Source organism: Cupressus sempervirens, chromosome 9 (genome assembly GCF_028749045.1).
Source record: "Cupressus sempervirens isolate cs-2001-9-10 chromosome 9, ASM2874904v1, whole genome shotgun sequence".
Classification (NCBI taxonomy): Eukaryota; Viridiplantae; Streptophyta; class Pinopsida; order Cupressales; family Cupressaceae; genus Cupressus; species Cupressus sempervirens.
The window spans coordinates 257,614,789-257,678,670 of NC_143126.1; the positions used below are offsets into that span (position 1 = coordinate 257,614,789).

Here is a 63,882-nt window from a genome sequence, read left to right on the forward strand (position 1 = left end):
TTTCGAAGAATATATGTTTTAGGACCCGATGATAATAGTTGTCATTGAAGATTAAAGCTCATATTGTTCAATGATGAGATAATATTGTTGAACGATTATTTTTTTCTAGCTGGAGACTATAGTGAAGTGATAAACGTTTATGAAAATATATCCCAAGAATACATATTGATTGGAGCCTTTTCCAGTTCCATATGAAGATGTATTAAATGTTGTGGTGGGGAGATTATTATCTGTGACGTCTAGGCTGATATTTTTGTGCTACCAAAAAACCTAGCATGAAGTTAACAAACAAGACACTTGGATTGCTAATGATGAATGGCTCAACAGTATAGTAAAGGGAGAGAGTGGACAAACAAGATTCAAGGAGGACAGTGGGAGTATATACACCAGCATAGGAAATCTCATGAAGTATTCATTATTCAACCTATGTGGAGGCGGCGTTACCCGAATATGATGAAGTTCTAGTTTTATCAGGACAAGTGAACAAGGAGGGTGTGTGACCAGTACACTAATGTTCATGCAGTAGGCAATTTGTGTACATTCAGCACAGAAAGGCTATCAAGTTTAATCTTTACGAAGGCTATCAGGCACCAAAATTGGGACTAGGGGTTGTTTTTTACTTTTGAGATGACAAGACCTTGGATTACAAAGATCATGTTCTACACAAAGATTGTGTTTTGTGTACAGATTATGTTTTACGATGGATCTTGTAGGGATCACTCTGAAATACCAATTTCTATAGATGGATACAAAGATCTTACAAAATGATGGACACAAATTTTTGTTGTTAAGTTACATTCATTTCAAAATATCAAATAGAATTGGGAGGTACAAATCAACGTCTACTAGGAAGGTCATATAAAGGCATTGAACATAGTTAGATGGTATAAGAATGAGAATTTCACACTACGAGGGGAAATAGTAAACAATGTTTATTCACATTTGGACCACCTTAAAAATATGTTCCATTCTCAAATAAAATGAAAAGACATTTTGTGATTCAATGTCTATAGACCTTCATGTGCAGATAAGTATTTCTCATCTTTCAATATTACACTTATCTACTCAGTAGTCTCTCTCTTATTTGTACTTCTATATGTGTTATAAGGAGTCATTTGCCTTAATTTTTTCCCTATGTCTGTGAGGATGTCCTTGCAGGAAAGAAGATTGGAACATTAGGCATGCTACCAATATTGTACAAACTCAATCTTATGATAGTAGCTCCAAAGAAGTTGTGATTCATTAATCATCTGATGATCATGTTGAATAATGTGAGGCTCTTGAAAAAAATAACCTTGATGATAGTGATTATGAGAGGGAGTCTGACACTTTGTCTAAGGCAAGAAGCTCTGAAGATTGATGTTCAAAGGGAGCTTGACATTTCATTAGAGGCAACCTTGGAGAAAGAGAGGGAGCAAAAAATAAAAATGCTTCAATCAAACTTTTGATGATCTTGGTTCAGAAGGAGTAGACCTTGTTGATGGATTCTCCACTAGTTAGAAACTATAACAGCTAAAGGACTATGATTCATGGGATAAAGTCTCATGTATGTAGGCTGGAAGACCTTATGCTATCAGGATACCTATTGAAGTAGGGAAGCATTACATGACTTGCTACCAAGAGGTTAGAAGGATGATAACAAATTCAGAGGAAGTCTGACACTTCATCAGAGAGAACCTTTTGCTAAGAGGTCATAAAAGTTGATATCAAACTAAGAGGGAGAAACCTTATTCTCTGACATGTTTTATGGTGAATGTTGTGACAACACCACATGACAGTATTCATGGAGACTTCATGGGAATTTTTGATGTCATACATGTATGAGTCTGTCCCCTGTGTACATCATGAAGAAGTGACGACTTCTAAATGATTATCACTTGTATTAAGAGAAGTTGTTGTAAAGTGACGTCCTTACAATAACTTGTAGCATGATTCATTTTGCGAAATTGTTTCATGTAAAGGCTTTATCTTATAAATCAACAACTAAGCAGTTGATATCATTAATTTGATTATCTACAAGTTGTTTGTATAGATATATTTTAGGTACTTGGTGAATATCTTGCCTTGATATTCTGATAGGCCATTACCACATTGAGTACTTGGTGGATATCATTTAATTGATGTTCTAATAGGCCATTACTCGGAGTATTTGGTGAATATCATTTGATTGATATTCTGATAGGCCAATGCTCATGTTACCAAATATGATATCAAATAGTAATTGGTGAATATCATATGTTGATATTCTGATAGGCCAATACTTGCATGATATCATATTTTAGAAATCTTCTGATCAAAGATTTCCTAAATGCATTATTTTTGAAATATTACCTATGGTGTAATATCTATGTGTTTTATCCTTCTTCATTAAGAGTGAGTTTTAATGTTATAATTCTGTCAAATAAATTATATTATATATATGAGATATATAATATATGACAAATATTATATATGGAATAATTATATATATATATCTTATTATAGATATCATTATAATATATTGAGGGTATATTAATTGTGTTATAACGATAACTAATGTAAGTTAATATATTAAAGAGACATGTCTCCTCAAGAGGCATGCCTCTTTATATCACATATATATTCATTCGTATAGTAACTTGGAAAACACATAAAATATTCAGAAGTGTTATTATAAGTTACAAAAGCAAATTGAATATACATCTTTGAGATCTTTAACAGTATTAAAATGGTTGAGTTTCACTTATCTATTGATTAACCAACAAGTTACTCTTATACAGATTACAAACAAACATAGGGGAGTTGGTTCACATAGCTACCTAAAACAAACCAGTTTATACAGATGTCATATATAACCCATTATTATCCTATCAACCTAATTAGCATTCTAATATAAACTACAGTGAAGGTGACGTAAAACATATTTAAGTGGTATGCTCTTTAGTATGATCTATTAGCTAGTCCTCACTATGATGTAATATTTCCAAGTCATCTTAAGGATTCACAGACCGTTGCTGCAAAACAACACAAACTACAGTATGCTTTCGAGTATCCTTACCATATTGGATACCCATATTTGACTGCTGACATATTGTTAGGTTGCATAAATTGCTGAAATGAGTATACCAATCAACGCCTGATAGTTAACTTCGGGTGTGGAAGCATGGTAAACTGTGATACTTATACAAACACATAGTTGAAAACTGTGCCTGTCTAGAGATGTATGGAGATGATACCACCAGATCTAGCACCAGGATCGAAAAAACAAAAACAACCATAGTGGAAACAGATATGACCAGTTATAGAAGCAGAATTGAAGGTAGCTTGTCTCTTTTTTTTGGTCATATATAAGTGCCTGAATTTGCTGTATGACAGGATTTACCACAATTGGTTCCTGTTACACTAAATTGATTGTAAAAGAGATGAAACGGCATGTTCCCTTATGCCATGGTTACTGTTCTCTCTTTACAAGCTTAAAAGTATTGCTGTGCCTTGTTAATTTTTAATTTTGAGAATGCAGTCCGGATGCTAACTTCTCCAGCCGAAAATGCTAATCCTCTTTCCACTTCTTATGCGTATATTTTGGACTCTATTTCAGTTTCTTCAATCCCTTCATGAACTTCACTTTTACTATTTGAACTAGAACTCTCCTTTTTATACTCATCCTCTGATCTAAAATCAACGCCTCCTGTTCCAGCTCCAACTTCAGCAAATATATCTTCAGGTTTTAGAACCTCTTTCAACTCATCCAATATGTATGGCTCCATCAACTTCCAAAGACACATTGCATCCTTGCCTTGACATCTTATTTGAAAGAGCATTCTTTGCCTCTTTATGACACAATTTATTGATTTTGCTTTTAAGGCCTTCACAATAATTTCACACTCTTCAAACCTGTAGCTCATTCCATAAAAGACAATATCTCCAGATGTACTCTTCCGTCCTCCATACATGTACCAGTACGCTAAAGTACGAGGAGATAACCAACAGTGTATAAGCCGTGGAACTGCCATCTTTCCCCCTGGTCTGAAATGGTCAGCAAAAAATCGAAAGCTATGATGATTGACAGTAGAAAAATGCCATGACATCTTCTCTACTGGAACATACAATTGATCCTGTGGTTTTAACCATTCAAAAAATATGTCATATAAATTTGTTTTCAAAACATTACAGAACTCGAGATTTTTACTACACTCAAAATGAAGTTCAAAGGTTTTGTTTTTATCATGTGATTCTAACCTAGCACCAGACAACAATATGGCAGTTACAATTTCCCGTTGATCTGCGGTAAGTTTCAAGCTGAGGCACTTATAAATGTGTTTGTTTACTGGACTAATAAAATGTTTGATTCTTTCCATCAATGAGGGATCAATATTATATTTTTTATGGCACATCTGATCATACAGGTTTCGTATCTTTGCTACTTGTCCAGCATTAACATAGCCTTCTAGCATAATGTTGCATGTTTTTCCTTTGACATTCATTGCACTATTCTTTTGCAAACCTGTAAAAACTTCCTCAGCCTTCTCCAGCTCACCACATTTGATCAGAGATTGAAGATATAAATCATGTGCTATCCATTTGGGTCGGCACTTTGTTATACATCGAGAATACGTGGATTCCACTTTATTGTACATCTGCAAGGACATATACATTTGCATCAAGTCAACATAGGATGATTGCAATGGCTTCAGACCACTGTCCTCAAAATCCTTCATATAATATTCAGCATACTCTTTTTCTTGAACCTTCGATAATAGCTGAATAATTTTCTCATATACAATCACACTCATAGGGACCCCTTTCTCCTGCATCTCTTTGAAAATCTCTATAGACTTCATGGCTTGTCCAGCCTTAGCATAAACTTCCATGCGATATACAAAAGGATGAGAAGTTAATTTACATTTAGTGTCAAGGAGCTTTGCCCAAGTCCTTTCTGCCTCTTCTACATCTGTACATTTAAAGCAAACCCTGAGAATTGAGACCAAAATATCTCCACTTTCCTGGATTCCTGACTGTTTCATATTATTCCTTAAGAATTGAATTCTTTCACGATCTATGCAGTCTTGATAACTGTGTAGCCATATTAAGCCTTCGTACATTTCTTTCTTTATCTTATACCCTGCTGCTTTCATATTTTGAAATATCAATTCTGCCTGCTTTAAATAATGTTTGGCAGCTCCTCCAGTTCCATGTAAGAGGGCCTTAAAAAGAGATTTATGTAAACTGGGACTGGGCTGATAGCCTCCAAGTCGAATCATTTGATTGTATATATTAATGGCTTCATCAACAGATCCTTTATCTGTTCCTTCAATGTAAGCCATTGTGAGAATTGTAAACGTAGATTCACAAGGAATGTGATCCCGATTAATTATACCATCAAATACATCACGGCATCTTTTAACTTTCATATCTTTCCCCAGGAAGTCTGCCAATTTAGTTGCAATGCCAAGGTCAAATTCATACCAGTCTTGCTTGATCATCCATTCATACACCTAAGAATCACAAGGATGGAAACACAAAGAGGCAGGTACAAGTCCCAATCAATATTTGAAATAGTAACAATATTATCTCATTTAAGAAAATGTATGATAAACCAAAGAAACAGTACGTAAAACAGAATAATCCACAAGTGTACTCACATTGAGGTATTTTAAAAGATAAAAACATTAATACCCAAATAATTAATAGTAAAGGCTACCACAGACTTAATTAACAGGCTATTCCATCAACATGGTTCTAGTACCACAAAACTCGAATATCCCATACAGCATATTAGGAAAAACAATTACAAACAGCCAAATGAACATGCGATATACACCCTTTATTTTTGTTGTTGAAGTTATCTGTTTTGATGCATCGATGCTTGCAAGTAAATGAAACACAAAATAGGAAATACAGAGGTAGTATTTGCAGCAAGGAGAAAACAGAATTATATCCAATATGCTCAAAAATGACATTAACCCGCAGCTTGACATTACTTTCAAATTTATTACAAACTATGAGCAGCAAAATATGTTGAATATTATGAATACCCAGATGGCCAAATGGCTTCAATATGAACATTACAAATACAACCAATTAATCTGGAGCATGCAAGTCTGACTTTTGTACTTAAAACAGAAAAATGGAAACACCAAGCTTAGACGTCACTCTCTATTTCTAAAATGTACTCCACAGGCCATGAACTGAACATATCATGGATGTTATGCCCTAGATGCCTCCTAGTAGAACAAACAAGCACCAAACCCTAGGGTTTCACCTTAGGGAAGCCACAGCAAGCTGGCAATAGTATGGCAAACTATAGGAAGGTGGCAGCCAGCAAAATGAAGATTTTCATTTAGTCTACAATTTAAACCCTCCAAACTCCTCCTCTGACTCAAATTAGTATTTGATATTCTGAACTCAAAACTGAAGATTAATCAAACAATGAAGCTTGGATGTAGTCTTGTTGAAACCACCAACTAATCTCCCCACTTAGATCTTTCACCAACAAAGAAGATGTCCTCTGCAAGGGTTTTTCTCCTCACAAAGCCATAGGATGAACAAGTTAAATCCAACAAGATTTTGTTTTCAATACCAAATCATACTAACAACTGAGCTCAAGAAATGCCAAAATATTCTCCTCCAAATCCTACTTCTAGGTAGGGCTATTAAATGTTTTATAATTATTAAACAAAAAAGAAACTCCTTATGACTCCCATGTTGGTGTCCACTCCCTAGAAAATCACTTTGTTAATAGTTTAAAATAACACCTTATAACTCCAATTGGTACAAACATGAAGTCGCCTTACGTAATAATGTAGAATTAAATAGTTCATTTAACTTTAATACTGTTGAAGTTATTTTAAACATTACCTTTGAACCACATCAACAACCAAATAAGGTCATCATATGCATTTGCCAGCTTACCTAAAATATCAACATTGCAAACTGCCCAATTTGGTGTCAAGAGTCTGACTTGCTAAAATAAGCAAAAATAGACAGTTGTCTAAAAACCCCTCCAGAAGGAGATATTAAGCTAATCCTTAACTGAGTTCAATGCAACACCTATCATCACCAGATTATCCAGACTAAATAGTAGCCAAAGCCCTAGTGTGTTCCCTAACCATAAGTCTACAAGAACCCTCTGAATAAGCAGAGTCAACATGTTGGCAGTGCTTAGGAAGTGGACATTACAGAATGAAGTCAAAAACACAATATACAAATTTTAAGTTTGGTTTTGACAATGCAAAGTTTCAATAACCTAATACTTGAAGTGGATAGGGAGCTATGAGCTACAACAAACCTAAATTTTCCACCATTTTTTTTCAATTTTGTGCCTTGTGATCTATAAGTGGAAACCACAGATCTAAGTTACCATCATCGCATTCTTAATCAAATTTTGAGTATTGAGATTGGTCAAATAAAAATGTTGACACTAGAACTCAGTAAGATCTATAATTTGTAAAATTGAAAAAGAAAATTTCAATAGATAATCGATAAGGACTCTTAAACCCCTTCGCCCTTTTTAATGTGGTTGGGATTTCTTTGTTTTTCTTTTCAATATACTTTTATCATTGGACAAGGGACCAAACTAACAAACTGCATTCCCCAAGCTCCAATAATGCCCCTAAACCAGACACAATATTAAGTTATGACCTAATTAATAATACAATTAGACCAATGAACCAGTAGATGACATAAAATTGAAGTCATTAATATTCAGATTTTCGTATAGCTAGCAAGCACAGGAGATACCACAACAGATGGCAATAACATAAAGGTCAATGGGAAACCAGAGCCAAATAGGATTCAGCCTTCTATCCATGCATAGAGTTTTGTTTTTTATTCCACCCACGTTTTCCTCTACTCATGATAAATTTGGTTTCTTGCTGCCATTCTCTTTTCCTTTGTGCTTTCTATTACTACATGCACTCCATTATGATTAAATAGACTGTTAAAATAAATTAAGTCCAAATAACACAAAGGAAAAGAATGAAACAGAATGACCATCATAACAGAGGTAAGCATAGAAAACAGAGACAGCCAAACATGAAGCATAAAAAGAAAACAGAAACTGAGGTCGGAATATATATCATATATAGATGAAGTGGAAAGTTAAGATACAATTCACCTCATCATAAGGGCAAAACATTGGAGTATAATGTTTAATATATATGAGATGAATGGAGAAAACCACCCCATTGTGTGCTTCAGTTATGGGGTTCAATTTACCTTTATGTCACCATTTTTATTATTTTGTGTTTTTGTGAAGAAATTACTAGACAAATGTTATTTAATAAAATCGATTGTACACACGACTCTAATAGATGTTGCACTAATCCTCCAAGCTCATTAGTTCTATGGAAAAGCAATATTAAATGTACACTTTTCCTTTATTAAAGTCTACCAAATGGAATAATGTACAAATAACGTACCAATGCATCTCATTATCTTTCCATTTTTCGAATGGTTTACATGCTGCACATTTTCTCTGAAATCACTACAGCTAAGAAACTTTAATTAGATCTAAAGTGACTCAAGAGGGTTAAGTTATGGAATGAATAACAGTTTCAGCATATTCATCATGGGGTAACTGATTGCTTTTGTTCGCTCAGATTAGGACACTCCAGGTGACCATTCCATTGATAGACCAATTTTTTTGTTGATAAAAAATGAGTATATGCATTATGAAGAGTTGGAAAGAATAGACTTAGCATCCAAGTACTTTGTACAAGGAACAATTTTCTTTTGGTGAGAAGTCCATGTAGCATGGAGAGAAAGATATACCAATTACATCTTAAGACTTGAGCAAGAAAACTACAAAAGTAATGCCCAATTCTTTGTTTGTTTTTGGCGAAATATTATATTTATATTAATAATAATTGGTTCAAAAACAGCTCCTGAAGGAAAGAACCAGAAAAGAAAAACTCTTCTGATCATTGCCTGATACAAACGAATGCAGAAGAAGAAAGACTGCATCAAGAGAGAGTAACACAAATGAACCTTGTCCTTGTGATTACAAAGAGCCCAAAACTCACATGAATACAATTCATTGTTTGGTGTTGAAGACAAAACCAAGAGCCAAGCCAAAAACTATCATAAAAGTTTCCATCATTGATCTTCATCGAAAACTCCAATTGAGACTGTGATATTAGAAAGCCATCTGAAGCAAGTGCAATCCAAGACCTTGAATTGCATACAATATCTCAAAAGAACAAGTGAGATCCATAAGTGTAAAAACATGTGAAATCATAGAGAAGCGGTGATTTACTATCAAATAATATATGAGAAGGGTTCAACATTATTCTAAACATATTCTTTTGTCATAATATTAACCAAGTTGGGGAAATCAAGGAGGTTAAGTGGGGAAAGTAAAGAGTTAATATATGTTGAAGATGGTAGCTACGATAGAGATCTTTATCTTTGGAAATATGAACGTTATTACCGTTATTGTTGCGTTCAGCTGAAAAAGACACTTAAGTTTTAATTTGTAATATTAAATGTAAATGACATGTATCATTCTCATGCATTGAGGCATGAATATTTGAAGTCATAATTAATTATAGGAGTTATAGGAATCTCAAGAGACCTTTCGGTTATCATGTGAAGAGTTTCCTATTGTTATATATTTGCATCATGCAAAGGATATTGAACACTCGAATTTCATTACCAATAAAGATATGTTTTGTTGTGTGGTTGAGTTTTTTCCTTCATTCTAGAAGGGTTTTCCCAGGATATTTCTGGTGTTGCTTGTTTCAGTTTTATCTTCTGCTTATTGCTGGTTATCTTCATGTATTTCTGGGCTATAGATTCAACATGGTATCAGAGCCATGATATCATCAATATAGGAGTGTTAAATTTATATAGATTGTCTATTTGTGATGATTCTGATTTTGTCTGCATATATATATATATATATATATATATATATATATATATATATATTTTATGAATGAAGCTTATGATATTATTGATCGGATGTTTTGGAACAGCCTATTTAGAAGAGCAGCTGTGGTTTTTATTCTGTGTGCATGTTGAGATTAAAAACATCAAAGATTTAAGGATTTAGGTTTATATTTGTTGAATATCGATTGTTTTATTTTATTTTTTAATTGTTATTAGATGCTAATTTCAATGGATTTATGTTCATCGCTTTAGAAGGTTGCATTTTTGTGTGATAGAACTCGAGTGTAGTTGGTTTTTCATCCTTTGTCTCGAGTGTTTTGTATTGCTCTTATTTTTAATTTATTTTGTATTTTTTGTTATTGTACCGCTTCACCTTCACTTCACTTCTTTATTATTGGGTTTATGTGGTTGGCTACGTGGCATTCTGCTCAAGTTTTCTTACCTTTGATCTCTTATCGGATTCAATTTGTCTTTCACAATGATCTTTTAAGGCCTCCGTTTCATATTCGACCTGTCAAAAGAAAGAGATCGTGTTAAGTATGTCTTGTATTCGTGCAAGATAATCACTTTACTCATTTTCACAATTCGATTGTGCTGAAGAAATTAAGGAAAAGTTTCTTTTAATTCCCGTGTTTAATTTGTATATGCCTTTTATGCATCTTCGTACTCTTCCTGTGTTTAAATCTTTCAACGGTCTGGCTGTATATCTTTGTTTTTCATCGGGTGCATGTCTTCATTGCTATGCATGCAAAGTTTCAAGCGATTGATAGAATCAGTGGTTTTGTGGAGAAATGTCCCTCTTTGTGTGCTTCATCCATTTTTCACACCTCAAGGTTTTTGAGTGCAAACAAGGGGGCACTACCTGCTGTTACTTCTATTGTCTGTATGCCTTTTTTCCAACTCTATGGTTGCTAGTGGATATGTTGATGGCAGTACAAGAATATGGGATACAGTTAAAGGTACATGTGAAACTACTTTAAATAGGCATAAAGGAGCCACTACTGTGCTATGCTATAGCAAAACAGGTCGCTTGCATCTAGAAGCAAAGACACGGACTTTTCCGTCTTCGCGGTCATTGAGATCAGGTGATGGATCTTGTTTTTTCTTGAAGGTGACAAAAGGCTTGTAAGTTCTTCCAAGGATAATTTAATGTAGGTTTGGGATCTTGATGCTCAATACTGCATGAAAATTATTTCTGGTCATCACAGTGAAATCTAGTCTATTTGTATGGACCCTGAGGAGCACTTCCTTGTTACTGGCTCAGTTGATCACGAAATGCGCGTTTATAATATCCATCAAGAAATGCTTAGAGAAGAGAGTGTTGCCAATGGAACTAAGGACGCTAATCTAGAATGATTATTCTTCAAGATCAAGATGATTATTGTTCAAATACATAAGTATTCTGACTTTTATATTTGGGAAGTATGTTTAAATTTTTGATTGCAAGGTGCATCAAGATATGAATTAGAGCTCATGGGGAGATGTTGAGCTTGAGAAGGAGATTTAAGCATTCAGAGGGAAGTTTCCTGCATATTCTTTTGTGATATTTGCTTACAATCATCAGATTTTAAAATGATCAAATATTGAGGAGTAGTTTATGAGTATTTTTGTGTAGAACTCGGAGTTTTGTGAACTCTGATTTTGAATTTTTAAGGATGGATACTTGAGGAAACCATTTTTTGCAATGAGAGGGCTGTCCTAGCTGAAAGAAGAATCACTCAGATTATTCTTTTAGGATTATAATGGAATTTGCTAAAGAAATTTATCTCTTGATGACATGCATGGTGTTTTTCTTGCAACTAAATTTTGAGTTGTCATTTTACTAGGAATAGTGAATATTCTAATATTGATTTCTATTGTCATTAATATCTACTTTCGTTGCAGGAGAAAAGCAATGATTAAGAGGGAGATGTTTTAGCTTCAGAAGGAGGCTACATAATTAAGAGGGAGTGCTTATGGAATCCCCACCTCTCACACATGCTTGTGATGCTTATAGGATTTGTAAAATTTGACTTAAATGGAACTAAGTCTTATTTTGTTATGTATATTCTTGTATGAATAAATGAGATTGTAAGATCAGCTATGATAACTCTTTCACTATGCGATAGTGAACATCATGTTGAGAGAGTCCATGATGTCATCACGTTGAGAGATTCTGTGATGGGAGTTGGATGTCATGTTGAGAGATTCCATGATAGTTCACGTTGAGAGAGTCTGTGATAAAAGGCTTAGCCGAGTCTTACAAATCTTTTCATGTTGAGAGATTCTGTGAATGTGATTAATTGTTACAGGTTTTCATGTTGAGAGATTCCATGAATGTGATTAATTGTTACAAGGTTTCATGTTGAGTGATTCCATGAATATGATTGATTGTTATAGTTTTTTATGAATCTAATAGGATATATGGGATAAAATTTCATCATTAACATTTTGGTTGCAGTCTTGTGTGATTGTTCAGCTAAAGATCTCTCTCTGGCTAAGAGAGAGTGTTGAAGATGGTACCTACGATAGAGATCTTTATCTCTGAAAATATGAACGTTATTACCGTTATTGTTACATTCAACTGAAAAAGACACTTAAGTTTTAATTTGAAATATTAAATGTAAATGACTTATGTCATTCTCATGCATTGAGGCATGAACATTTGAAGAGTCATAATTAATTATAGGAGTTATAGGAATCTCAAGAGACCTTTCGGTTATCATGTGAAGAGTCTCCTATTGTTATGTATTTGCATCATGCAAAGGATATTGAACACTCGAATTTCATTATCAATAAAGATATGTTTTGTTGTGTGGCTGGGTTCTTCCCTTCATTCTAGAAGGGTTTTCCTAGGATATTTCTGGTGTTCCTTGTTTCAATTTTGTCTTCTGCTTATTGCTAGTTATCTTCATGTATTTCTGGGCTATAGATTCAACAATATAAACCCCATAAGTACCCAAATTAGCCAAACAATCAGCTAAAGATTGCCTTCTCTATAAGTATGCATGATGTAACATTCAGAGATTGAATCAAGAAGAGACTGTACTTGATGCAATATATACTGTATGGACCAATTATATACATGAAGTTTAATACACTCATTAATAATAATGGTTGAATCCCCTTCAACATGTAACATAGATATAAATAGAGATTTTGCAAGTTCCAAACCAAAAAGCAAGGCCAAGGCCTGAGCTTTGTTATTAGTATGTGGAGGGAGAGGAGATGATTTTGCTGCAATCACATGACCTTTAAAGTCTCTAATGACTATGCCATAGCCAGAGTTGCTTGGATTTCCTCTAGAGGCCCCATCAAAATTGAGTTTAAAATAACCCTCACTTGGAGGAATCCACTTGGTTTGTGCTCGGATAAGAGGAATCTTGGATGGACACAATGGAGCAGGAAGATAAGGAAAAAGTAAACCCTTCCACCGATGAATAACATAGCCATCCCAAGGAGAAAAAACATGTTTACCCTTATATTTACTAACTAAAGCATTAACAAGCTCAACAATTGATCTTTCTAATCCTTCTAGAAACTGAGGGATTGGAGATAATGTCTGTCTAAAACTTCTCTTGTTTCTTTCCCACCAAATTGCCCATACTACAAATGTAGGGATACACTTCCAAAGACATTGATTCAGAATATAAGATTGATTGTGCTTGGAATAAATCCCACAGAAAATTAGGTAATCGAATATGCAAATTAAGCTTATTAAGAACAAAATGCCAACAATCTTGGGTAAAAGTGTAGTTTAGGAGGAGGTGATCTGTTTTTTCTATAACTTGCAAACAGAGCACAAAGTTAAAAGGATCATAAATGTTCAATCTATGAAGCCGATCACTAGTTAAAATGTATGTTGTCCTCAATTTTGACATCACAAAATTGTGGCAATCCTATGCAATGTTTGCATGGATTTGTAGGTGTATCCTCTATTTTCTCAAATTTTGGCAACCAAGAAATCAACATCAACATTAATAAAACTTCATCATAAGGACAGAATTTAATTTTGGAAACTCCATACCCCATAGTATCAATTTTAAATCAATAGCAAGATGTCATTCCTACTATACCCTTTTGGTCGGAGACCCATAGTCAAATCTCAAACAAGGAACAATCAAGAGACGTCAACTGGTTCCCTCAATATAAAGAAGAACAAGAACCTGACTACTATGATGACATACACCACTCTTTCTATTCAGAAATTTTCCCTGAGTTGGCATGCGAACAATTGCAAACTAATATCTTTATACAACAAATGCAAGACATGCAAAATAGGTTAGATGATCTTCATAGTCAGAGACAAACAAAGTATTACACCATAGACGAATTATATTCCTACCCTGCTGATCAATCAATCTATATACCTCTGGTCAAATCACATCTCAGTTAAGATCCTATTATTCTCTCAAATCCATCACCAAGGATTTCTCAAACAAACACAATTGCAAATATGTCATTGTTTAGACATCATTCAAGCATGATCAATAAGAAACCTATGGTACCACATGTTCAGTCAACCAGTAACTTACAAAATGAAAACAATAATGTAGAAACACCAACAAGATCACCCAAGCAGCAAAAATTCCAATCTAAACCTTTCCATTGTTTTCTTCAAATGATGGGTCAGAGACATCATTCCATTTTTCAACAAAAACAAAATCATCTACCCATGTCTAGCAATGGGGCATTCCAAAACAATCACACCAATGACACATTTGCCTCCCATGAAGAAGCTGTCCCTCAAGAAGCCTCCATATTTCCCATTAGTGTTTCATCCCCTAAAGCATCACAAGAGCAATCATTTCCATTTCCATCAAATGATATATCCAATAATGAGGTCTCCCAAGGCTATCAAAAATAGATTTCCAAGGTAATCCCTTTCATGATACGATTTCCTTCTACAACTCACCTTTCCTAGATTTAATGCCACCATATGCTCCATTCCCAAGAAAGCCCATCTTAGAGAATCCCATTCAAAGTCCTCCCTCATGCCAAAACATTGACCCCTTTCAAGAATTCACCATACATATTCCAATTAATACCCCAAGTGAAGAGGGTGATGCAAAGTATGAAGAAATGAGTCATGAAGAAAATCAAGATCAAGATCCCAAGAATAACCAATCTCATACAATTGTTGACCAAGATCTTATCTTCCTAGAATTTAATGATGATCCTATCATCCATATTCATCCTATCAATGAGGATTACCACCTATCCCAAGAACAAAGTCTCATCCCAAGTCTTATGGACCTTCCACATCCTATTCCTAAGCAATATGATGACATCTTGTCCATTTTTCCAAATGATTGTATTCATAGTCAAGAGAAAACCACCCTTATGATGGAGTCTAATGATCCCCTTCCATGTCAAGATCCAAGTATCTCTTCACCTTCATGTCCATCACAAGATCCCACCATTCCTCCAGATCCTCCTCATGAGCCTACCATAAATTCATCTCCAAGTACTAATCCTTCATGTCCTCTACAAGATCTTATCCTACCAAATGATCTTGTCACTACTCCTATTTCATCACAAGACTTCACTATTCCTCCTGAATGCCCTTATGATTCCAACACATTTGCACAAGTCGTTCTCAAATCCCATACATGTCAAACAAGTTCCTCCACTTCCACCCAGTTTAGTCCACTTCATAATCCTATTGTTTCTTCCATATCCTATCCACTTCAAAATGGACTCACGTCTTGTAGCAAGTATCTCATAGACCAAAGAAAGCATTATCAAGTCAAAGGTTTGAACCTCTATGGAAAAAGTATATTGGAACCCTTTAAAATCAAAGAAAATTCAAATGATCAAGGCCTTTGTTCCATACCTCAACACGTTGGTATCCCTTCCAAATCCAAATCCATGTATACCTTCTCCTTATCCCTTCCATCCATCTTAGGTCCATATATTCCTTCAACTAGTTCACAATCCATGTACTCTTTTCCAAATGCAAGTCAACAAAGGCTCACATCTTGGAGAACTTTCCACCCATTGAAAAGGCCTCCCTACACTTCCTATCCACTCATAAATCGCATTCCCCTTTCAAGAAATTTGGATGCCAAGTATAAGGTCTATAAATCAAGAAATCCACATGTAGTAAAGGATTAACGTGTCTAGACTAATCAACATGTAAAAACAAAAAAAAGTATGATCCAGAAAGAGAAACAAATATCTAAAGGGCCACAAAAGCCCCTTGAGCAAAAAATCAAGTCAGAAGCAATATGGGTTCCTAAATCTCTTGTAGAAACAATGCATTCCAAGGACCTACAAAAGAATAAAAAATCAAAATCTACATGGATTCCCAAACGACTTCTTGAAGCTTAGTGTCCCAAAGAAAAATCCAAGTTGGCATCTAAAGTTGTTATTCCTTCATTTGAATCTTGCCCACCTTCCAAATCCATTTTGGGTAATTATGTCCCTAAATTAACATCCATTCCTTCGTCAAATTCAAATTTCATTTTCCTCCATCAGTCCATCACCCCTCAAGGTATTTGCCAATGTTAATCTTGCCTCTATTTCCATCCACTTGAAAGAAAGTCTTCTGACAATCCCTCCATTATCAAATGCTTATTTTCTATCCTTTCATCCAACCAATCCAATCCTTTGCATGAAATATATTCAACTATCCATTTTATCTCCCTTTGTCATTACCATACCAAGGTCTTGGAGCATATTGTCAAAACCTATGGTCCATTATCATGTCTCCTTTAAGAGCATCATAGAGAAAAAAAGTTGCTTGATTCCTTCCTCTATGTCCTATCATGACTCTACCATCTTCCAAAAGGGTAAACAAAATATTCAAAAAAGGAATTATTTCCTTGATGAAAACCTTGTAGATGGGCATCTTGGTAACACCAAAAAAAATAAAAATAAAGAGAAATAATTTCATTCAATAGTGAAAGCTTGGCAAACATGTGCTTTGGATAAGTACAATAATGAAATCATAGCAAACAAGCATTGTGTAATCTTTGAACTTCTTCCATTCCATATTTGGGGGCAGGTTCTATCCCTATTTTCCTATCATATCATATCCATTTCATTTCCTCCGTTATCCTATGTTCCTCGTATCCCTTATCTTATCAAAATCCAGATTCCCTTTTCCAACTTTGATCTTGACAAGGCTAGGAATTTCCCTAGAATCACTACATGTCTTGTATGTTTAATGCTGTCTACATCCCTTTGGTCCATATCCCTTATGTTGTTTGCATCCTTTTTTTCCATGTCCCTTATCCAATCCACATCCCTTTGGTCCATATCGCTTATGTTTTCCACATCCCTCAGGCCCATATCCCTTATCTTTTTCACATCCCTTTGGTTTATATTGTTTATCTTAGAACAACCTTCAATCCATATCTCTTCCCATTGTCTGTTCCTGATCTTGCTAGCCCTATTTATGTTCTATCATTATCCTATCCAAATCCCTTTCTTGATCTTCATAGAAAGTAAGGAAACAAAAATGCAAACATCTTTCAAAATCCTCTTGAGATGTCCTTTCTATGCATTGCATGTCATTATGTGCACCATATCATTGCCTTCTCTTGTCATATCCAACCCCTAAGCTTGGCAAAAACATGTTATTCCATCCTATGGATAGTCCTTGGCATCCAAATAGCTTCAAGGCACACCAAGTAGACTTTGACCTTCGTCCATTTACCAATTCATCCATCTACCCATAATTTCTTTGCCTTGTTAGACATTGGAGACAGTCTAATGTCCTGAAAAAAATCCAAAAACATCCAGATAAAATTACTGAAACAATTTCAAAAAATTTAAATAAAATCCTAAAAATTTCCAGAAATATTCAAATAATGTCCTAAAAAAATGATCAAAAACATTGTATTACATCTTGAAAAAACCCTAACATTTCAAAAAAGTCCTAAATAACATGACCAAAAACATCATATACAATCTTGAAAAAATCTTACAAAAACTTGATAAAATATCAGAAATTCATCTAAGGCAACAATGTCTAGGGTGTTTGTGATAGGCACGGTCATTTTTATAGCATTCACACATACCTCAACTCCGAACATATAAATCCTAAGATGCATCAAAACATGACAGAATCCTTGCAGTAAAATCTTTGTCACAACAAGAAGAAAGTCACGATCAAGCATCAATTTCAAGTCAAAACAAGGAGCTTCACAAGTCAATAATGGACTCATGAGACTTGTCTTTATCAACAATATATCAATCACACATCAAATCAACCCAATCAATGATCAATAAGGTTGTTGACAAAGTTAGTCGAGTCAATCCATTATTGATTTATCTTTTACAATTATGTTCCTATGTTCCTCAAGGATACCAATGAGTGTTGCGAGTGGCCATGATGGTTCATAGTCTTCTTTTCTTTGTTTATTGTTTGTGGAATATTTGATAAAATCATGGGGCAAGGATGACGTAGGGTAAATGTGATAAGTACTGCCACATATCTAGCAGCCACACACACCCACGATCTAAGACAACCTTGGAACAATGTCAAACATTCCATGTTTGCTTTCTACTTCTTTCAATTAGAGATTGTAGTGATATCTAGATGGTCAATATTTGGGTGTATTCATATCTATTTCTTTTCAAATGAGTATTAGAATAATCTTTATATTTTTTTAATGCTCTCTATTGTATCTTATTGTATCTCTGTAAATATTAAAATGTTTCTAATATTTAGGTGTAGTCTAGAATAGAATGTTTCTATTCTATTCGACTCTCCTCTTTGTATATATAGATCATTTTGATCTCTGTTTAATTAATCAAGTATTCTGCCATTTATGTTTGTAACATGGTATCAGAGCCAATACTTAAATTTTTTCAAAAAAATTTATAATTTCTTTTGAAATTATTTGTTTAAATTATTTCAGTCGATTTTCTCTAAAAACCCGCCTAGGGTTTTTTGCTTGGAGAAATTCGAAATCTGGAGCTAGGGTTTTGTCCTCTCAAAATCACGATTTTTGCCTGCAACTCATGTCTGAAAATCATGGTTGTTTTTATCTAAAAACGTAGGTTCTATGCTCACGACTGGTCGAAGTTTATTTGCTCGTGACTGGTCCGATTTTTACCCTGCAACCTGTGTTTAACATTGTTTGCAGCTCGCGTCTGGATCTGGGCAAATCGTGTCTGCAAATCTGGTTTTGTTGTGGTTGTCCTGCCCCCATTTGCGTGTCAATTTTGGAGGATTCTTGGGTCAAATCCGCCATTATTCGGAGGCCAAACTCAACTCTCTAGCCTCACCTCTACTTGCAAATAAGGATCTGTGCAAAAATCGACCATTATTCTCTTTGAAATTGCCATTTTTCTGCATGCAAAACCTTCATTGGCCGCCCACTGAGTTTTGGCTTCAAAACCCTAATTTTTGGGGTCGAAATTTTTTTTTATCGCATATTCTTGGTGGGTTTTTCAAGAACTCAAATGGGTCTTGTATCAGATTTTTATGGGTGCCTTGATTTTTGTGCCTTAATTTTTTAGCTAGCAGGTCCAAATTTTGACAGCGTATTATTTCTAGGTTTTTCGAGCTCTCGTCTATGTACTCCAATTTTTCTGGGTCTTTCATTTTCTCACCTCGAAGTTTGTGCCATTTGAGATATTCGCATATTATGACCATCTATATCAGCAGCATTAGAAGTCAGAGTCAATTAAAAGACAAGCCAATGCTACCCAACACTCAGAGCACAACGAATCTATCCACCATGCCTTTATGGCCAGCATACCTGCAGATCATGTGAAATCTTCTGCTTGGTACATAGATTATGGTGCCTCTCACATTTTACTCACAGGCGTGATTGGTTTGTTGAATTCACTCCCTATTCTGACTCAGTAATCTTTGGAGGTGGCAAAGAATACAATATTGTTGGCAAGGGCAATGTTCAAATTCAATTCGAAGGAAAAAGACTCATGTTCCTCAATGTATGTTATGTTCCTAGCATGAAACATAATCTTCTGTTTGTTAGTCAGATTATAAAGCACTCCCCTCAGTTGGATGTCGTTTTCAATGGAAATAAGTGTTCGATTATTGATCGTGCTTCTCGCACTACACTTGTTGTCAGTCTTGAGGATCATGGTATTTATAGGCTTGTAGATTCAGGCGATTTCCTTGAGCGTGCCTTCATCACCAAATCATCCACTCTCAATAGCCTCTGGCATCAGTGATACGGTCACCTGAACATTCAATATTTAGCACAACTTGCTCGGGATAATTTAGTCCATGGCCTGCCTGATATCCAAACCCAGAACCATCGCGTTTGCGGAGCTTGCCAAGCAGGGAACCAACATAGGACACCATTTAAGGATGGTGAATCATGGCGGGCATCTAAAGTACTCCAGCTGGTCCACGCTAATGTATGCGGTCCTATGAATACTCCTTCTGTTACTGGGAACAAGTACTTCTTACTCTTTGTGGATGATTTCAGTCACAAAATGTGGGTATATTTTCTTAAGCAAAAATCAGATACTTTTCCTGTATTTCAGCAGTTTAAAGCTCTAGTAGAAAAGAGTCTAGCTCCTCCATCCGTACTCTTAGGACCAATAATGGGGGGGAATTCTGTTCTTCTAATTCCTCTACCTTCTGTACTACTCATGGCATTAGACGTCAGTTCACCACACCCCACACCCCTCAGCAAAACAGTGTTGTAGAGCGTCGAAACCATACCATCACAGAAATGGCTAGGGCTATGCTAGAACATAGAAATGTTCCCAAAAAATATTGGACAGAAGCAGTATCCACAACTGCCTACCTTCTTAACTAGTCACCCACCCTTGCAGTTAACCATAAGACTCCTCAGGAAGCCTAGTCTAGTCGCAAACCTACGATCAACCATCTGAAAGTTTTTGGCTCTCTAGCATATGTATGGATTCCTGATGCCAAACGCACTGAGTTGGATTCCAAAAGCTAGAAACTCATGTTTACAGGATACAGTCACACATATAAGGCCTACAGACTGATTGATGTAAATACTGATTGTTTAATCTTCAGTCGTAATGTTGTGTTTGATGAGGAAATTAGACCATTTCCGCTCTCTACCTCCCCGCCGCATTCTGAGATTCAATCTTCAGCAATCTCTAACTTGGGTTCTTCTATTTTATATGAGTCATTTGATGCTACTGATACACCACCTCAGCCACTTCCAGATAATACAACTCCTGCTCCTGCTCCTGCTCCTACTCCTCATCCAGCTATTCCGACAGCATCTGATATTGGCTCCTCGACTCTTCGGCAAAAATGGTGGGCTCAAACGATTAGTGATCTTCGTCCTAATGAACTCATTGAGGGTAGAATCCCCAGAAATAAGAGCATTCAGCACAACACAGTTAATGTTGCTCTTATGGCCAACATCCACAGTATCCCTGAGCCCCAGACATATGCAGAGGCCAAAGGAATTCCAGAATGGGAACAAGTAATGGAAGCTAAGCTTTAGAGTCTTCAAAAAAATCACACTTGGGTTCTTTCAGATCTCCCTCCTGGGAAGAAACCCATTAGCTGTAAATGGGTCTATAAGGTCAAGTACCATGTAGATGGTACCTTGGACAAATACAAAGCCAGACTTGTTACTTGAGGATTCACCCAGCGCGAAGGCATTGACTATGACGAGACCTTTGCCCCGACAGCCAAGATGAGCACTATTCGCCTGATTCTTGCCATTGCAGCTCAGTATGGTTGGAAAGTTCATCAAATGGATGTGAAGAGTGCTTTTCTAAATGGTGAATTACAGGAAGAAGTCTACATGATGCAGCCCCCAGGTTTCAAGGTTTCCGGTTCAGAACCAAAAGTATGTAGACTCCAGAAGGCTCTCTATGGTCTTAAACAGGCCCCTTGGGCTTGGTACATAAAGATTGATCAGTACTTGGTTGCTCAGGGATTTCAGCATAGTCCGTCAGACAGTAATCTGTATTTTAAACACTCTGGTAATGATATTTTTTTTCTTGTTGTCTATGTGGATGATTTGATCATTACTGGGAGTTCAGAACATTTGATTTCAGAAATCAAATAGGATCTATGCAAAACTTTTGATATGACAAATCTCGGATTACTTCATTATTGTTTAGATATTGAGGTTTGGTAGATTAACAACAGTATTTTTTTGTCTCAGTCCAAGTATGCCAAAAATTTGCTTGACAGGTTTCGAATGCAAGATTGCAAACCTGCCTCCACTCCTATGGAGACCAGTCTGAAATTGTCCGCACAATCTAATTCTCCTCCTGTAGATGAAACGCTCTTCAGGCAACTAGGAGGTAGTCTCATCTACCTTACTACTACTAGACCTAATCTTAGTTTTGCAGTCAGCTACATCTCACGGTTCATGACAAACCCCAAGATTGATCATTGAATTGTAGCGAAACATGTGTTGCACTATGTACATGGTACTTCATATTATGGTCTTCTTTACACAAGGAGTGCTACTCCTCAGCTCAGTGGATTGACCGATTCCGATTGGGCCAGCTCAGTTGATGACAATAAATCTACCTCTGGCTATGTGTTCAATATCGGATCTGTAGCAGTTACCTGGACCAGTTAGAAGCAACAGGCACAGGTTCTCTCCTCTACGAAAGTAGAATATTAAGGAGCTATCAAGGCAGCTTGTGAAGCAGTTTGGCTCTGTCAGATGCCTGCAGATATGCATATTCCTCAAGCAGGTCTGACTTCTTTGTTTTCAGACAATCAGGGAGTTCTCAAACTTGCCAAGAACCCAGTGTTTCATGAACAAACCAAGCACATAGAGCTTCATTGCCATTACATCCGACAGTTAGTAGAAGATGGATCTATTCAGTTACTCTATGTCCTTACCTTAGAGCAACCAGCAGATATTTTCACAAAACCCCTTGGTCCTAACAAGTTTGTTAAATTCAGGGGATCTATTGGTGTAGTAAATAGATTGAGCATTAAGGGGGGGTATTAGAATAATCATTATATTTTTTTAATGTTCTCTATTGTATCTTATTGTATCTTTGTAAATATTAGAATGTTTCTAATATTTAGGTGTAGTCTAGAATAGAATGTTTCTATTCTATTCAACTCTCCTTTTTGTATATATAGATCATTTTGATCTCTGTTTAATTAATCAAGCATTGCCATTTACGTTTGTAACAATGAGGCATGATGATGAAAATGGTGAAACATATCCCGCAACAAGTCAGTACATCATCATTGATAACATAATTTCAAATTCTTCTATTTTCCCTTGATTCAATTCTTCTAACTAATTATGTCTTCATTCTTCTAGCTAATTGATACTTCTCATTAATATTTCTTCTATCAATCAAATCAGTCAATCCATCAATTTGTCAAATTTTTCAAACCATTTTATCACTTAGTCAATGATCACGTATCTTATACAAGATGTATCTTTTCTGAAACCTGCCATTGTAGCTTTCCTTATATAGGGTATGTCTTCTCTGAAACCAAATGCTATCACTAATCTTATATAGGATAGGTCCTTCCAGAAACCAAACATGATTCTTGTTAACAATCTTTGTATCCAATGTCAATCAAACAATCATAATCATTTACTAAGTCTTCACTTCTTACTAACTGTTCTTCTCTTTCATTGTATCATCTAACATTCATCTTCTTCTGTCGAGAGATCATTCATGCCTTTCTTGCACAAACAGTCTCTCAAGGGGGGCATCAAATCCACCCGCTACTATAGGGTCAAGTTAGGGCAGGATCTAATATGATATTCTTTGACACAACACTCAAAATCACATTGTATCAAAGAGAGGAAAATGTCCACCTGCCTCTACAGGGCCAAGTTGGGGCAGGATCTAATCTGATATTCTTTGAGACAACACTCAAAATCACATTGTATCAAAGAGAGGAAAATGTAGATATACAAAAATGGACATGCTTGCAATGCCCCCATTTAAATCATTAATTATTCCTCTATTAATTAATGGTTCTTTAATCATTAATTATATTTATACCACTTGTTAGAAGTAGTTGTGGTTGTTGCACCAAAAGATTGACATATTAATGCTTGATATAACCACTAGACTTATAGAAGACATGGGAGGTTGTTAAACCATGTCATGAATCCCTGAGAGGGACGCTGGCACATTGCCAACATTAATTTCATGTCAATTTCCAACTAATTCTGTTTTTAATTAATTCCAATTAATTTCATGTTAATTTCATATTTTTAAATAATTAAATTTTAATTCAATTAAATCTCTCAAATTGAAAAATCAAAATGATAAGGCAATTATAATTTCTAAAAGTTTAAAATCCTCACAAATTGGAAAATCAATTTTTTGAAAATCATAAATCAAAAAAATCAAGAATTTTTCCCTTCTTCTAATTTTCACGTTTTAGAAATTTTATCTTTAAAAAATGAAAATATCTTCTCAGTCTTATCTTCCTCTTTTAACTCTCTTCCTTTTGAGTTAAATTGGAATTAAATCCTCAAATCTAGAAGTTACCCAAACCTTCTCTAGTTCTTAATTTTCTTGTTCATTAGTCTTGATGTTCCAAATTAATCTTGACTGCTCATTCAACCAAGAAATCCTACATAAACCCCCTCCATAGCTCATAATATCATCTCTCATTTTCATATTGAATTTATGCAAGTTTTTCTTGAGTAATCAAATAATCACATTTTCTTGGAGCTCTTGAGTTTGGATGATGTCGAATCACCACTGAGTGCCACATCCCAACAACAATGAAGAGAAGCAACAAAAGACTAAAGTATCATTTGGTTTGCATCTTTGCTTAATTTTGTAATATGATGCTTGTTATTTTGTTGTTTGCAGAGTTTAATGATTGATAATAGTTTTCTTGATTAGTTTGGAACTACTAATTTGTTTATTTAGAAATGTAGAAACCCCTACGACAGGTTTATCTTGAACCACTTGGTTCAAAAGGGTTAGTATAGATTTCCTTTTTGTCAGTTAGTTTATTTGTCTTAGGAGCTAGGGATTTAATTTGCTTTGAGTTAGTTGACTTGAGATTTCTTTAGTGGCTCCTAGAAGTTAGCTTGCTTTAGAGAGTCGGTTTGTAGGTTTCCCATTAGTCTTTTGACCTAATTGGTTGTTTGGTTTAGTTGTTTAGTTCACTTTAGTTTAGGTGTCTACTTTGGTTAGTTTGGTTCAAGGGATCCAATTTGTGAGAAGGGTGAGGTATCATACAACACACTCTAGTATCTTCTAAGTAGTTTTGTTTGGTTTATTTCTTGAATATCTCTCTATGAGGATTTCTTGAATTTGAGATTGTTTCTAACAACCTTATCTTTCGCAAAGGATTTTTTCCTAAATTTGGATGGGGTCATAGTTGCATTTTGAGTAACTGAGTTTTTCGATCACAATATTTTACACACTTTGCTGCTCTTTCTTCTTTGGGAAGTTCTCAAAGTGAAGTTGGAATTAAGGAAAATTATATGGCTGCTTCACTGCCACTATGTTTTTACCAAACCCATTAAGAGCTTCACTGCTTCTAAGCCAAAATCAAAGTTTAAAAGGAAAAGGGAAAAAAAGGAAAAAAAAGAATGAGAAAACTAAAGAAAATCAAGGCATTTTGGCTTTGAGCATATGAATATCTCTTCTAGTGCTATTCAATATAAAATCACTAAAAGTAGAGCGATGTTCGTGGTTAATTGTTACATCCCCTATTTTGTTGATTTTGAAAAAGACATCCAAACATTGATATTTCAAGTAATTAGTTAAATAGCTACTCATTTTTTATGTTCATTTAAATGGCAATATTTGTTGATCGTTATGTTTCATGTGAAGAGGATGATGTTAGTTAGATTACTTGCCATTACAGTTAATTTGATTATTAGTTATGATGGCCAGTTTCAGTTGGGTAATTCAAAAGTATGCTTTCAGTAGCGTGGCAACGGGGGAGGAGTATTGGTAGAGAGGGAATTGAGTATGAGAGTACCATCCTGCCACCAAGGCTAACAGGTAGGAATCTAAACCAACATGGTCAAGGAACTCAAGCTAGGCCAAGCTAGACACATGCCAAGAGACTACCATGAGCTAACTAGCTCATCAAGCTTACTAAGATATATAAACATTTATTTATGCAATAAAGCGAATTAAAAACAAATGTTACATTTGAGAAGTGAGTCAATCTCAAATCATTCTTGTAATGGTTGAAATGTTTTAGTATAATGGTACCATGGTATCTACATACATTTGTACATGCTACACACATGTATATGTATGTATGCGTATATTCAAATATGACATAGATATAAGTACACGTATATTTAATAATGCAACATATGCATAAACTACGTATATTTGGAATAATACATGTATGTGTATATGTGAGTGCAACATATACAAATATATGTAAGTAGAATAGATATCGTTATAGTGAAACATGGGAAGTAATGTATTATTTCCTTTTATGTCAATAAATTATTATTTCAAACCCATCGGCTATATTCTTCTACTCATTATTTTTGGCGCTTGCATTTTATTTTCAAGATTATAACTCTTGCTCACCACTTTGTGCCTTCTTTCCATGCACGTAACTCTTCTTAGGGTCATATCTTCAAGTTACCAAACCTCATTCTATATAGTATCTGATCGCAACCATTCAAAGGTTGCTTCTAAATATAGACTCTTGCATTTACGGTTTTACCACACACTAGTTTGCAAATAAATTTCCTTGTCAATTTGATATCACCTTGGTGACAATGACTGCAATATCATCAAAGGATTTAGAGAGACAATTATTTGTATTGCATTTCCAAGCGGCCTGCTACAACAGATCATAGTTGGGGGCATTTGTATCTTGTTTCCAGTGTCTTGTAATCATCAGGTGGCATTCCAATCTGCTCATATTTTAGATTTATGCATGTCTATTTAATTTGTAAGGTTCAATTAAGCATGACATATAATTTGCATAACCAACTTCTGATATTAAATCCAAATGGCCCATGCGAGAGTCAAAACTTGCTATATATATCCATGGCTTGTTCAATAAGTCTTTATGAACAGATTAGCCAAGGGAAGCCACAAAGACAGGGACATTAATGGTTGTATGTCTCTGAGACTGGAAAGCTTACCTCTTGGCAGTGTATCATCTAGCATGTAAATCTTGTATTTTAAAACCCAGGGAATAGCATCATAATCTTATTTAATAATCCTTGAAGAAATGGGAAATACTTGATTCTGAAAATAGAAAAATGACCATCAAGGACAACCGAATAGGTTTGAGATGGAAGATGCGAATCATGGTGTCATGGACTGTGTGGAAATGTCTTGCAAGATTTAAGAAACATATCAGTAATAATACAAGAAGGAAAGTAAAGCTAAGTCTAGAAAAACATAACCTAGTCAGCTCATGGTGGTTCATTGAGGTGTTTAGTTTGTCAAGTCAAGCAGTAGGTGATCAAGCACAGTGTCTATGTAAATCCTTGGCCAATGTAGGTTTAGTGGCAATTGATGCTACCGTGATCATTAGAGGTTAGAATAGCCACCGGCCGGATTGAAAGACTATTAGGAGGGTATCCAGGGTCTAACCGACTAAATGGTTGACACTCTAACACCAAGGTGCTCAGGTGGTAGGATGTGATGGTATTCTCATATTCTTTCCCATGCAAGGTAGGGCCATTCTCATATGAGAGTGAGAGGGGATACACTAGGTCCATGGTTGGGTCGTTAAACCTCTATCAATATTTTACCTCTCCACCAATGTCAAGACTTACACAAGATAGATTAGGTTTCCATCCATAGCCTAATGTGGTTAGCAGGTATTTTGTTCTTTCCATGTGTAATTAGTTTTCAATTATATGTGTAATTAATTTTTTTGCTAAAGTTTTACTTTCCTTCCAGTTATTAAAAAGATGTTAAAGTGTAACAACTAATAAATGATCTTACATATCATGTTTGTAACAGTTAGTTTTCAATTTCTCTTGACATTGTTAATTATGATATTTCCGAGAATCAGTTAGACTGTTATAATAGTTATTTTCCTTGTTTATGAACATGTGATTTGCTCATTCTTGTATGATTATAGAAGTAAATCAAAGGATAGGAATTTAGGTCATTACATATGGTATCAGAGCTCCTAGGTTCAACATTGAACCTTGGGCTCATCATTGCCTTCAAAATTGAAATGCAATGCTTGAATAAGAATAGGATGTGGACTTGAACGACACCTGGGAAGAAACCCCGTTACCCTGTTACCCTGTCCATTTCTTTCTAATAAAGTACGCACCCAAATTTGACTATTCACAATGCTCCATGCCCAAAGATGATGAGACCTTAGTCTATGCTATGATCAAAATTAGGAAGGAAAGAGTCGAGTGGACTCCTTCCAGGAAGACAATCATAAGAAACAAACTCACCCAAATCTAGAATGCTAAAGAAACAAACCCACTCTTGATATATCATGTACCTTGCAAAGGGCAAGATAAGCCCAAGGAAGGGAACAAGCAAGATACCCCGGAATAGGGTGTCTGATTCTCTTAAAAGATCTATGATAAAATTTCTCCTTGTAACCTCAGTAGAGGGAAGTTTTGTAAAAAAAAAGGTGGTTACAATTGCAATAGAAAAACTTCTATATTATTCATTGAAATAATGAGAACTAATGACATTTCGTACTTACTATTTTCTTGAGCGAAAAACTATTATTAGATCTTTCTTTCAAATGTTCAACAAATGCATGCAAACTTATTATTGACAAATGAATCAATTATATTTTAGGAAACCTAAATCAAACAAAAAGGAAAATAGTGAGACTCCCAACAATCGCATGCAAAATAAGGTATCCAAGGAGGTTCATTCTCGAGGTTCCATGGACCAGCTGGTCCAAGTATTGCTTGACACACAAACTAGAATGGAGAAAATGGATAAGAGAATGATTGAACTAGTAACCCAACTTGGGCAAGGGTGGGAAGACACTCATTCTTCACCCCATCCTAGAGCTGAACCTAGACCATCAGCTCACAGTGAACAGGAAAACAGACCCCCTCCAATAGAAATGGAAAATCAACAGAAAAAGCAAATAGCCAACGAGTTTTCTACTGATATTAAGAAGATCAATCCCCTAGGTTTTCAGGATCGGAGTCTGGGGATGTTGCTGAGGAGTGGTTGACAGAAATGGAGAAATACTTCAATATCGAGAGCTTCTCGGAGTTCTCAAAAGTTGTTTGGGGAATCTACCAACTTACTAGGGAAGCTGCTACATGGTGGGAAAACATTAAAAGAGAGTTGAAAATTAAGACCACTGGCATTACGTGGGATAAGTTTGTCACCATCTTTAAGAATTGTTGGTTACCTCAAACCTTTTATGATCAAAAGGTGTTAGATTTTCAAAACCTCAAGCAAGGGGACCTAACAGTAAACGGGTATTGGGAAACGTTCATCCGACTTCTGAAGTATGTTCCTACTTGTCAGCATGACAGGAATTTCAAAGTCAAAAAGTTTATCATGGGGCTGAATATTATAATTGGGGGGAGCCGTAGATGTGCTAGCTCCCCAAACCATGGAGGAGGCCCTTGAAGAAGCTATTCGTCAAGAACAAAAAGTAAAGAAGGATGATTCCATCCATGATAACAAGATGAAGGCCAATTGGAATGCATCTAGTTCTGAATCAGGGACTCATAAAAGGAACTTTAAGAGCTTTAAAACCAGCAAAACGGACTTCAAGGGAGGTAATCGCAAAGATTCGAAAGAAAACTCCAACAATGGTAATGGAAATAAAGGAAATGAAAAGAAAGGACAAGCTAAAGGTTGTTTCGTTTATGGTGAAGACCACTATGCCAACCAATTTCCTAGAAAGGGCACATCCAACCAGCAAACACGTCCTCCCTTACCACCTTAGCAGACCATTTTCTAGCAGAGGATTAATGCAACCCTGGTCAACCATCAAGCAAAGCAACAATTGGGCCCCATAGAAGCCCCGGGTAAGATATATGGAAACTCCATTTCTATATTAATTGACACTAAAGCCACAGAGTGTTTTATATCTCCAAAATTGTTAAGTAGATTTCCCAAAAGAACTAGATTTATGGCAAAACCCTAGACTATTGAATATGCAAACCAATCAAAAGCTCAAGTAGATCAATGTATATTTGAGGCTCAGGTAGACTTTCCAAACTTCTCTACTGAGGTTAACCTGTAGTTAGAACCTCTGGGGTCCTATGATATCATCATAGGTATAAATTGGCTTAGCAAGCATAAGGCAAAAGTGGACTCTCTAGCAACGATGGTAGAATGCTTAGATGACCTAGGGAATCTAGTAAGCATTTAGGGAATATTACATAAAATGAAGCCACGTCAAATATCAACCATGCAACTTAAGAGATGTGGGAGAAAAGGATGTCTATGCAATGAAAATTGAGGATCTAAGGGAAAACTAGGAAAAAGTATATCGAGATGATTACATTTTTTAGGATGGTGAAATTAGGGAAGGGGTGAAGGAATCCTTTGTAGAAAAACACCCCAATCTCAGGAACTACTAGGATGTGTTTCCAGAAGAATTACCGGACTTACCCCCTTCTAGAATATTTGACTTCACCATAGACTTGGTACCAGGAGCAGAGCCCATATCAAGAGCGCCTTATAGAATGACTACTATAGAAATCATGGAGTTGCAAGTATAGTTGCAAGAATTATTGGATAAAAGGCTCATCCATCCTAGCATCTCTCCTTGCGGAGCCCCATTGTTGTTAAGAAAAAGGATGGAACCATGAGACTATACATCAACTATAGGACGCTCAATAAGGTCACCATAAAATATAGATACCCACTTCGATGAATTGATGATTTATTTGATCAGATGAGAGGAGATGAAGTGTTTTCTAAAATTGATCTCAAATTGGGTTACCACCGACTTCGGATTAAGAAGGAAGACATTCATAAAATTACATTTAAGGACCTGTTATGGACGCTATGAGTTTGCAATTCTGCCTTTCGGGTTGACTAACGCCTCTACAACCTTTATGAATCTTATGAATAGTGTGTTCCAAGATTGTTTGGACAAGTTCATGTTAGTATTCATTAATGATATCCTTTTTATTCTCTGAATGAAGAGAAGCACAAAAAACACTTAGTTCTACAAAGGTTACGTGAGCACAAGTTGTACGGGAAATTATCAAAGTGCTCTTTATATCAAAAGGAAATTTAGTATCTAGAGCATACTATATCAATGACAAGAATATCCTACTAAGATCAAGGCAATCAAAGAATGGTCTGTACCTAAGAATGTGTCAGAGGTCATATTTTTTATGGGTTTAGCCAGGTTCTACAGGAAATTTGTTAAGGATCACGGATAGCATACCCCATAAATAACTTGCAAGGAAAGGGTTTGAAGTTTGTTGAGTTGGAAAAATGTCAAGCAGCGTTCAAATATCTGAAAGAAAAACCAACTACTTCACGAATACTGAAGGTGGCGAACCCTAAGGGTCACTTTGTGGTTATCACCGACACATTGGGAGAAGGATTGGGGGAGCATCCTAATGCAAGAAGATCAAGTCATTGCATATGAGTCTAGGAAGTTAAAGAACTATGAGTAGAATTATGCACCACATGACTTAGAATTAGCAGCTATCATTTATGCTCTACAAATGTGGAGACATTACCTGATTGGAAAACCATTTGAACACAGATCAAATCATCTCGAATTGAAGTACATATTTACTCAACCCAATCTTAATGCTCACCAAAGAAGGTGGTTAGAATTCTTAGTAGATTATGACTTTGAGATCAGCTATATCAAGGGAAAGGAAAACTGAGTAGCCAACGCCTTGACTAAGTGAAGACATATCTCGGTCATAATAGCAATAAATATCGGACTAAAGGAGCAAGTAGTCCAATGTCTACTAAGAGATAGGTTCTATGATGAAGTACACCAAGCCCTCCAAAGGGATCCCCGTGACATCAAATACAAAGGTTATCAATTGGAAATAAATGGACTCTTAAGATATAAGGGAAGAATGTACATACCTAAGGATTCTCAAATCCGGGGAATGATTTTGGGGGAAATCCATGCCGCTCCTTACTTAGGGCACCCTAGAGTAAATAAAATGCTAGCCGATATGAAACCACTATATTTTTGGAAGGGCCTGAAGAAGGAAACAACTGAGTATGTAGCAAGTTGTCTTGAGCATCAGAGAGTTAAGGCTGATCACAGGTATCCAGTTGGGTTGTTACACCCAAATGAAGTTCCAAAATGGAAATGGCAAATAATCAACATGGATTTTATCCAAGGACTACCTATGACCAGAAATAGGCATAACACAATCCTCATGATAGTAGATCGATTAACAAAGGTAGCTCATCTCACTCCAGGAAATTTAAACAATGGATCACTAGAAATTGCTCATAACTTTGTAAGGGAGATTTTCAAACTCCATGGAGTCCTCGAGAAGATTATATCAGATACAAATGCTAGGATAACATCTAGATTTTGGCAAACCTTGTTTTCCGACTTGGGAACAAAACCAAATATCAGTTCAGCCTACCATCCAGAAACCGACAAGACAGAAAGGGTAAACCAAGTACTAGAAGATCTCTTATGAGTATACTGTAGGGATCAGCAATATCGATGGGAGATGTATCTTCCCTTGGTAGAATTTGCTTACAAAATTTTTTAACAATCTGTTATTAAGATGACCCTATTTGAGGCTCTGTATGGACATAAGTGTAGAACCCTTGTAAGTTGGAACAGGATTGAGGATCAAATCATCGTTGGTCTTGAGATGCTATTAGAGATGGAAGAATAGGTAGTTCAAATCCGTCAGAGGCAAATGACCAACAAAAGAGTTATGTAGATGCTAAAAGAACTCCCAAAGAATTTATAGTGGGAGAAAATGTTCTCCTAAAAGTTAAATCCCATAAAAGCACTATCAAGTTTAGTAGAAATGTCAAGTTGGCCCTAAGATATGTGGAACCCTTTGAAGTATTGGAACTCATATTGGAACTCATAAATCCTGTAACCTATAAAATTGCCCTACCTCCATCCCTTGCTCAAATGCATAATGTTTTCCACTTATCTTAAAAAGTATATAGCCAATAATGCACATGTTATAGACTGGAATCTCTTGCAGGTACAAGACCAGCAGTGGTGGAAATGGAACCACTCAAAATACTCCAAGTGCATAAGCGGAGCTCACGAAATCAAGACATCACCTAGTGCAAGGTCTAGTGCGACCAATATGTTGAAGAGAATGCTACTTGGGAAGATTATGATGAGATCTTCCAGAAATATCCCCACCTTTTTCCACGAACATAAACTATAGTTTGCTATTATTATTTTGTAATTTTGGAACATTATGACATTATCATGTCCCCTCTTTAGCTCTATCTAGCAGTGACATAAGAATTAGCCTATTATGGAGTCTCGTAGGCTAGTAATGTTGATCAGGGACTCAGTGGTGGTTTTTAGTGTCTGGATTTGGTATTTCAGGCAATAGTAGACCAGTTAAGAACAGTTCCTTGATTTTAAGAGGAGATTCCTGCCTTTAAGGAGGTGGTAACGTTTTCCAGAGTTAGAGGTTCTATGAGATCACCCCTGATCTCAATTTCAGGAGATTTGGGTGTGTTCCCTATTTTTTAGGAGTATCCTTAGATTTGAGGGTGAGATTACTAATTGGCCCAGGTTGTCTGGCATCAATCACAGGCAGGTAACAAACTCTGTTTCATGTTTTGGAGGTGTTTGGGTTGTTCCTTGGCTATTTGGGAAATATTTTAATATATTTAAATATTCTCCTAAGTTAGCATTTTAATAATTTAAATAAGGCTAAGTGTTTAGCCATTTTGGAGTAACAAGGAGTTTTCTGGCTCCATTTGGATCCATTTGCCTTTGCGTGATAGCTCGTTGGAAAGAGCTCAGTCTCTACTATTTGATTATCACTTGCTAGGACTTATTTGATGCTTGGAGCTATTTGTCATTAATAACGTAATGATTTCTTTCTATTTGGACACCTTTATTGGGAAGATAATGTTATATTATAAAGTTCAAATGAAATCCACTTTAGGGTTCTTTTAGGGTTCAATTTGCCTTGGAGAGGGGATATAAGGAGATGGTAACCTAATGGTGAGTATCTTTCATCATTTTGTCAACATATTTGGATGCCATTGCTCTAGAAAAGCATTCCTCACCTAGGACGCAAACCCTAGTGCTGAAAGCAAATTTGTTGGGACGTAGCCCTCAACAAGATTAGATTCAGAAGTTCTTATGCATACATGTTTGATCAAGGCAGAGGATTGATTTCTCGTATTGAAGTCACACTTTGCAGGCAGTGGATTTTTAGGGAAGGCAGCCACTTTGATTCAGCCTAGCGTTTCCTTATAGTAGCTCATGTGAGGAATTCTAAGGTGTTTATTTGCAGCAGACTGGAGTTGTTTTATTGCAGCAGCTTGGGCTTTATCATTTGGATTTGTTTGGTTGTAGTCGGTCCCCATCTTCAACTAGCGTCAACCTTGTTTGAAGTAAATCTGTATTGGTACTATTATGAAATAAATCAAACTCTACTGGTACGGTTTTAGAATCATTTTCAAATTAGTATGTATTGCTGCATATGATTTCTATCACTTCTATTTTATCAGTTACTGTTATTTATTCATTGTAATACCTATATTTTGAAAAATACAAAAAGAAACAACATTCTTCTACAACTTTTGTCTAGCTCTATAAGATCAAAGAAAAATCTACAAGAAAATATAATTTATATAATTAAACATTATAGCAGCAACAGAGCAAATATCCATTTAGGATATTTCAGACATCGTGCTAATTGAGACTGTATGACACCTATTTCTTTCATTATAAATGTTTCTTGAGTACTTAATTGCAACATTCATCCAGGACGATGAAACACGGGGGGGGATGGGGTATGTTACATCCACTATTTTGTTGATTTTCAAAAACATTGATATTTCAAGTAATTAATTAAATCAGTTACTCATTTTCGAAGTTCATATGAATGGAAATATTTATTGACCATTATGTTTCATGTGAAGAGTAAGATGTTAGATAGATTACCTACTATTACATTTATTTTGGTTATTAGTTATGATGACTAGTTGTCGTTGAGCAATTCAAAAGTATGTTTTCACCTTGCTAATTTTTCTTACAAGGAGCATGGCAACAGGGGGGGAAGCATTGGTAGAGAGGGAATTGAGTACGAAAGCACCATCCTGCCACTAAGGTTAATAGGTATGAATCTAAACCACCATGGTTAGGGAACACAAGCTAGGAAACGTTAGACATGCGTCAAGAGACTACCATGAGCTAAAATAGGTCATTGAGCTTACTATGATATATAAGCATTTATTTATGCAATTAAGCGAATTAAAAAACAATGTTATCTTTGGGAAGTGAGTCGATCTCAAATCCTCCTTGTAATTATAGACATGTATTACTATAATGGTTGTTTAGGGGGGAAAATGGCACCAATGATAAACAACGCAAACAAGACTAGGCAAGTTGAACAATTTCTCCTTGAGCCATTCAATACAAGAGAAAGAGGGGCTTCCAAGCGTAACTCTCGATAAGCCCTAAATTTGATTAGCAAAACCCCAAGAGGCTGAAGGGATACCAATACAAAATCCAAAAAATCATCAAGGAAGTACACTAGCAAGTTCTCTTTCATGCAATATAAACAAGAGATATAACAAGTATAGATCTGAAATACGAAATAGCCCAATAGAGATCTAAAAGTAGATGTATATAAAAGGAAAAATAAAAGATAAGGTACTCACCTCGAAATATGAAGAGGAAGATATATTTTTTCTCTAGAACTTGTAGATCTAATCTGTTTCTTAACTTCCGATCGAGGGTCTTGGAATAAAATGACGAAAGGAACAAAACCCAAAAATCTCCCCAGAATCTGAGACTAAAGGACTAGGTCAACTTGGGAAGACATCCTACAACCTAGTCGACGTAGTCCGACGAACTAAAACTCATGACTCTAGAAAGCTTGCCAATAGTAGGTTCCAAATCTATAATTCTTTTTGCTTCCACTTGCAAATCTGTAACAATTTTGTGTCAACCCCCCATTTTGGTGATTTCCACCTCCACAAATAGCCGTTAGGAAAAATGTCGTGTGTGTGTATGTGATCTAGAATGTTGAAATGCTAAGAATCTACTCCGTGAGTGAAACCCTAGAATGTAAGTGTGCATGTATGTAAAATGTATGTAAATGTATGAAGGTGCAAAGAATGAGATCTAAAGCATGATGTAGAAATCATACTAAGCCCCCAAGGCTAAAGTACTCTAACCATCTTCGAGATCCCTTTGCAACTCCGTGTTTGATAAATCTGCCTTTGAATGCTTGAAGGAAGAATAATACTTGTAATGAAGAATAAGAAACCAGCCCTTGCTTTCACCTTGCAACTACCCTAAGTCAAATTGGGATGTCCACAAGTGCTTGCTCCTTGCTCCTCTAAATACCATGTCATGTCATGTTATGCACAAATGAGAAAATTGAATGCTTTTTTATAGGAGATTTCTTGAAATTACTCAGCAAGAGCTGACTACATGAGCGAGATTTTAACAGGAGTGTTAAACATCTTGGAGCCTTAATCAACGGAAACCCTGGGTCGACCTAGTCTGCACCAAGTCAACCTAGTCCAGAAGGTTGACGTTGAAGGTCTTCTTGTCTAGATTCCAAACTAGGAGTTAAAAGATAGAATTGGAGTGTCAGACTGTCATCCAAAGACCCAATCTGGGATTTTGAGGTCCTAGAAAGAGAGGATACTCACATATTAGGTCCAAATTTAGTGAATATGTAAAGAAAGAGTAATATCAAGGAGGATTTGTTAGGTCCTACCTCAATTTCACCTAGAAGACAAAGAAGAAAAGAAGTGAAGTGCGTGCTCATGGTGTGAATATGGAATGCAAACACACTAAAGAGGAGCTAAAAGGTCTTAAATCGAAGTGCATCCAATTTAAGATGGTACATTTAGCCCCCACTTTAGCGGGATATGACACTATGTGCATATGAAAGCTAAAGTAAGAAAACATAATCATAACTTGTAAAAAGGATATAGCAAAGTCCATATGCGCAAATCCTGCAAGAAAACATTAGTAACCGCATCTTGCAAAACCACAAGTCAGTGATAAACCAAAATCACCTAGGACTTACTATAGAGGATGATGAAGCTCATAGATAGCCATGCCCCCCCTTGTTTCAACTTGCTCATTTAGAAAAGGTGAAACAAGGGATCATACTATACACAGCAAACTGTAGATAAAAGATGATGGAAAAGAAACCCCCAAACACTACCAGATGAACTCATAATGCTTTAAGAGGATCTTGGAAGGTTAAGTAACTGAATCACAATTCCAACACCTGTAACGGTGAAGCAATCAAAGTTACCGAGCTCAAGATATGATGGAAAGAGTGAATAGGTGTATTACTTGCAAATTAGGGTTTTGTAGAACATATTCAAAATGTAACCTTCAAGAATGTTATATAAGCTCATGTTACCTTTTGAAAGCTCATTTGTTACCTTGTGCTTGAAGGAGAGAAGAAGGAAGAAGGATGTCAAAGATGAAGCCACTACAACCACACGGATGGAGGAGCTTCGACATGATGTGCTGGATGATTCTGCGCTTGAAGAGGTAAGCATCAGATCCATACTTTATGTTGTTTCCGTATTTCTACTTTTGTAGGTGTAGATTTTAGTCATAGATGTGATTTGTAGGGTCTAGAGGAGGTCAACCTAGTCCTTAAGGGATCTAGGGTATCTCTTAGGTCATGTTGACCTAGTCCCTTGGGAGTTCAACCTAGTCCCTAGGTAGGTCGACCTAGTTATAGGGAAGCCAACCTAGCCCCTAGAAGGTCAACCTAGTCTAGATGCAGACTAGGTTGGTTGCAGAATTGATATGTGTGACTGATAGATCTCTTGTTTGATGCTTCTACAGGATCCACCAATCATGAGAGAGCACTACATGTTGGATGTGATGATATACATTTGAGAGCACATCCAGGATTTGGGAGTAGCAGATATCTAGATACTTAGGGATACGGGGTTATACTGGGTAGCATAGAAACTATAGGTGAGGTTTCACAGGGGTATGCTACTAGCATTGATGGAGAGATGGAATTGGACCACATGCTCATTCCACTTACCAGTGGGAGAGATGATAGTCACCTTAGAGGACGTGTACCACATCTTGTGTATGTCAGTCTGTGAATACAGTGAGACCTCCAGGACATAGATTACGTACAGAGATAGTCACAGATTTTAAGTACTGCATTGGCATACCATATAGAGACCGAGAGAGACCAAACCAGGTAGGCCTAAAGGGCATCATTCTAGGACGGACACCTTTACTGAGGAAGATTATGCTATGCGTCACTGCCATGACTGTTATACCCGATACGAAGGTTACAATGTTCTTAACTCCTCTAGCACATATAGTTAGACATATGGAGAGTCAACAGTATATGCATGGGGACAAAGCATGATAGCACATTTGTATTATGAGTTGGGGAAGGTTGTGAGATTATAGCATTCTAGTCTTACGACATGTGCACTCTTACAAGTGTAGGCCTTCAAGCACTTCAAATGCACTAGGCCATCTAGGTTCCTAATGAAGATACTAGCAGAGTCACTAAGAGTATATGCTTACGTGTTGAGCCATTCCTGGCAGTTTGGAGATATACTATACTAGAGGATCAAATTTGACCGATTATAGTCTACTGATGTTACATGAAGACCCTATCGTCTCATGATAGCACGATCGAACTCAACAATACAACTGAGATGGATGTAGAGGAAAAGGGTTTTAGAGGGCAGACACTAGTACATAGTGGTGCCCTACTATTATGATATAGTGTTGCGACAATTCGGTCTTCAATAGGGTCCTCTGCGATTTGTGCCCCAATATTCATATGGAGCTAGATATAGAGACATCCCTGGGACCAGACATCAACTGATAGTGGATGATGTGACACTAATAGATACTAAGAGTCCAAATGACACAAAGGTGCCCCCTACATTAGAGGATGCAGGAGTATCCAGAGACTATCTACAATATTTAGAGTTGAGGGTGTGAGTCCCATATTCCCAGATGACTATCCTACAGGTGATCCGGGTTCATAGTCCAAAGTATCATGAGGAGACATGGATGAGGGTGGTGATGACAACGAGGATGATGATGATGATGACAAGGCTCCACTCGAGGGGGAGACGATGGATGCTAAGGGTGGGGAGGATAAACTAGTAGCGGGTGGGAGAGCACAGGAGAGGATGCCATCTCCTATAGCAGTCAGACCACTAGAATCCTGCACACCACAAAGTCAGATCAGGACCCCTCCTTCTAGAGCCAAACAGGTAGAGCCCGGAGAGTCGAGCCAACCACCTCCAACTACCCATATGTGAAGCATAGATCTCAGGTTCCAGGAAGGAAATCCAAGTATGTAAAATGATATAGATTGATTATGTGAATAATGATAGAAAATAGATGACCAATAAAATATGATTTGGTGCAGCTAGTATGGAGGAGTGGAGATCCTTCATGAGGGACATCCTGATAGGCATGGTCACAGAGGCAATGATTCCTTCTACTTCACAGATTTGATATGCGAGGAGACAGGATCCTGGACGCCACTCAAACATCTTTACACTTGTAGCAGTAGGGCTATAGTTGATGCGAGAGCAACTAGATCAGTAGGGCCACAAGCTATAGGAGCTATGTGTGCACCAGCATAGATCTCATAGCCGATCAGAGAGGAGTACATCCAAGAGTCACACATATGTGATGACTACCCATTAGACAACTCCATCATCGCATCATAGAAGAGAAAGATTAGGATCTCACCACCCTATGGATGAGAGTTGATTGTACTATTTTGATATAGGGCACATTTTGTATCTAGTGCCTACTATGTATACCAAAATAGTTGATGATGATATATATGAACATGTTTTACTATTCCATCTTATGATTAATTTGCATAACTAATTACATAAAGAAAGAAACAAACATAGAAATGAAGATAAGATGTTCTTTGCTTTCTTACAATCACTATTTAGATTACAAAAGGAGAGAAATGCCAACACATACAAGAAAAAAAAAAGATTAAACATGGTAACAATGTAAATGCATAATATTAATAAGCACGCCACTCATATCAGCAATTTTTTATGCACCAGATCCATATACTTCGGTAATAATATTAGGACCTAACCGGTTAGGCCTAAATTGCCATTTTCACCGGATAAGGCATTTACATTCCTTTGATTCTCATAAAGAACTAAATCACCTAAGGAAAAATTGTGTTTAATCACTTCACCATTATATCGCTTGTTCACCGTTTTATGATAAGCCATGATGTGTTTCAGAGCATTGAATCGTTGTTCTTCCAACATCTCAAGCTCTTGTAAACGTTGTTCTCAAAAAGTATCTTGGTCAATAATACCTTTGAAACAAACTCTCAGAGGAGTCTCTAATTCTAAAGACATAACCACATCTGCACCATAAACTAAGTTATAGGGAGATGTTCTAGTCGCAATTCGAACATAGGTTCTGTAAGCCCATATAGCATAAACCTACTGAGTGTGCCAATCTTCAACATTTTTATTAAGTGTCTTCCAAAGAATTTGTTCAATAACCTTATTAGAAGCTTCAACTTGTCCATTAGATTGAGGGAAGAAAGGAGAAGAGAAACAATGGTGAATACGATATTTCTCCAAAAAGGCCTTAAGTTCCTTGTTTTTAAATTGAGCTCCATTATCCGAGACAATGGCTATAGGGATACCAAATCTAGTGATAATGTTTTGAAAGATAAAGTTGTTAAATCTACAGCCCAGAAATCCATAAAGATAACCAGCAATAAAGAAGATAAAAAGTGAAACAAGGAACACCAGAAATATCCTGAGAAAACCCTTCTAGAATGAAGGGAAAAACCCAGCCACACAACAAAAATATATCTTTTATTGATAATGAAAGTTCAAGTGTACAATATCCTTTGCATGATGCAAACTATATAACAATAGGAGACTCTTCACATGATAACCAAAAGGTCTCTTGAGATTCCTATAACTCCTATAATTAATTATGACTCTTCAAATATTCATGCTTCAATGCATGAGAATGACACATGTCATTTACATTTAATATTACAAATTAAAACTTAAGTTTCTTTTTCAGCTGAACATAACAATAACGGTAATAACATTCATATTTGCAAAGATAAAGATCTCAATCACAGCTACCATCTTCAACACTCCCTCTTAGCCAGAGAGAGATCTTTAGCTGAATAATCATAGAAGACTGCAACCAAAATGTTAATGATGAAATTTTATCCCATATATCCTATTGGATTCATGAAAAACTATAACAATCAATCATATTCATGGAATCGCTCAACATGAAACCTTGTAACAATTAATCACATTCATGGAATCTCTCAACATGAAAACCTATAACAATTACTTATATTCATGGAATCACTCAACATGAAAATCACATTCATGGAATTACTCAACATGAAAAGATTTGTAAGACTCATAGCTAAGCTTTTATTCACGGACTCTCTCAACGTGAACTGTCATGGAAACTCTTAACATGACATCCAACTCCCATCACAAATTTTCTCAACGTGATGACATCATGGACTCTCTCAACATGATGTTCACTATCACATAGTGAAAGAGTTATTATAGCTGATCTTACAATCTCATTTATTCACACAAGAAAAATAGGGAATAACAGACTAAGACTTGATTCCATTTAAATCTCAAATTTTATAAATACCACAAGCACATATGAGAATGAAGGGGATTCCATAAGCACTCCCTCTTAATTATGATGAAGCCTCCCTCTGAAGCTCAACATCTCCTTCTAAATGAACATTCTCATTCAGACTGCATAATCTCAAGCGCACAATTTCATTGCATCCTACAACCAATAGATTAAGATCAATCACCAATATACATTAATTCCAAAATATGCACTAGTTTTCATAACAACAACCAATTAAAGAAGGCTTATCTCTTCTTCCTTTCTTTTTTTTAATGATTTTGAGCTTCATAAAATGGCAAGATACTATCCCACTGCTCAATATTCCAACTTTGCATGCTCGTGCAATTATCTTATGTGCAAACTAAAAAAATCTCAGTACTATAAATTCTCAAACAGCTCTGCTCATGAAATATATCTGTCTGCTTGAAGGTATATAAAATGAACACATCCATTACATAAGGATGAAGCCTACAGGAATTTGATCAAATTTAAGTACTGCAAAACAAGCACTCTCAATATTCTGGATTCTGTAGATACAAAATGATTAAAAGAATACTTATCTCTTTCGTATTTTTCTCCATAGTAACCTCTTGATATGTTGGATATTTACTTGTGACTTGTTTGTCTGCTACATCTAGGCACAACAAGCCCGAACAAGATTTTACCCTCTCTACACAAGGAGCAATATGCAAGACAGTATTTCTTATGCTGACAAAGTCTTTGTGTTGTGGCAGCATCAGCTCAGACTTGAATGAATATCCCTCTTCCTCGTTGTTTCTGGCAGTTATTGAAACTGATAATAACGGATGCAAAAATGAACTATATATATATTCCTCTTGGTCAAACTTTCCTAACGGCATGTGCAGATTCTTGTCAATTTATATGGTCACTTCATTCTCATTCCACGCAGCAGAACATGTATTACCTGATGCTTCAATACGATTGATACCTTCAACACCTTTACCTTCACCTCCCTGCGCTTTAGCTTCTTCTCCTTGCTGCTCAGCTTCTTGGAATCCGCAGATGAATGATCAGCATTATGAAGGTCCATCATGGTTAGCTGAAGCCCACAATTCTGCGACTCATCAAATGTCTTCCATGGAGACCCTCCCTAAATACCACTTACAACTGAATGCCACAGCAAGCATTTCGAGGTCAATTTCATTAAAGCTTGCTGCCCCAAAGAAGAAAATGAAATAATCACGAGAATAAAGCAAAAACAGAGCCTCTGAATAGCATCTATCGCTAAGACAGCTCAGTTAACCTATGCCCAAAGAAAGGAACAATGGAGATATACGACCCACATAGGAATCACAACCCAGTCTAAAAAATAAAAAATAGAGTTACGAATATACGTATGTACAAAATGAAAATATATGTAAACAATTCATGTGACTGGAGAGCAGAAAAGACAAAGCTGAAGAAAACTTCTACACACAAACTCGCAGCAAGAATGGACTCAGAGAAAGAACCCGACGTATTTGCACTATATGGTTGTTAGATAATATTAATGGGCAACGGTTACAAGATGTATAAAAATATGACCCAAAACTTCCAAGATCAACACTATAACATAGAAGGAATTAAAAACCATAGTGTATGTAGAAACGTGACATTTGATCTTAAAGAAGATATGCAAAATTTCATCCGCATAAGAAGACACAGGAAATCGAATGAAATTTCCACTACAATTGACGGTAGAGACAAAAATAAATAAAAAATTGAAGTTTTCAGAAAGCTCCGCCAAACGATAACAAATACACATAGACGTGTTCATCAATACTAACACAAAACCCTAATAAGACATCCAAAGTCTCTTATATCACAGAAAAATAATCACAAATAAATTCCTCTGATTCGAATAGAGCATACAAAGCGATCCAAGAAAAATTAGAAGGGGATTAACAAAAGACGCAAGAGAGACCTGTTGCATGGAGACCTTGAAGATAATCTTTAGTGATACGGAGAAGTTTCAATTGAAGGTGGTTACTGAAAAGTTCGCCATGAAGAGCAAATACATGTGATAACTAGATTTCGATAAAGAATAAAAAAATATATAAAAAATCTTGATTTATCTCTGAAATCACATGCACTAAATTATTTTAAAAAAACATCTTCATTAAAGCTATTATCCAACCTAGCTCTGATACCATGTTAAATCTACAGCCCAGAAATCCATAAAGATAACCAGCAATAAAGAAGACAAAAACTGAAACAAGGAACACCAGAAATATCCTGAGAAAACCATTCTAGAATGAAGGGAAAAAGCTAGCCACACAACAAAAATATATCTTTTATTGATAATGAAAGTTCAAGTGTACAATATCCTTTGCATGATGCAAACTATATAACAATAGAAGACTCTTCACATGATAACCGAAAGGTCTCTTGAGATTCCTATAACTCCTATAATTAATTATGACTCTTCGAATATTCATGCCTCAATACATGAGAATGACACATGTCATTTACATTTAATATTACAAATTAAAACTTAAGTGTCTTTTTCAGCTGAACGTAACAATAACGGTAATAACATTCATATTTGCAGAGATAAAGATCTCTATCGTAGCTACCATCTTCAACAGAAGTCACAAATTACATCCGCAGTAGTAGAGCGCAAAGGTAGAGCTTCTACCCACTTATTGAAGTAATATGTAGTAGTAAGAATATAAGTATGCCCTTGAGAAGAGGAAGGAGAAATCTTACCAATAAGATCAAAACACCACACACTTAAAGGCCATGGTGAAACTCGAGAAAGCAAAGCATACGTAGGAGCATGAATAAGATTCTTATGGTGCTAACATTGCAAACACTTTTTGACAAAGGTGAATGAGTCTTATTCCATAGTTTGCCAATAATATCCCATCTGAAGGAGTTTGATAACTAAGTATTTCCCACCAAAATGCCCCCCTGCATTATCCAGCATGAGCTTCTTGCAAAGACATAGGGATTTCGGCTTTTGTGAGGCATCTAAGGAGAGGGCCATCTTAAGACCTCTTATAAAGAACATTTGCAAGAATGATATAATGAGCCACAAGTTTTTGGATCCTATTCCTCAAATTCCCGGTTGCAGACTTAAGAAAAAGATCCATCTTCAAGATACTGATAAATGTGTGAATACCGCTCATCCAAATGTAAGTCAAGACATGTCACATTCAATGGGGTATCATGTAAAATTGCAGGTTCAAAAAGAGTATGAAACATGAATTGAAAATCTAACACACCTAAGAGATGTTGCACTAGCCATAGCATTAATATGTTGATTATCCTTTCAAGGTAGGTATAGAAAAAAAGAGGCAAATCTTCCAAGTAGATCTGTAGCTAAATTCCGATACTTGGTCAATTTATCGTTCTTAGCTTCATAGGTACCATTAATCTGTTGTATTACAAGTTGTAAATTACCAAAGATCTTAATGTGTTTAATGTGTAAGGACAAAGCCGCTTTTAAACCAACAATAAGGGCTTCATACTCAGCAACATTGTTAGTACATGAAAAGGTAAGCTTGTATGACAAAGCAATAGGTTTCCTAGACAAGGTATCAATATAACTCCAGCTCTGGATCTAGTTTGACATCTAGATCCATCAAAGTATAAGTCCCATGTCTCATCTATATCAATAGGCAAGACACTCATTAGGAAACTCAATAGATTTTCTTGTTAAAATAGGAGAAGGAGCCTTAGCCAAATGATCTGTCAAGGCTTGCCCTTTAATAGATTTATAAGAGATAAATTTTAAATCAAACTGTCATGTCCCCTTTTCAAATAATTAAAAAAATAATAAACTTTGCTAAGGCAGGCAGGCTCCAAAAAGGTGAAGTTTCGGAAAAAGGGGCTAATCTTTGGAAACCAATGGACTAATAAATAAAAATTATTATTAAATTATATTTTATTAACCCCTCTTGGACGTGAGTTAGGGTTATGCCCTCTTTTAAGGGGTTTGGAGGCATTTTGGGCTCATTCCAGAACTTGATTTTTGCTCATTCTTTGTTATTCTTCAGAGGCTGCCAAACCTGTGGAGAAGGAGACCCAAGAACGGGAGTTTGCAGGTTTCCAGGGATACCCAAGAACGGGAGTTTGCAGGTTTCTAGGAAGGCTAAGGACGGGAGTTTGAAGCCATTCCATGTGCATGCTCATACAGAGTTTGCCTTTGTGCTGAATAGTGCAGATTTGTGGGTTTTCGGGTGTGTTTTTTGTATGAGTTGGTGTTTTCAGTTGAGTATTTCATATCAGTTTGGGTTGCTGTTGTATTTCAGACTTTAAGGTGTTAAAATAGAGCTGAATATATGTATTGGGACGTGATTAAACTTTTGAGATAGATTATTAGTGTTTTTGTGGTGTTTCCGGGCATTTTTGTGTTAATTTCGGGAGCCCGATGAGCATAGTTTTTATCCTACATTTGAAAACTGTTGTGTAAAGGCTATACGGATCTGGAAATGTCATTTTGTAGGCTGTTATGCTGCTCAAATTTCTGTAAAAATGTCCATTTTCAGATTTATTAATAATTTGTGAAGTTGTGAAGCTTTTGGCACTATTTTCAGCATACCCGATTTGGGGTTTCTGGAGAATTTTGGTGGATCTTTGTGATATTAGTTGTTTGATCTTAAAGATCTGATTAGAGGTTGGAAATATTATATAAAATCAGAAAAGGGACATTTCACAAACTCTATTAAGACCATAACTCTGTTAAGACCAATGACCCATTTAGCAAGTTGTCCTGATAAATCTATTATTGAAAAGAGATGCTTTAAAGGATCAAACTTCACCTAAACATTAACTTCTGCATTAAGGAGGTGTTGAGTTTTTGACCAGCAAAAACTAAAGCAAGACATTGCTTCTCCAATGTAGTGTAATGTGTCTCATAATCAATCAATGTATAGCTTATATAATAAACAGAACGTTCCTTACCGTCTTGATCATGCTGAACCAAGACAACACTCAATGCCTTAGAAAGGCAAAAGTATAAAGAAATATTGGCTTATTAGGTTGAGCCAGTTATAAGATAGGGGGATTAGCAAGATAAGTCTTGAATTGTTGAAATGAGAGCTTACAATCTTCATTCCAAGATAAAGTAGAATCTTTCTTAAGCAAGGAAGTGAAAGGAATAGTGCGATCCGCAAAATGATGAATAGCTTGTATCTTTCCTTGTAAGCTTCGAAGTTGCGAGATATCGCAAGGAGGCATATTGACTATAGCATCAGTTTTCTCTCTAACTACCTTAATACTAAGATATAATAAATGCTAGAAGCTTCCCACTGTCAACCCCAAAGACACATTTTTGCAGATTCAAATGCATATTATACTTCCTTATCCTCTCAAAAAATTGTCTAAGAGTAGGAACATGCTCATCACGTTTCACAGATTTTGCTAGAATGTCATCTACATAGTCCTCAAGAATCATATGCATATGATCGTGAAAAATCGAAGTCATAGCTCGTTGATAAGTAGCGCCCGCATTTCTTAATCCAAAAGGCATCATGACCCAACAAAATGTTCCCCAAGAAGTAATAAAAGAGGTCTTATAGTGATCATAAGGAGGAATAAAAATATGATTATATCCAAAGAATCATCCATAAAAGATAGTAACGCATGTCCAGCAGTTCAATCCACTATCATATCAATGTTTGGTAAAGGAAAGTCATCTTTCAAAGAAGCCTTGTTTAAATCACGAAAAATCAAAACACATCCTTATCTTATTTTCACCCTTAGAAACAACCACATTGTTAGAAATCCAAGGGGACTAATCTATAGGATGTATAAAGCCAGCATACAATAGTTTTTCTATCTTAGCCTTAACAAGAAGAGTGATGCTACAATTTGTTTTATGAATTCTTCTGCTTCACAAGCTTAGCATCTGGTGTCAAAACTATGTTGAGTGACAATTTTAGGATCACTGCCAGGCATATTAGAATATTTCCAAGCAAAGATATTAGAAAAATCCAAAAGAAGCTCAGTAAGTTGTTTTTGTTCTATCTCATCCAAACATTTTCCAATCTTAATAACCTTTTCAAAATCATCCTGATCAACAGACACATCTATCGTTTCCGTGATTAACAAATTGCTCTTTTGTGTTTTCTCCATAGAAGTAAGAGGATCAACATGTTGATCTGATTCAGTTTCTTCTCCAAAAAAATGGTTAATATCCAAACAATAAGGTTTTCTCTTATTATGATGGAAAGAAGTCAAATCCTCATATGTGCCTAGAAAGTCAACCAAAGCATCATCAGAGAAGAAAACATCCAAAGAAGGTGATTGATCAAATGTGATAAGATGCGGGTTTGATAACTTCAAAGGACAACTGCAAATATGATTCACATTTGGAAAGAAGGAAGGTTGCTTATAAGGATTAAAACCCAAACCATAAGTATGTTCATAACCATCATTGGATAAAGGAACTTGTACTCCTTGTTCAAACATTCCATGTCCTTGACCATAAAACCCGTGTTTAGCGAGCAAATGGTATCTAGGATCGTAATGATCGGCCATGTCAGAGATAGTCAAGGGAGCTTCATAAGAAACTAACTCTCGGCCATGTCAGAGATAGTCAAGGGAGCTTCATAAGAAACTAACTCTTGGCCATTAGGTTTGATAAAAGAATGATCGAACTACCAAGATCAAACAAAAGGGAGGGTTCACGTTAGGTTCATCAAAATGTTCAAGGGGGAAATGGCACCAATGATAAACAATGCAAACAAGACTAGGCAAGTTGAACAATTTATCCCTGAGACATTCAATACAAGAGAAAGAGGGGCTTCCAAGCGTAACTCTCGATAAGCCTTAAATTTGATTAGCAAAACCCCAAGAGGATAAAAGGATGCCAATACAAAATCTAGAAACTCGTCAAGGAAGTACACTAGCAAGTTCTCTTTCATGCAATATAAACAAGAGATATAACAAGTATAGATCTGAAATACACACAAATAGCCCAATAGAGATCTAAGAGTAGATGTATGCTAAGAAGTAAAATAAAAGATAAGGTACTCACATCGAAATACAAAGAGGGAGATGTAATTTTTCTCTAGAACTCACAAATCTGATATGTTTCTAAACTTCCAATCATGGAGCTCGTAATAAAATGATGAAAGGAACAAAACTTAAAAATCTCCCCGAAATCCGAGACTAAAGGACTAGGTCAACTTTGGAAGACATCCTATAGCCAAGTTGACATTGTCTGGTGACCTGAAACTAAGGACTCACAAAAGCTTGTGAACAATAGGTTCCAAATCTGTAATTCTTTTCGCTCCCACCTACAAATCTGTAACAATTGTGTGTGTGTGTGTGGCTATAAAGGGGTTTGCCTTAGTCAACCCCTCATTTTGGTGATTTCCATCTCCACAAATAGCCATTAGGAAAAATGTCGTGTGTGTGTATGTGATCTAGAATGTAAAAATGCTAAGAATCTACTCCGGGGTCAAACCCTAGCATGTCAGTGTGCATATCTGAAGCATTATGTAGAAATCATACTAAGCCCCCAAGGCTAAAGTACTCTAACCATCTTTGAGATCCCTTTGCAACTCCATGTTTGATAAATTTGTCTTTGAATGCTTGAAGGAAGAATAATAGCCTCACTTGCAACGAAGAATAAGAAACCAGCCCTTACTTTCACCTCACAATTGCCCTAAGACAAATTGAAATGTCCACAAGTGCTTGCTCCTTGCTCCTCATACCATGTCATGTCATGTTATGTTCAAATGAGGGATTGAATGCCTTTTAATAGGAGATCTCGTGAAATTACTTTGCAAGAACCGACTGCACAAGCGGGATTTTAACAGGAGTGTTAAACATCTCAGGGCCCTTAATCAATGAAAACCCCGAGACTAGGCCGACCTTGATCTACCTAGTATAAAAGGTTGACTATAATATCCCCAACTGATTATTACTTTGTCAAACACAAATTATTCTCTAATTCAATTGTTTGACATTTTGTCAAACACTTTGCAAGCAAGCTCTAATATCACTATAATATCCCTTGTCAATTTGAACTTCAACTTGTTGATTTGTAAGTCAAGGAAAATTGTCATCACTTCCAATACGATCTCTATGCTTGTTGTTTCTGAGTTTCAGATTGATTATGTTTGCTTGAAATGATATCAAAGGGAATATACAAGCCTATAATTGATTGCTACTATATCTAAGAAAAAAACTAAATGCATATGCAATTCTCTTTTGGCTTTTCAAATGCATATAGATGAATTCTAAATGAAAAATGTGCACTTAAAGCCAATTGGTATTTTGTTAAGCACTTGGCATGCATACTATTATGCTGATCATATATGCTATTAGATGGGCATTTTGTCAAACAAATGGTATGCATCATATATCTCCTTTATTGAATTCATTCCCATGTACAATGTTGCTATGAATTTGCCAAGACAAATGGGCTTACAATAATGACTACAACAATGCCAACTCTGATTCTAAGTTATCACTTATGACAACCAAATTATATGTCTAAGATTACAACGCTAACTACTAATAGTTGCAAGAGGAACTTGATAATAGTGATGCCCAAGGATGGAGATGAAAGTTACAATTGGAATCAAGCATAAATACTGTAACACGGGTACTGTAGCACAACATTGTTCACGCGTACTGTAGCAGCAAGAAAAAAATGATTATTAATGGCTGCCAAAGATGAATCTTCAGGTCTACACTCGATAGTCCTTCAATATTCTTCAAATCCTTCAGTTATTCCTTAACTTTAAGCACAAATAGAACTCCATAATGAAGCTCTCCTAAATGCCAAATTCAGTGTATATTTCACCACCTCAAATGGTTGCAAGACTGAAGAATTGATGCTCTCCAATGGCTAATTGAAATCAGAAACCCTTAGTTTCTTTTCTCAAGTTTATATCAAATGCAACTGACAATAATCGAATGCCTAACAATGAAGCTCTCGCCTCTATTTATTCTTTTCCTTCACCCTTCTAGAAGGATATAAAATATTATTTAATTACACTCTCTAGAAGCTTCCCCCTTTCCAATACAATAATTAGTTGTGCTTCTAGAAAATGCACTCTCTAGAAGCTTCCTTCTTTCCAATACAATAATTAGTTGTGCTTCTAGAAACTTAAATTAATTAAATATAAAATCATCTTTTTTATTTATTTATTGACTTTAATTTAATTTATTTCTCCACTTAGCCTTCAGAGAATGAAAAGTTGTAACTTCATTGAGGGTCTAAAAGATGAGGAACATTACAGTCTGCCCTCCCTGAAATTGCTTGTCCTCAAGTAACCCAGCGACACAATGAACTCCAACCTCCACTTGCATCCCAAATGAAGTAGTACGTGACATCCCTGTGGACATTAAAACCAACTGCAAACCAGTGACATCAAGACCAACTAGATGTCCTGCAGCCTAGCACCCAAAATTTGTGTTGATGATGTAGAAGTCAGAATGTCACCAGAAGGCAACTTCGTACAAGATCTTTGAAACCTCTTCTTCCCTGTATCCACCCACATAATATATGTTGGACTCGAATCCTGATCATCACCAACATGCGTTGAAAAAGATGTAGCTACAGGCAAACCATATGCACTCATGCCAACTGTATCAACAATAGGTGTAGCCACATCAAAATATATGGACATAGGAACAACACTAACTGCCGCAACAGAAAACTGAACCAAATCTACAGTTGATGAAAACTCATAATCATCAACATGTGCGCCATCATCAAAACACACATCAATAACAGCATGCATACTACTAAACTCCTCGTTAGATGGTTCAACTAACACAAAAGTCGCTGTTGATATGACAGTATCCTCACATGCTCCTACTCCCACTATTGTTGCATCGCCATCAAATACATGATCTAGGAAACTCATGCCAACAATTGCATCATTTGACTTAACCTGACATGAAGTCTCATCACATTCCACATCAATTGTGCCCAATTCATGCAATGTCTCATAAGAAATGTCCAGCAATTCTAAAGACGCAAATGTATCATCACATTTCGCTCTTCAAAAACGCGATATCATGCTCTGCTCAAATCTTGGATTCAAAATCAATGGGTCATTCGTTTGTGATTTTGATTCATCTCATTCTCTAGCACATCCAACTATTTCACAATACCCTATATCTCAAAATCTCCATCCCTTGGCTAAGAAGTACGCCCTCTGCGAGTATAATGAATTCCAAGCCTTCTATCACCATCCATAATGTTGAAAACCAAGTCCTCTAGCTGTGGGTCAAAAGAAAAGTGACGAGCACTCCTCACAGTGTAATGCCGATAAAAACTCTCAATCTTTGTCAAGCACTCATCATCATCAAATTGGGAATTATAAGATGGCTCCAATCTCTAACTCTGAACTATTGGTCGGGTAGGATCTTGGGCAACCCTCTCAGCAAACCCAACCACAAAATCCCTATTGGGAAGCATTGTAGCCAAGGTCTTTACAATTCTCCTCACCAATTGTCATATAACACGAGAGCCCCGAATAAGAGTACCCTCAAATATATTGTATGAAACCTCCCAGCTCTCAAGCAAATACTCCATGAGTGACTCAGTATAATAGAAATTATATGTGGAAGCATCAATTTGCTCCCCCGCAATCCATAGCCAATCCCTCTGAAAATGTGACAATGCTAACTGTCCAATGCTACCAGTTGTATCAAAAGAAGAAATAGATTCACTTCCAGTAGAAAGAAGCCAATCACCATGAGAGTCTGTCTCCACTAATTCTCTCACCTCCTCTGTACATACTACACTCATTTCTTGGACGAATGTGTTTGCCACATCATCACGTCCTTCATCCTCTACCATAGAAGCAAACTCACCACCAACCACAATATGTAATAGGGTTTGGGGCTAGTGTTGATTGTACCTGTTCTAACTCCACAGAAACCTCATCCAATTATGATTGTGACTCTTGAAGAGCCAACTGAGTATACTAAAAAGAGTCCACAGTCACCTCAAGCTCCTAGGTGAGCTCAACCACCTCCTCCTCTTTCCCTAACATCTCATAATAGGTGCTACCCCTCTCCAAAAGGTAATCCCTATCAGTAACTAACTAAGAGTAACTATGCTTCACGATCCTAATAGTCTCTCAAAGCGCATGAACCTCTGCTAGAGAAAGAGTATTATCACCATGCTCATCAAACATAAGAGCACCCCAACCAGATGTAGCTAAAATCTAACGGATAGCATCATATGCTCAAGAGCTAAAGAAATGTTAATATCATTCACATTTAGCTGACAAGTCACATGATGCCTCTGTAATCCCTGACTCCTATGCAAGCTCTTTGTCTCACTAACTACACTAAGATAGGAGACTAAATCGAAACTCTCCACCACAAGATCGCTCATACAAGTGCTATCAATTCTGCATCTGACATATAACTGCCATGAACCTCAACCAACTCCTCATTCGAAGAAATGGAAGCCCTTGTCGTATCAATCTCCTCGCATGTCTCAGCTTCCACCTCAATAGTAAGATCTTGTAAGCATCAATCCTAGGACTCATCCAAAACCTCCTCGAAGTTGTCACCCAATATCTGACAAGGGGTGTCACACCCAGTATATCTCATAGCATCATCAAATGTATCATCAAATGTGTCCATACTATCTGCATCCACATCTCCCAATAAAGCCTCAACTGCTAACACCTGCTAGCTTTAGTCATGGTTTCTTCCATTTTGAGTGCATTTACTAGTTGTTTGATAGGTGAAAAGGGAATTGCTTAGGAGTTCTTGGTCTAAACAAGTTTAATTCCTAACATGTTCAAGCACATTTCTTTGGGCGGGTGTTAGATGTTGTGAGGTTTCCACAGCATCACCCCATTGCAAATGGAGACCCCCTTTTTTGCTTTAGCAGTAGGAGTAAGTCTAGATGCTTTAAGGTGATCTTGGTAGCAATTTTCAAGTCTCCAAGTCGAAGAGAAGAGTTTGGGCAACTTTGGCTTGCTGGGAAGTCAAGTCTATTTGGGGTGTGAGTGAGAGTTGAGTAAGCTAGTCAAGGATATGGAGTTGAAATCAAAGGATTTAAGATGAAATGAGTTAGAACCTTTTACATATCCTTGCTTCAGCTTTAATCTGATCTTACAAAGTTAGGAAAGGCTACGAGAGGTAGCACTATTGAAGGTGTGTTGAATCCTAAAATTTGGCTAACTCTGAATTTTGTTTGGAAACTCTCCAAACCTAAAATCTTTATTAAAATTCTATGAAGTTGAAACCTATCTCAAACATTCTAATAGTATATATATATATAATATATCTTTAAGCATAAGAAAGGAATTCTTATACTTAAATTTTTTATTTTATATAAATCCTCTTGCCCTATGACTTCAAGAAATGGGGAATTAAGCAATTGATAAATCCTAGCACTGGGTCGGAATCCAGCCATTTATTAGGATTCCTAATCCTACCAACCCCCAAAATTCAGCCCATATTAAAAGCGAGTTTCAAGTTCAAATTGATGAGAAAAGTTAAGGCAAATGCAAAATGATAATTTTGGGATGAGAATTTTCCAAGTAATCCTAAGAGGAGCTCAAATTCAAACCACCTCTCAAGATTCTTAATCCCAACAAACACAAGATTTCTGCCCCATCAAAAAAGAGCAATTCAAAGCATAGTTTGATGAAGAAAGGCATGACCTGATCAACAAGTATGAAATCATAAGTTTGAAACCAAACAAGAAAAGGTGAAGTGTTATGAAAAATTCTAGAGGGATGGCGAATCCACTGCCCTCTTAGTATTCCCAATCCTAGGAGACCCAAGATTTCTGCCTTCTCAATCAGACTATCCAACAGCGGGATGGTTCATGGCAGAATTTGAAGTAAAAAGCCAAGGTAAACATGATGACGTCCACTCAAGGCAATGGCAGCTTCATCAAGGATGAAATGGTAGAGTTTTGAAGATGAAAGATCAGTGATAAAGTGTAAGGTGAAATCCTAGAGGGAGAGCAGGATCCACTGCCCTCTTAAGATTTCAAATCCTATGGTACTCCAGATTTCCGCCCCTTCTTAGAGCCACCAAAATGGGAGTTTCATGGACAAATGCTAAGTGGATGTTGAACAATAACTTGCACCAGAAACCACATCCAAATTGAAGGCAAAATGCAGTCCTAAGGATGGACTAGAATCTGCTGCCTTCCTAGGATTCCCAATTCTAAGCAATGCCAAAATTACACCTTGACTTAGTGGACAGCATGAGAGCATGAGAAAGCAAGAAAAATCAGATCTAAATTGAAGGGAGAATTATGAAGTTGAAGAATTTTAGAGGTGAATGATCCTAAGCCTAAGATAGACAAAACCAAATGATGAGAGGGGAGAATCAGTCCTAAGGAGAAAGCAGATTCCACCCTCTACTTAGGATTCTCAATTCTAGAGCAGGTCGGCCTCTAGCATATAAGGAACTTATTCAAACTTGAGCCAAGATCAAACCAAGCAAAGGTGAAGGTGGTGTATTTGATTATGACCATAAGGTTGAGGCATGAAATGGGCTTGTAAAAGTTGTAGAAAGTGAGTGGTAATCCTATGAGGAGGGCAGAATCCGCATACCTCTTGGGATTCTAAATCCTTTGAGACTCCTAAAATTCCTCCCTACAATAAGATGAAAAACATGAAGGTGTGGGAAGTTAAAGATAACTTATGATGAGTACAATCAAACAATGAACTCCTCGACTCCAATCAAGTCCTAGATTAAGCAAGAAACAAGAAGGAAAGAATCACAAGATTGAAAACTAGGTGAACAAGATTGAAAATCGTAGAGGACTGGTGGAATCCACTGCCCTCTTAGGACTTTGAATCCAAAGGAGGGTGAGAATTCTGTCCATGAGAATTCTGTCCATGATTGAGGCCTAATCCTAGCCTACGAGTGACTTCCACCTTGTAGCCATGGCGTTTTAAGCATGATCTAAACCTCCAAATTCACACAATGAGGAAGAAAAATGAAGGATAAAAGCATGAGAGATGAATATGTCGAGAAAAGATATAAAAATCAGAACAATTAGGCCTTTCAATACCTCAAAACCAACTGATAACCCCCTTCCCCCCCCCCCCCCCCCCCGCCCCCCACCCCCAGCAATCAACCAAGTGGAAGGAACAAAGTGAGAATGTTAAGGGGAAAAAAATGCAATTGTAGACATTGAATCAGCCCTAGCTAAGGGGGGGAATCCGCCCCCTAGCTAGGATTCACAATCCCGGTATGCCCTCAAATTCCACCCAGACATGGGTCAAATCAATGGATAAATGAAAAGTGTGATTACAAGGCTATTAATGATCAAAACTTGCCTTCACCCCAAAGTCAGCCAATATGAAAAAAGGGTTACAATGTTTTTACTGTCCTATAAGGATACAAGCTGGCCCAAATATAGACACATCCCTTCACGTTTCAAGTCACCTATATAAGAAGGGAGGGGATGATTCATTTTCACACCAAGACAAGTAGATCTACCTCTGCAAAGGGTAGCAACTTCTTCCTCGAGGCAGAGGTTGCTTCCTTGAAAGCAATTTCATCCTTAGTGGCAAATTGGAGACATATGGGAGGCAGAAAGTTTGGACTCTTAAAGAAAAATTCTTCTCAAAATCAAAGACAGAAGTGCTGGAAAAAGACAAATCTGGGCTTAAAACAAAGAAAAATCAACCATCAAAAGTCAATGCTCTTGATCAAATTGTCCTAGTAGAAGAAAAAGGAATCTAGATTTCATGAAAACTTTAAGATTCCCTTCATTTTGTTTATGCTTATTAATTTTGTGAGGTTGGTGCAATTCCTCTTTTGTGTTAGCAATGTAAGAGGGAAGCTTGGAGTGCATGGAGATGATGGCAAGGCCGAATTCAAGACTTCAAGGAGAGAGGTGCTACAAGATTAATCAAGGACTTCAAATGAGGAGGTTCAAAATCAGATTATCAATGTGCAAATTCAAGGCAAGGTTAAAATGGAGTTCAAGGAAACAAAAGGAGAAAGAAAAAACAAATTTACAAACTTACAAGTGGAAAAAATCATCACCAACTTGAATTTCCTTTGAAAATCCAGGTTCACTTCAAAACATCCAGCTACATGAAAAAACTTCACCGCTTGAAGAAGTTTAAGACATTAAGTTTGCAAGTTCAATCAAGTTCAAATCATGACAATGAGAAAATTTCTAAGAATGAAGATGGAGAAAATTTGGGAAGATGAAGCAATTTAGGAGTATGCCATCATAATTGAAGGTTTGACAATGTTGAGCATCAAGAAATGTTTTCGCGTCATCAAGGAATTGATCAAGTCCATGACATAAGGATGTTGAGGTGGCACCCACTTGTCTTCTACCAATCAGATAATTCCAGTTACACATGTCTAAGTACATCCAATCATAACATGCGAGGTGTACATTTGTCTCATTGGTTCTCAAAAGCATTGTAGTTTTCTTATTGACCCACACAGTGGTCCCTTCATGTAATTGGTTGATAGAGTGGCAATCCTAATTAGGGTTTGTAATGAATCAATCTTGGCCCTTGATTTTGAATTGATCTTTTCCCTTCATTGTAATTAAGCAACTGTAAAAGGCCAAGGTCTTCTCATTAGTTAGAAAGTAGAGTAAGAGGAGACTTGTTGAAATCTTTGTCATAATGCTATCAGAATAATTGTTGATTCATTGTTGGTCTTCATGGTGGATCACTTGTATTTCTTTCGAGTATTGTATGGTCTCTTCAATTCCTCTGTTAAGATTTTATTTCATGTTAAGTGGAAGTAGGAGTAGATAAATGGAACATATTGTTGAATGGTGATTAATGGTAATGCTAGTGTCCACACCTTTTGATACTTACTGATTGTAAGTAACAATTGAAGGTTAGTCTAGGCCTAAATTGCAAGTGTTTAACTTCTATTGGAGATGTTCATTTGGATTGCACCTTCATAGGGTATTTGAGTTAATATTAACAATGTAAACACTATTACTGCATCTGTAGAATATATCATCCCCCTATGCCTAGTTGACACAGTTAAATAAGGATCAGTTGGAGGCTAACCCAATCATCAACATTATCTTACATTCTTAGAGTTAGAATTTCTAAACCCTTTTTATTTGCAAGTTGTTTGTTGATGAGAAGAAGTTAAGGTCAAGTTGATATCCATTGAATGAATAGCATAAGTCCCTTTATGATAACTAGTATCTCACATCATAAAATTGAGTGAAAGTCCACAATAAGAGGGAACCTTGAGCTTTCCCCATTTGATCACATAAGTCTTCTATATTGTTTAGCATATGAGCATCCTTATTCAAGAGAGAGTTGGACATTTGGTGTTTCATACCGGAATAGTATTCAATTATGTATGTTGTAGTGGAACCAAACTCATATAAACAAGACCCCATAGAAATCAAGGAGGTCCATGATCTCATGAAAGCAAACAGAAAAGGGACCCAACCTAACCAGCAGAGAAGACCCTCACCCTCAAGAAACAAGCAAACACCCCCCATCTGACACCAAACACAGAATATCAAATGCAAAAAAACTAGGGCCTCACGGCCCTAGCCCAGCCCATTACTACCTCCAGTCGCTGCCATAGCTCAATGGAAATACTACATTTGTTGTCATGATTTGAAAACAAGCGAATAGTCTGTCTTTTCGCAAGTAGCACCACCTTTGGCATTTTGTCAAACATTTGTCCAAATGACAAAAAAAACCTCCATAGTACTGACAACGCCACGACTTAAAAGGAAGTTGTAGAAATCCGACTACCAATATGGTGATGGCAGGGAAGGAAAATTTAAATGATTGTAGGTTAAATGAAATTGTAATTTTCTATGATCTTTAATCATTGGATGATTTATATCAGATCATCAGTGGTTGTAGTTGTATATTGGTGCGATAGTGTACTCCTTTGCTATTCAAATATGAAAGAAAACACTTCTTTAACATTCTAAAGACTCATTTCATGCGTTTTGCAACTATGTTTTGCATGAAATGTATGAACTTTTTCAAAGTAAAGCGATATTTGTTTTGTCAAGTTTTGCGGAGTCGCCAGTTTTAAAACTATAATTATTACTACAATGGGATAACTTGCCACAGAACCATGTTTACAATACAGTCCAAACTTATTCCACACTATGTTGAAGGTCACCTATAACCTCACCAAAGATTCAACAAAATCCATTTATTAAAAACTTACCCTGTGACTGATATTATTTTCTCGCAGGCGAAGAAGATGGTTGATGATATAGTGAACATCCTCTTGCTTAATCCATTTCCGCTGCTTGTTAAGGAGTCTAATCATGGGACCGGGTTCATGTGCTGGCAATTCCTTGCAGAGCCACCCAATTTTCTTCCTCCTCCATTCCTCTGCAAATTCTTCCAGTTCTATAGCTTCCTCTGGAGTAGATTTTTCTTCAGCTTCCTTTGAATTCTCCTGCAGACCTGCAATGGCAGCTCTACCTTTGGAGAGAATGCTCTGGATTTTCTTAGATGAGTCAAAGGAGAATCCTCGGAATTGGAAAAAGGGATGTGATTTGGATAAAGGTGGAGACTGGAAGCTAGGACAGGTGATAAACGATCTGGGCATTGCAGAAAAAGACACTTGAAGACGCGCGGAAGGGAAAGAAAGCTCATGGACTCTTACTGCACAAAGCAGCATCTTCTGCAAGTATATAAGCTCTGCCCTGTTTTTTTTTAATCTTTGCAGATGACGTTGAAAGTAAGTGAGAAGTGATTTCTAGTTGAGACTATAGGGCCAGGAATAATCATATGATTCAATAAAATTCGACTCATACAGTACTGTGACGATGTGGGGAACTCATCTCTTTCTTGTCCAGCATAGATTTACTCTAACATGCGTTTGCAGTTTGCAGACTGCGAACGAACGCGTCCATTGAATACGAAAATGAAGAGATTAGAGCTTAAAAGTACTTTTAAGTGTGTAGTGGAGTCGAGTTGATCAAAGGATGTAAAATATCATAGATTTTTTTTTTAAATTTTGCATAGTTTGTAGTCGAAAATAACAACAAAATTTGGAAAAAAATCATTATATTTTTATTAATATGAAAAAAAATGTTTTGACTTTGTTTTGTCTTTAACCTATACTTTAATGATTTAATTGACAATTAATAATTACTAAATTAAATATTAAGTTTAATTAAATAAAATGTAAACTTGTCATTTGAAATTTGATAAAGATAGTAGTTTATGTTAAAACTATGACAATTAATAATTACTAAAACTAAGTATAAAATTTAATTAAATGAAATGTAATATGTAGTTTGAAATTTGATAAGGATAGTAATTTATGTTAAAATTGTAATACATAGTTTGAAGTTTGAAAGGATAATAATTCATGTTAAAATTGAGTGTCAAAATATTATGGTTGGTGGATTAATATGTATTTTAATTGATATACTAATATGATTTTTTTATTTATGCCGAGAGGCATTCTAGAATGGCAAAATGAGGAAGTGGGATAGTGAGAGCGTGTTAATGTTAATTTTTATTCTTTTAGATTAAATTTGATATGTAACGCTTCGCTTGGGAATCCAAAAGAAATAAACCTAATATATTACAAAGTTTATTGAACTATTTTTATAAAAAAAAGTTTAAACAATATCAAAGTAACAATAATGCGGAAGCAATATATACATACACATCAAGAACATGTAATAAATTACAAATATAGTTTCAATTCCTCAAGGGTTCCTTCATGTTGAGTCGCATTTAAGAAAGTTTTATTAATAAGTTTAAGTCTCAATTATAATGTCCATAATCATAAAATGAATAAACGCATACATAGTCATATAAGCAAATGCATAAGTACAACTAATAATATGAAAGCACATCTAATGAATAGCATTCACTGCACATGTCACAGGGTGTGTGAAAATAGATACAAGTACATCAATATGCAATACAATATCTCAAAAGATCTCAAAACACATGATATATAGATACATCATGTAATGTCTCCTTTTGGACATTTTCAGTTTTTCTCCATTTTGTATAGATTCCATTAGATTTTCATCTGATTTGCTTCTTTATTCCCAAAAGCTTTCATGATAATTCATATCTGATCCCCCTTTAACGATTGAAATTCTCACATATATATATATATCAACACTTCATAGGGTTGTGTCTTTTCATTAATATATTTAATAAGGTAGTTATTATATTATTATAATAATTATATATAATTATATATTAATAAAATATATTAATATTAATAATATATGATTATCTATTACCATAATAATATATGACTATATATTATATATATTATAAATTATTATATGTTATTTATGAATCATAATGAAATATTACTTTAATATATAATAAAGATATAATATCATATATTATTGTCATACAGATATGTACTAATTATCTATGGCATATAAATATCTAACTCATAGATAGATTTATATGTATAATTAATACTTATAATTATATAATATATAATTATAAATTATATAATATCATAAATGATTATTATAATATTATAAATTATATCTTAATATAATTATAATATTATCTATTATTAATATTATATACTCTTTATGTATAATTAATTTATATACTGAAATGGGGATATCACAGCCATCCCCTCTCAAATTTGCTTGTCCTCAAGCAAATCATTCATATGCAAGCTTTGTCATAGTCACAAAACATACTTGCATTTAAAATACCAAAAAGATTTATGAAATATACATTTAATGAAAACACGAAGCATACACGATGTAGACAGACCATGAAAACATGAAGTAGACACGATGGAGAAAAATGAAGACACGATGCAAACACATAAGACACACATTATGCATTTCTTTAATTGTGAACCTGCAACCAAAAAAAAAATCATTAGTACACATTATATATAAATCAATCTCCTCACAGGGTGTTTATAGTCTCATCATTTCCTAAATATGGGAGGAGGAACCATAATAGGGTGCCCTGTTACCCAACCAATGGGCCTCACCATTCTCCCTCATTATCGTTACCTCTCTCCGACCATTATTTCCAAGAAGGTGCCCTTGTATGATGTACCTTGGGATATCCCGTCACCGTAGGCCTTACTCGGTAGCCATAGGCTTTATTCGATACCTCGAGTGATGTCACCCAGCCCATTCCCCCGCAAGCCTTATCTCAACTTGGAGAATTATGATCTTAAGGTGATTCTATCAACTATTTTCCAATAAGAAGTCTTTTAAAGCATAATCTTTGAAATATCAGATAGTTAATCTTATCATTCAATTATAGGAGAAGAAACCATAATGGGGTGCCCTGTTACCCAAATTAGTGGGCCTCACTGTTCTCCCTCATTATCGTTACCTTCCTCCGATCATTATTTCTAAGAAGGCGCCTTTGTATGATGTACCCTGAGATATCCTGCACCGAGGCCTTACCCAGTACCCGTAGGCTTTATCCGGTACCTCGCGTAATGTCACCCAGTCCATTCCACTGCAGGCCTTATCTCATCTTGGAAGGTGATGATCTTAGATAATTTTATTGATTTTACTTAACAATATTCTTTCATTATTACATATCAACAAAAAATTAATCATTTCATTGCAACTAGAATAATTGATAGACTATTCAATATTCTTCACAATAACCATATGTGTCATTAATAAGGAAGACACTAACAATTATTTCATAATAAAATATATGGAGAAACTAAATAACTTACCTCATTACCTTTATGTGTTGAAGTAGTGATTTAGGAGTATCAAGTAATATTCATATCCAATTTCCACATTAACGTCTTTATCTGATGTTGACATCATTTAATATATGATTTTACTACAGGAAAGAAAAATATATTTAATCCATCTTCCAATGTAGATACCAATGTCTTCTCAAAGCGAATATGGTAGTTGTATATGGTCACCAAGGTAGCCACATATTTGTGTAAACATAAGCCTTCTACTTAAGTTTCTTAATCTTCTTAATTCTTAAGGCTCCCACAATAATACATATCTCGATATAGTCAATAATTGACTAAGTCTAAATGTCTTTTATGAATTATTCTAATCCCATGATTACGTGGGTTCCGTATATGCTATTACCATTGTTACTGATTTCATTTCCATATGTTACAGATACTTAACATAATACGAATTTAATGTTGGACATTATATTCATATTTTCCACTCATATACTGAGATAATTAATGACTGATTTTAGCTTGTCGTAATTGGAGTGATTTAATTTGTGTCGTGATTTGATCTTAAGAACTTTCTGGAGTTAGTTTATCGAATTTTTGCTTATACCGCATATTCTTTGGTTTTGGATTTGTTTATCAGAATGTCATCATTATGTGCTCTTTATGGTGGCATGGCACTTTGGCCTACTTTCTATGTTCTCTTCTTTCAAATTTATGTTGATTATCGGTGACATGTCATTTTGGTGCATTTCTCGTGCTTGAATCACTTGCATTTATATTGGGTAGATTGTTACCATTGGTTTGTATATTAACCGAATGGAAATGGTTATGAAAGATACATCCCAATCCCATGTCTTGCAAAGATATATGAAGGCATTCAAGTGCACTTCCAAATTATCAACACATTATTTCATATATTGTTTTCTTATCCTTTATGGGCTGATCTATTTAGAGCATATTACCTTTTGACACCCTTGATGCAAGAGTACAAAGTTGTATCCAGAGACAACGTCTCCATTGCAATACTTGACACAATCTCTTGGTGGAGCACGCATCTACATACTTCCACTACTACTTGGCATGAATTTCCCTCCAATATGCCCGCTATATCTCTCTCTGTAGATTTATGGTTTATTCCTAAATGACGACCTTTCAAAACAGATACCATTTCATTGATCGTCCCAGTGAAAAATATGCAGGTAGAGATTAATGGCACGATGACAAATTTTACAACGTTAAGTGTAGTGATGCAGTTTCTTCCTAACACCAGACTGGTTACTTTTCTAGTCGATTGGGCATCTTTTGTCCATTCTTCAACCTCTACTATCACAAGTGGATGTCTCTTGATTTTGTTGTTGGTTATCTAGGCTACATTCTTTAGCATAAGTGCTTGATTCAATCTACATTCTTAGTACCAGATTTGACATTTCAAATTACAGTACTGATTACTTTTTCCCCATTTTGAATAGATATACTAGTGTTGCTATCTCTAATCAATACTCCTCTAAATAGTTTGTTCCACCAAAAACATCATTATTATTCTTCACATATAATAACACAACTAGTGGTATGTCACCTCCCTCCTGCACAATGTTTCTGCAACTACAATGTTGCTTCCCATGGATGATTTGATGCTCTTAAATAATTTCTTAGACTTCTATCATTTTGAGATAATTTTTATTTCGTGTAAGATTCACAGCGTGACAAATGGGACAATGTCTCTTATCTTCTCTATCTGCTTCAATATCAAGTTTAATTATTTGGTGTATCTGTTGTAGTTCACCTATCTATTCAAACTTTCTTCCACACAAGAT

The 63,882-nt window shown here is 36.0% G+C and overlaps 1 protein-coding gene across 1 annotated transcript; it reads right to left on the bottom strand.

The window, feature by feature from the left end:
* Nucleotides 1–2,902: 2,902 nt before the first annotated feature.
* Nucleotides 2,903–59,307, bottom strand: OTP51 (endonuclease). Its single transcript, XM_089799748.1, has 2 exons — nt 58,598–59,307; nt 2,903–5,474 (listed from the first exon to the last, which is right to left on the bottom strand). The coding sequence occupies exons 1-2, from the start codon at nt 59,057–59,059 to the stop codon at nt 3,549–3,551; spliced, it is 2,388 nt and encodes a 795-aa protein (XP_089655874.1). The 5' UTR covers nt 59,060–59,307; the 3' UTR covers nt 2,903–3,548.
* Nucleotides 59,308–63,882: the final 4,575 nt, after the last annotated feature.

Bases quoted from the DNA above. Each gene is read 5' to 3' on its own strand.
- OTP51 (XM_089799748.1), bottom strand. From the start codon at position 59,059: ATGCTGCTTTGTGCAGTAAGAGTCCATGAGCTTTCTTTCCCTTCCGCG. The intron at 5,475-58,597 runs GTAAGTTTTTAA...TGTGATTCTTAG, and splicing joins AAAATAATATCAGTCACAGG to GTGTATGAATGGATGATCAA.